Source organism: Phalangium opilio, unplaced genomic scaffold (assembly GCF_054372755.1).
Source record: "Phalangium opilio isolate 3A_F unplaced genomic scaffold, DU_Popi_V2 ptg000046l_1, whole genome shotgun sequence".
In the NCBI taxonomy this organism is placed as follows: domain Eukaryota; kingdom Metazoa; phylum Arthropoda; class Arachnida; order Opiliones; family Phalangiidae; genus Phalangium; species Phalangium opilio.
The window spans coordinates 5,213,206-5,285,294 of NW_028324169.1; the positions used below are offsets into that span (position 1 = coordinate 5,213,206).

The window sequence follows — 72,089 nt, forward strand, 5'->3', positions numbered from 1 at the left end:
CCATGAGCGCGGAGTTGAAAGGTGGGCCTTGGTCGGAGACCATCTCTTCAGGGATGCCATGACGCGCGAAGATGGTTTTCATGGCATTGATGACGGCTGGAGCGCCAGTGCCATGCATGTGCTGAATCTCAATATATTTGGAGAAATAATCCACTATCAATAGGTAATGTTGACCAAAGAGTTCGTAAAAATCACAAGCGACTTTTTCCCATGGTCGGGAGGGAAGTTCTCTATCGAGAAGCGGTTCACGTTGATTAGAACGTTGATGTTCTTGACAAATGGAACATTTAGCAACATCAGCTTCAATATCTTTGGTTAGATTCGGCCAGTAAAAGTATTCTCGCGCCTTAGCCTTACTGGCGACTATTCCACGGTGGGCTATGTGTAATGTTTCAAGAAATCTTGGTGGAGACTAGAGGGTACAACAAGACGTTGGCCTCTGCATAGAAGTCCTTCATCGGACTCGTGCAATTCTTCTCTACATTGCCAGTACGGACGAGCACGAGGGGTGGCGTTACTTTTGTGTGCCGGCCATCCGTGTCGCACGTAGGCAAGGACATCCTGTAGTGTGGGATCAGCTGTAGTAGCCACAAGGAGCTCTGACCATTTGGCTTGTGAAGCCCGTACTAAGAGGCAAAATTGCGCCGGTGCTGGGTTTTCAATAGGAATATCAAAAGTATTGTCTTTCAATTGAGCACGGGATAACGCATCAGCAATAACCAACTCTTTCCCAGGGACGAACGTAAGGGAAACGTTGTATCGGTTAAGTCGGAGTAACAGCCTCTGTAGTCGTGGAGTTATGGTATCATAGGGTTTCTTACTTAAACCGAGGAGTGGTTTATGGTCAGTTTGAACTTGAACAGGACGCGCATAAGTATAATAGTTAAAATGTTCCAGGCCAAAAATTACAGCGAGAAGTTCTTTTTCAATCTGTGCGTAATTTTGCTGAGCGGACGTTAGAGCAGCAGAACCATATGCTACTGGTCGCTCGTCTTGAAGCAGTACAGCTCCAAGTCCCGATTTACTAGCGTCAACTGAGATTGTAACAGGCTTCTTATCATCAAAGAGTTGTAGACAAGGCGACTCAGCGAGTGCGGTTTTCAAAGCCTGGAAGTCGCGATCCATATTCGCATCCCAAAGCCAGACATTATCTTTACGCAGTAATTGCCGGAGGTTGTGTGTGCGGCTGGAGAGATTGGAGGTGAACTTCGAATGGTAGGTAATCATTCCAAGAAAGCGTGTTAGATCGGCTTGGCACGTAGGCGTAGCGTATTCGAGGATGGCTTTGATCTTATCAGGATGAGGGGTTATTCCATTAGCGTCAATGTTTTGGCCAAGATACGTGATGGAAGACTTGGCCAAACGAAGTTTGTCAGGGTTGAATTTTAAATTCGCTTGTCGCGCGATCGTCAAAGTGCGTCGAAGAAGTTGGCAGTGTTCTTCAGTATTCACCGAGCCAAGTAGTATGTCATCGAAATAAGGTTCTACCTGAGGTTCCGATTCAAATGTTTCGTTCATCGCGCGTTGAAATTCTTCAGGAGCATTGATCAATCCAAATGGCAAAACCAAGTATCGGTAACGACCCCAGGGGGTTGCAAATGTTGTCAAATATGTTGACTCTTCCTCGAGTGGTAGATGCCAAAACCCATTCTTCGCATCCGGAAGGGTAAAGACTTTGCACCCTTGATAGTTAGCGAAGAGTTTATTAGGACTGGGTATAGGATAATGTGGACGCTTTATGGCACTGTTCAGTGGTCTCGGATCCAGGCAGATTCTGATTTTCGTCTTTTCTGAGTTACCGTTGTCGTGATTAAGATCCTTGACAGGTTTCTCGACAACTGTTATGGCACTAACCCATTCGGTGGGAGTGTCCACTTTGGCTATGATGCCTTCATCGAGCATGCGTTGGAGTTCCGTCTTGACAGTATCATGAAGCGCCAGCGGGATTTCTCTGGCCGCTGCAACGTGAGGAACGACGTTGTCTTCGAGATGAATTTTGACTTGTCTGGTGAAACGGCCAGTTCCAGTAAAGACATCTTGAAACTCTTTTATTATATCATCAGGAGTTTCTGGTGGTTGTGAGATCAAGGTAGAAATCTCCGTATCACTTGAGGTATCACTTGAGTTATAAAGTCGTTGTATGAGACCGAACTTGACGCAAGTTGGCAGACCAAGTATAGGAACTGAATTCAGAGGGGTGACTAGAAAGGATTCTAACATCTCGGGTGTTCCCTCTTCGTTTAGTTTAGTAGAGAACGTATAGGATATAGAAATTGGTACGCGTTTTCCGTTATAGGTTTGCACCATTTGTGTTGTCGGATTAATGGAAGGTTGAGTAGGCCAATTGGCAAATACTACTTCAGGAAGTACATTGATTTGCGCTCCAGTATCTAGCTTGAATGTGACCTTGTTGCCATTCAAGGATATGTCTTGAAACCATTCAGTTTCATCTGTGATAGTATTAAGTTCGTCAACTTGTTTTATTTCGCCGATAAAGTAGACATCTGAGGTATTTTGAGCGGCGTTGTTGTCAGTAGAAGTAAGAGTATGTAGCTTACGACCAGATTTAGTAGTCTGGGGTTTATTCTGTTGTCTATGAGTGCCTTTTGTTTCGCAGTAGTTAGCCCAATGATTTTTCCCTCCACATTTAGCGCAAGTTTGCCCAAAAGCAGGACAAGTGTTTTTTCCAAACACATGGGAGAGTCCACAAAATTTGCAGGAAGGTTGCGAGGGAGTTTTAACGTGCTGTATGGAATTTCCATGTGCCGATCGCACAGGAGGTTGAAACTTGGGCTTTGACATAGGCTTAGTATTATTTTGCCTCCAATTCATAGCATGCAGATGCATCTTAGACTCACTCATTGCATCAGCATGGGCACGAGAGTGCTCAGCAGCTTTACAAGAACTTATCAGGTCTTGTAAATTAGTAGCTTTCTTTCCATATTCACGTAACAGTCTTTCCCTTAAGGGTCCATCACGGAGGCCTTGGACTATTTTATCGCGTAGGAGTCGATCTTGTAAGGCACCATAATTGCAATCTTCGACAGAGCATCGCAAACGAGCATAGTAATCTTCAAACTTCTCACCTTCTTTTTGTTTTAGTTCGAGAAAAACAAACGCTGCGTAGATTTCATTTTGATAATCGCTGTAGTGCGTGTCAAAGGCAGTAAGAATTTGAGTCAGGGAAACTTCAGTTGCAGGAGCAACAGGGTTTAGAGTAAAGCCCCGATATTGCTGTTTCAGAGTGTCGCCACAGACGTGACGAAATAATGCTGTTTTAGTAGCTTCCGATTCTTGATCATACTTTAAGGCTTGGAGATAATCTTGAAAATCTTGCTTCCAAAATCTCCACGATTCGGACGGGTTAGGGCCCGCCAGAAAAGGTTTAGTGTTGGGAGATTCGCTGCCATGTGACGACGTAGGAGCCAAAGCGCGAGCAAGAGATAGCGCGCGGTGGAGTTAAGCCTAGGCCTGACAACGCCCGAAAACACAAAAAGGAAAGCCTAAATAAAACACCGAGAGAGACCCGAAACGACAAAAAGGAAGAACGGGAAGACGGGGGTTCGTTATAGCTAATCTGACACCATGTTATGTTTATTGAGGGTTAGCAATTAAGAGTTTAGATTCGATAACTTTATAGAGCTACGAAATAACGTGACACGTTTTATGCTAGGTCATGGTCTGTCTCTTATTTATCTTGTTATGGTATAGGTAATCTTTAACATAGTAGCGACATCTTTTAGACGCTTATACAACTATTTATAAAATACATAAAATACATAACAGATGTTACAACTAGGTGGAACTATATTCGACAAAGCGCTGAAAATCATGGCATTGAAATCGTTGGAGTATCTTCAGACGGTGACAGTTCTTTATTGAAGATTATGCGGATGGTTGCATCTATACCATTACATAACGATGAGCGAGAGTGGTTTCAGGCAGACACACATCCAGATATTATTAGTGTCCAGGATATTATGCACATTGGAACAAAATTTAGAAATCGAATTTTGAAAAAGTCAATCTTTTGCCGTGTGGTAAACACATTATTTCAATGACTCACCTGACCACACTTTTGGAAACCACTCCAAAAGATTTACACGCGCTTTCCTATAGTGACTTGGAGCCGAAGGATAGAATGAACTTCTTGGCTTTGGAGAAAATATCGGACCCTAAAGATTCAAATCTGTTGAAAGAAATTGTTCCAGGCAGCGAAGGCACAGTTCAATACCTTGCGTTGATAAAAAGATCCCTAAGAACGTTTCTAGATAAAGGATTGAGACCTTCTCAAAGAGTATTTGATATCTGGTACGTTGTTTTCTTTGTGCGAATTTGGAGATCGTGGATTTTAAATCATTCAGACTATAACGTAACTGATAACTTTATCACCTACAACACATACTCTTGTATAGAGATTTATGCCCATTCTTTGATTTTGGTAATGGAGAAGCTTCGTGACACTGGAAACGAGGAATTATTCTTGCCTTGGCTATTTTCAAGCCAAACTTGCGAAAGTTTCTTCAGAGCCGCCAGATCGTTAACCAGTACGTTTTCTACGGTAGTTAATTTCAGTTTGTTAGATACGATTCACAGGCTGAAACGAATCCAACTTCAAAGTGATATTATCACTAAATGCAACGCCACCGATTCAGACTTCGATATCACATTTCCGAGAAATAACAACGTAATTAGCGATTCTTTCTCTGGAAAGATACCTAGTAGTAGAGAAATCGATGCCTTAGTTCTTAAAGCTAAAGAAGAAGCAATTGAAGATGCTACTAAACTCGGTATGCCTTCAACACCTTCAGACTTAAACTGTCAACTTACACCTATAAAGAAAACTATAGAAATTGAACATAATCATCAAACGAACTTGCACTATAACTCGGATACCGATATTGAACGAGATGATTTGGAGCTAAGCACGGCTTCACAGTCAGAGCAACAAGCAAAACTGGACATATCTACAGTAGGCCTACATGAAGATATTAGAGAAGATCTTTGCGTGCTGTTATCGGGTGGAGGTGCTGATCTCAAAGATTACTCGCTAGAACTAAACTGTAAGGATGGCGCTCTTCCAATAACCAGTCCATTTGTTCCATTAATAACGAAAAATGGACGGAAAATTGTGGTTCGAAAATCATCTCTCTGCTGGCTCTTAAGCAATACAGAAAATAAATTAAGTAGCGATCGACTCCGTAGAGTAGCTGAAAAAATCAACACTTCTCGAACATCTCATTTGCATGATATATCAAAATGTACTGTCAAAAAACAAGATACAATTAAAATAGGTGAATGGACCGTATTTAAAAAAAGCGAAGATTCCCAATTATTTATAGGGTTAGTCCTTGGATTTTCATACTTGACTGGAACTTGGAAAAATAGGGAATATTCGCTACCAGAAGCTCCAGTAGCTCCGACGTACAACAAAACTGACTCAAAGAAAACCCATAACGGCTTAGGTGTCTTATGCAATTGGTATTCATTAACCTCGAACTTTGAATTGGAACGTACGGAAATGCAATCAAACGGGTTTTATGATATAAAATTCTTTAAGTACACTATCCCGCGACCCGAGTTTCAAGATAACCGTCTATTTCTTTCTCAAGATGTAGGAAATAAAATTTTTACATCAACGAAAAAGACGGGGCGTACTATTAGCGTCGAAAAGATTAGCATCGAATGAGAATAGAGTCGAAAATTTTATGTTGGAGCAATAGCACCGAATGGAAGTGAATCGAAAATCTTAGCATCGAATAGAATAGTGTCGAAAGGAAAAGCATCGAGGGCGTCAAGCCTGCCATTGGAATAGTGTCGAAAATATTTTATAAAATTAGGATTAATGGCGAAAGGAATATCGTCGAATTTATGTGATTGAGATTAGTATCGAAAAGATTTGTATTTAAGTAAGCCAATACTTGACATTTGCTCATGAATGAAAAATAAGCTTTTACGACCACTCTCCGATTCAATTTTCCAGCGTAAAAATCCCCTCTGTGCAGGGTTTTAGAATACCTTGGGCCAATGTGTACCTCTTTGGTAGGATTTTAACACAACCAACACTTGATTCTGATTAATTAGACCACGGGGAGTTCGACAAAAATTGTGAAAATATTCTAAACCCTACGCAAGTTGGTCAAAAATGTTTTGGAAAATTTGAAAATTGCATATTATTATTGAGACCGTTGACCGCCTAAACGCGTTCTGCACGCAATCTTGAAAAATTACTAGGGGAAAAACATAATAACAAGGGCTCGCGACGGAAATATAGCTATGAAATTTTAAACACCGCTGAAAAATTTACAATTCTTATATCAGGATAGAAAAATATTTTGAAGAAAACTCCACTTTGAAAAGTAAACAATATTTTGGAGAGAGGTAATATTATTTCGAAACGTAAATGAAGATAACAATATTTTGGAAAAGGCATAATATTATTCGGAAAACTAACTCAATGTAAACATCCATATTTAGGAAAAGGCATAATATTATTTGGGAAATAAATGAAGATAATCAAAAATATTTTGGAAAAGGCGTAATATTGTTTCGAAATAAATGAAGATAAACCACAATATTTTGGAAAAGGCGTAATATTATTTCGAAATAAATGAAGATAAACCACAATATTTTGGAAAAGGCGTAATATTATTTGGGAAATATATGAAGATAAACAACAGTATTTTGGAAAAGGTGTAATATTATTTTGGAAACTAAATAAATGAATATATCAAATTTTTGGAAAAGGTATAACAATATTTGGGAAGTAATTGAAGAGAAACAACATAAAATTTTGGAAAAGGCGTAATATTATTTCAAAACGTACATGAAGATAAACAACAATATTTTGGAAAAGGCGTAACATAATTTGGGAAGCAAATTAAAGTAACCAATATTTTGGAAAAGGCGTAATATTATTAGGGAAATATATGAAGATAAACAACAATATTTTGCAAAAGGCGTATTATTATTTGGGAAATATATGAAGATAAACAACAATATTTTGGAAAAGGCGTAATATTATTTAGGAAGCTAAATAAATGAAATTATCAAATTTTGGAAAAGGTATAATATTATTTGGGAAATATATGAAGATAAACCACAATATTTTGGAAAAGGCGCAATATTATTTAGGAAACTAAATAAATGAGTATATCAAATTTTTGGAAAAGGTATAACAATATTTGGGAAGTAATTGAAGAGAAACAACATAAAATTTTGGAAAAGGCGTAATATTATTTCAAAACGTACATGAAGATAAACAACCATATTTTGGAAAAGGCGTAACATAATTTGGGAAGTAAATTAAGGTAAACAATATTTTGGAAAAGGCGTAATATTATTGGGAAAATATATGAAGATAAACAACAATATTTTGGAAAAGGTGTAATATTATTTTGGAAACTAAATAAATGAAATTATCAAATTTTGGAAAAGGTATAATATTATTTGGGAAATATATGAAGACAAACAACAATATTTTGGAAAAGGCGTAATATTGTTTAGGAAACTAAATAAATGAAAATATCAAATTTTGGAAAAGGTATAATATTATTTAGGAAACTAAATAAATGATAATATCAAATTTTGGAAAAGGTATAATATTATTTTGGAAGTAAATGAAGATCAAAAAAAATTTTGGAAAAGGCGTGATATTATTGCGAAACGTACATGAAGATAAACAACAATATTTTGGAATAGGCGAAACATAATTTGGGAAATAAATTAAGATAAACATCAATATTTTACAAAAGGCATAATATTGTTTGGGAAGTAATTGAAACATTTTTCTGAAATATTTTTCCAAAATAAAATTACACCTTTTTCAAAATTTTCTTGTTTATCTTCATTTACTTTTCGAAATAATATTACACCTTTGCAAAATTTTGTTGTTTATTTTCATTACCTTTCAAAATATTTTACGCAGGTGTTTAAAATTTCATAGATTTATTTCCGTCGCGAGTCTGTTGTTATTATGTTTACCCCCTAGAATTTTTCAAGATTGAGAGCAGAACGCGTTTAGGCGCTCAGCGGTCTTAACATGCAATTTTGAAATTTCAAAACGATTTTGATCAACTTTCGGCCAGTTTAGAATTTGTTCTCTTCGTTTTTCGAACTCCTCGTGGTCTAATTAATCAGAATGGAGTAAAATCCTACCAATTCTTGGTCTAATTACGTCACTTTTTAAGGTAATTTAGTCAAGCTTTCATTTGTTTAATGAGGACTCAACGTCATTATTGAGAATAAATAACTTGAACCTAACCTCACCTCATCTGAAACTAACCGAACCAAGCCTAACCTCAACCTAACCAAACCTAATAAGCCACTTACCCATCACAAGCTACGTTTCGACTATAATGACGTTCGACATAGTTCCGTGTCGACCGTATTCCGATTTTGTTATTTTCATCCTCATTCCATTCGATACTAATCAAATTTGTCAAAATGTGGTTCGCTGCTAATCCTAAGAAAGCGAATTTTTTCGACTTTAAGGACGTTCGATACAATTCCTTTCGACTCTAGGTTAAATTAGTAAATTGAAGGAGCAACTCTCTATTCGACATTAATCAATTCGATACTATTATGCGACCCCCTTTCAACATACATATCCGTACAGGGGTGGAAACGGTCGCTTTTCTCATAACACGCTGTGTGACCAAGAAAGCAGTTTTAAAATTCTTTATAATTTCCAAAAAATTAAATGTTTCGCTTTAAAGTAATACCAAGGTGTTTTAACATTCTAATGGCAATTGTAACACCTTGGTTTTGAAAGAAATTTTGCGGTTTCTAAAAAAAGCCACAATGCGAAAGAAAAGCAAATAAATTTGCCTTTTTGGAGTTTACAGTATAATTGTAATAATAGTGCTCAAACACAGGATTTCTCAAATGCATCCAAAAAAACAGAGTTGCTGTGAGAGAATGGGTCAAAACTGCCCAACAGCGGGTGAGCCGCGCAAATGAGATTGGGTGATATGGGGGGACACCTATCCGGCTTTCCAATTTGTATTTGTTTTCATTTTAATTTTTAATTTTAAGAATTTAACCTTTTTTTCCTCTCCATGTGACGCTTGCATTGGACGTTTCTGTGTGTCTGTAAACTCAGTTTCACATTCGCAGCAAATGTGGTCGCAATTTCCGCACCGCGTTATCAATTAACCAAAATTCGGAAAGTTTCGATTTCATTATGTTATATATCACACATTAGCATTATGATTTCTTCGGCTCGTAACACGCCAAATTTTGTTATCGTCTATCCCACGTACACATTGACTTCTAGAAACGCCACCTCGTACAATGTTCATCCTTATATTCCATAAGAAACAAATTATGACGAAAATTATACTTATAACTTTCAATTAAATACTTCTGTTCACACTAAACTCTTGCTACCCACATTGTTACCAATTTATTTCAATTCAAAAAAACTTATTGTCCTTTGGCTGGTTATTTCCCTCTGGTTAACCCCACAGTTCACGAGCCCCCGTGGCTTTCTCGCTATTTCGCGTACGTAAAACTCACGCCTGCATGGTCATTGTTCGCGTACGAAAATAAACTTGCACATGCATGAAAGGTAGTTCACGGTCACGAGCCTCTCTACGTTACGAAGATACGAACCCTTAGAGAGAACCAATTATCAGTGAGCTTTTTCGCTAAGCCAATTATCAACGAGCTTTTTGTGATAAGCCAATGAGAAAGCTTTATGTGGTACAAGACCGAATTTCAAGTCGGTCTGAATCTATAAAAGGCCAGGACGAACAATAGACTTGAGTCTTCAGTATTCTATATTTCTGACTTAGTGGCTAGCCCAGTCCGATCGCAGCCCGCTAAAAAGGAAGCCCCAGAGAAGTTAACTCCTGGATGAACGACTAAGTTGCTAACTTATGCCCGGTTAAATTACCCGCGAAAAGTGAAAGTCTTAATTCGTGCCAAGTATCCAGCTGCCATGATATGCCGTAGAAGTCCTGGACCTTGATATCTATCCTGCCGCCAAACTATGCCGTAGAAGTTCGTCAGTTCTCCCGCCAAAAGCGTGTACCGCCCGATGTCTATCGAAACCTACCACGTTACCATGAAACGTGTTGCAGGACCATCACCGATTTATTGTGACATCGTAAAACAATAGAAGTTCATCAGTCCACGCAATTAACGGAACTCAAAATGAGCTACACGCGAACTTCAATATAAACCGTGAGCCACGAAACTTTGCAAGTATCAATAGGGGTTAACCAGCCTTAAGTTAAGTTTAGAATTAAGTAAACCAATTCTTGCCATTAATATTTGAAGTGTTATACCCTTATGAGGTCATGATTAATTAAGCATTGATTAATAAATATATTTCCAAGGTTTAATCATGTTCCTGTTTATTTCATTTACCAATGTTGACATACTTATTCAAAATACAATTCCCTAGACAACCGTACCAAATTTAATATGTTATATCATATAGCCCCTGATTATTAATTATCATTATATAAAAAGAAGTTAAAAGTTGTCGCAAAATCTGTTACATTATCTTCTACTCCATTACCATCGTTATAAAATTTTACTCGGTGTATATCTAGGATTTCGATAAACGTCCTGGCTTTCAATGGCTGCTGGCCCATTGGGCCGAGTTCCATTAGACCGAATTTCCCATTAGACCAAATACTGCCAAAATGAGACTATCCCGTTTATTTCAACATCGACCAGAAGTGGTAATTATTAAATTAAAAATACGGTAAAACAGTCTGTAATAACCAGACTAGCTTAGGATCTTGGTAGTCTGTCGTCTTTCCCCTGTGGATGGTACACGAAAAACAAGTGTTCGAAATGCATTAAGGCATTAGCTCTGTGATTGAAAATACACAGGCGAAGTCATGGGTTTGTAGTAGCTTTCGTGGCTTTGAATCGGCGAAAAACCACTAAGAAAAGATTCGCTTCCACACCTTGATAGTACTGGGAAAGAAACAATATATTGGTCAACAAAGAATTCACACACCCCCAATTTGTGTTTAAATTTGATGGACAGCTGTATCGAAGCAAGATTATTGGAACGTCTATATAGTTGAAAAGTTTTCGTTAAATTATTGTGTTTCTTGGGTTTTGCGTGGTGGGATTGGTATTACGAAAAGCGGATAAGGCTTCATTTGAACCTATATTATAAATTTTAGAAAATGTGATACTTGTTGATGAGAAGGAATAGAGGCAATTTAAAATCTAGTTTGGAAATATAATAGGTTTTTGAAACGGTCGTTAGCTAGAATAATTAAACTCAGAAATGAGTTCGGATACGAGTTGCTAGTTTAGTCATGAATAAAATAATTTTTCCCGTGAATAGTGATTTTAGAAGCTGGCTTCTGCGCAGACTTTTAGAGAAATAAGAAAACTAGACTTAATTGCACGAAACTAGAAAATATTCGTGAGATAAGAGTTCTCTGAAAATTTCATAATTTAAATAGCGTGATGTACGACATCATATATTCTGATTGCTGTTTCTTCCCCTCTTTACGTGTAATTAAACCTCAACAATTCGAGTTCCAGTTTGGTATTGGGATTTTAGACAGTTGATTATAACAGTATCTAGCACCGTGATTGCCAAAACTAGAAAATGATGACTCCATGTAGAACTGTTCTATAAAATCCTTTGTTCGATTTGTGTCTAGAGATGAATTACGCGTAAATAGGTCGAAGTTTGCACTTTATATTTAAAGATATTCTCACGCAGGCGTGGCTCGAGAGTGTAATGTTAACTAGCCCTCCGTGTTTTTCACGCGACCTCGTTTTTGATGTGGAAAAAAATTCAAAGTGATTAATCCAGCACTAATTAAAACAATTCACTTGGTGAAACATGAATGAAACCGTGTATAATATTACTGTATTATGGCCCAAAGAAAAGGTAAGTTATACTTATCCGAAATTGAAAATTGTAAACAGCCCAAAATGTTTCATTTAATCCGGTGTATCATTTCTAGTTTCCAAATTACTTAATAAAAACTTTTAAAAGAGCAGAAATGACGATTATTGCGTGTTTGGTTCGTTTACAAAAACCGCCTTAAAGTCTGACAATAAAAATTTATAAAGAATAATAGCTACGCATTTATGCATATATTTATTGTAAGATTCTCAGTAAGTGTTAGAAACGAGTACAGTTATTAAAGACAGTGTCTAAACCATTTACCTGATTCGAGGTAGGTTTCAAGTGCTTCGGATTATGTAATTTTCTTGTTTTTTAACTTGTTTATAAAATAAACTACCGGAAATTTTATCCACAAATTAAGGATCCAGATTTAATTCTGTTTTTCAAAGCATTTAACGAAAAACACAGAAAGATATATCTAATAAAAAAAAGCACCCAATAAATACTCCTAATGAAAGTCCAATAATCAGGCCGAAACTAGTCGAGCCATTTTGACCAAAAATATAAAAAACCTACTTGTGCACTTGAGAAAATGCTTTTTATTTTATATTCATTAAACCCTTATGAAATATATCTACTTATAATGAACCAAAATTGTATGGCTGTAATTCGAATTCGGTTCAGTTTCGCAATAAAATCACCGACATCAAAATTCAAAGCATTTTATACTAATGGAACCTGGTTTCTAAAGACTTAAGTTGTAGAGTTGATGCACTTTCGGTAGAAGTTTTATTTTAAGATTAAATGCTTTTTCTAGAAACCATGGGATTATCCTTACGATTCCGCAATTCTAGTTTGGACTTTCATTTTTGAACACACGAAACGTCTCAGGTAAAGCATAGGCCGTCAAAGCGAATGAAGGAGGAGTACGAGTCTTAGCTATGGACCCAACCGAAGCCGTAATCTTAACAGTTTTTCTTGAGTACCAGAGGAAAACGATTACTTTTTATTCATATTTTGATTTCATTGTTATTTTCCAAAAGTCAGTTAAATATTATTGCTTCAGCCTATTTTCACTGTAGTGGGGAAGGATTGTAGAGTTAACCCATGGAACCTTTTACTCAAAAGACCTTGAATAGTTCTTGTTGGAGGCTTTGTGGTGACACGAACCCTCAGGGTCTTTTACTAACCCCTTTTTGGCCAAATGAACCTGTCTTTCTTAACCTGGCAAAAGATGCACTGTCGTAACTTGTATTCTGTAAATACCGCTCTTACAAATGGTCTAGAATTATCTTAAGAACCTTCATATTTAAGAATTGTGTAAATAATTGCACTGTGCGTATTTGAGCCGCCACATAGTCGCCAGATTTTTGCATTGCTTTAAGTGTTTGCAACGCCATCTCGATGCGGTCAAAAGTACGTTTCCCGCGTTCGCGAGCATATGGCTCGGGGCTACTCCTTCATACTCTCAGGGTATCTCTAGGAAAGCGCATTCCTAATTGTGTTCAATATTAAAGGTTCACCCCTACTATGGACACGGATGAATGGCTTGGAAATGTAAGATATTCACAATGAGCGCAAAAATATAGAATAAAGTTTGTAATAAAAATATCTCCGTTTCGATGAGTTTGACCACGTTTTGTGCGAATTCTACAGTTTCACTCCCTAGAAGAGGGTTTTCAGAAGAAATCGTTTACTTTATTTTGTCCGCGTGCTTATTGACAATCTGGACTATTGGCGTCCTTATTACGCTTGAACAGATGTCTTTATTGAAAATGTGTTACTGAGTAGAAAAAGAAGTAGGCTTCAAGTTATATAGTAGCAACAAGAAGCCGTTTGGCTAGACTAATACCTATGGTATGCAACAAAACCTCTTTATAAAAGATTCTTAAACGAGTTACAGAATTGCTTGAGCATTAAAAGATTAGCTATAGTCAATTTTGCTGTATATACTTATTTTTCAGTCTTCTCTAACTGGAGAAGTATGCTTTTGAGAAATTTTGATTTCCGAAACTTGGAACCAAACATTTTACCTTGACGACCGTTTCTCGACTTTCTGTACCATGCCAACTCCTAAACGTCTCGTTTCTGTCCCCGAAGATCCGTCTTTTTTAAGCGGCCCGGTTATCAATTGTTACAAGGTTTTAATAAAGGATAACCCTTTAATAGCATATTTAAGGTTATAGACATCTCGAAAGACGACTACTTTTCACCATCCACCGAGACTGGGGAGATTTGAGTTGAGGCAAGCTACTTCTGGGAGAGTTTAACCGGGTAAAACTCGCATGAAATGTTTCCAGAAAAGCAGGTTCTAAAAAATAGCGGCATGGTTTAAAACTGTTTTTTTTTTAGAAATAGTCGACGCTGTTTTGGGAAATAGCTGTGTTAAGTTATAGGTTTGAACAATTATTAGCCCTATAGTTGGCTTACCTATTCAGCATGCCCTAACCTTGCCTCATCTCACCTAATTTTTTTCCATTCTAAAACTATTGAACGAAAAATAATCATACCTACCCTAACGTTACCTGGACTATTACTATTGGGGTTAAAATAACCAAACATTACCTGAACTTATACTGTTGAGGCTCAAATAACTGAGCCATAATATTATTGGAGTTCAAATAACGAAACTAAACCACAAATTCAAACCTACACCCTCATCAACCACATCCTGGTGGTTCAGTACTTAGTGTTCTGATGTGAGGGTACACCACGTTTGCGAGAATCGCCGTATAATGAACTGCTTTCTAATTCGGGGAAACTGCGTTTTCGGGAAATCGCTATTTAGGGAACCACAGTTATGAGAACGGCTTTTATGGGGTACGCTCAAACGAAGGCTTCCCAATTTACCTTGGCAGTCTGGGAATCTAAATTGTCGCCAATCTAAGTACTAACGCCATAAGACTGAACGTGTTAAAAAACGCTGCCCACCAAATGAACGGTTGTCACGTGGGAAAAGGAACTAGAGTTATCCGAGTATCCTGAGTTAATGAGTTTGAAATTTCGTCCATGCGCACCAAGGAAAACAAAGTTCCAATTTGAGCCTCACTCACATGGTTGTGAGAAGATTTCAAAGCATTTTTCTACTGAATTGCGGTTTAATAAAAATTCCCTGTGGAAGATAAGAGATGAGAACCATAATTATCATTTTTACTTCTTTTGTTCAATTGTTCAATTTCAGAATGATACCATGGATATGGGGCCACAAATTTGCTTGAGGGAAACAGATTATGGATATGCTCCGACGGTTGAGATGGGATTTACTCCAATCTGCACAGTTCCATTCATGTACACATATCGAATAATGCTATCAGCAAAAAATCTGACCTTCATCGCTGCTCCAATGGGAGCCTTCGACGATCTAAAATCTATTTCGAATGGAGTAAGGAAAAGTTCTTTCAATACTTTTAGTATAATTAAGGCAAATTAATTGGGTGTGCTTTATTCAAGCATAAGTCACAACATGTTCGATGCTCTAAAAAAATTAAAATTCGTAAAATTGAAAATGAAAAAAATATTACTAATGGTATTTGCCTCACCTGAGTCCCAGCGTTGAGCCCCGTGAAATCAGACTAGCTTACGAAAGATATATTTTTACATATAGAATACTATTTCTCAAACCTAATAATGAATGATGAGACATTTTTTCTACTTCTTTCTATTTCATTTAGTTAAGTTAAAGTTTAGTAATAAATAAATGTACTCATTAGTGCTTATAGCTAAAGTAAATTCTAAGGCAGGTTCGACTCTGGTAGAAATCAATCAATGTAAACAATTTATTCTCATAAAACATATTAATTACGGATAAGATTAAACATTAAGTTAAGTTTTGGGAGCCTGGCTGTTTACCCCTTAATATAAAGATCTTTGTCACTCACAGTTGTAGCCTTTTCGTGGCTTAGGACTCCGGTGGGTGTCTTCATTTTCAACGGCGCATCTCGCGTCTCTTCAGATTGTTTTAGAGTTCATTGTTAGATATCACACGGTCATATTACTTCCCGCGCTTTTAAGTTTTTCCAACCGAGGTTACCGTATTACCGAGGTAAGGTATATCGAACGCGTAAACGCGTTCCCGCAGCGGCTCTACTGTCTCGCTCGCCTTGTTCCTAGGTCGGACTCTAGATATCTTCTGCCTCTCTCGTCCCTCCTCTGTCCCCTCGTAAACTTTTTCGGGCTGGGGTCACGTGGGCCCCACGAAGATTTTTCCTCTCGCCTATGGCGCGTGGGGTAAACCAGCCAGGGTTAAACAGGGTAAATCACAGCCAGGCTGACTCAGATTGTTTTAGAGTTCATTGTTAGATATCACACGGTCATATTACTTCCCGCGCTTTTAAGTTTTTCCAACCGAGGTTACCGTATTACCGAGGTAAGGTATATCGAACGCGTAAACGCGTTCCCGCAGCGGCTCTACTGTCTCGCTCGCCTTGTTCCTAGGTCGGACTCTAGATATCTTCTGCCTCTCTCGTCCCTCCTCTGTCCCCTCGTAAACTTTTTCGGGCTGGGGTCACGTGGGCCCCACGAAGATTTTTCCTCTCGCCTATGGCGCGTGGGGTAAACCAGCCAGGGTTAAACAGGGTAAATCACAGCCAGGCTGACTCCGGTGGGTGTCTTCATTTTCAACGGCGCATCTCGCGTCTCTTCAGATTGTTTTAGAGTTCATTGTTAGATATCACACGGTCATATTACTTCCCGCGCTTTTAAGTTTTTCCAACCGAGGTTACCGTATTACCGAGGTAAGGTATATCGAACGCGTAAACGCGTTCCCGCAGCGGCTCTACTGTCTCGTTCGCCTTGTTCCTAGGTCGGACTCTAGATATCTTCTGCCTCTCTCGTCTCTCCTCTGTCCCCTCGTAAACTTTTTCGGGCTGGGGTCACGTGGGCCCCACGAAGATTTTTCCTCTCGCCTATGGCGCGTGGGGTAAACCAGCCAGGGTTAAACAGGGTAAATCACAGCCAGGCTTATTTTAGTGTTACAATGATCTCAAGTTTTTGAATTTTAAAACCAACTGATAATGCAAGTTTTATTCTGGGAAAATACCGACTACATAGCAGCAGCCTCTAAATTCTCTTTTAACTCTTCCCTTACAGTGTAGGCCTTGACATAGACAGGGGATCGCTGCGGCGCTGCCTTTCTTAAATTTTACCCCAAAAAATGTCTGCAAAAATTAAAACACACACAACTGATTAAGTTACCGCATACCGTTGACAAAAACAAGAATCACGTGATCCGTATTATAGGCGGTAGCGTTAGCAAAGCTAGACTTGCACTGGAATCGACCAAATATATTTGCATATAACCGTTATACTCTTATGTTTTTGCTCGTGTATTTTTACTCCATACCTTTTTCAGATATGGTTCGGGTTAGTTTGCGTCATTGGCGTACTGGTGGTGATTGACATACTGCACATGATGGTGATGGGAACTCGAAAATCAGTCATAGCCGTTGCTTCACAAAAATGCATACAATACTTTGGAGCCATTTCGGGAAATGGTAATGGACCAGCCACATTTATTAATCACTTAAACTTTCGAAAGCTCTTAAATAATCAGGATCGAGGTATAGAGCTTTTAAACTAAACACAGTCAAACGGCTTACAGCTAACCAATATTTTCAAATAGAAAAATTTCAATTTATTAAATTAAATTTTTCAGAGATAAGATTATTACTTTAAACAAACATTAGTCAAAATTAGACACTAGTATCAAGCAAGCATCAATTAAAATTGTTACAAAGAAACGATTCTTTTTTGAACCACAAAGCCAGTTTTCATTAAAGGGAATGACAAGCTTCGTTTGAAAAACCTTTGATTTATATAGCAAAAGATAGAAATAATTTCTGTGAATTCAAATATATCAAGCTTTTAATTCTCAGATTTCTGGTTATTTGGCAATAGGCATTTGAAAATGCTTCATATGAAATTATTTGAAATCCACTTTTTAAGGCGGTCCGACGTCACAGATATATTGTTCACGTGAGATGGTGCCACTTTCTGCTATCAGACCCAGAATTTAGACTGGCGATAAGCTCGAGACGCGTATACCTCGCGCGTATAGGATTCCCGCGCTTTTTCCCCCTGACGTCATAGTGATGTCATGAAACGGGCGAACAAGCTCGACAAGAAAAAATTGTTGGTATATTGAAACTGAGTTTTCGTGATTTTTCAATGGATTTTAAAAATAGAAACTTTGGTTCAAAAACATTAAAAACTTGATATTTTGAAAGTAGATACTTGAAAGTGTAACACAATACCACTTTCGTGGTAAAATATGATATGAAATTGAAAATTCGCATACCGTTCAATGTCTTTAACTTCAGTCTTAATATTAATGAATTTCCGGACTCTACCGCCAACCTTCATAACTTAAAACTATAAATCATATTCGTGTACATGATTGTGGCTTGACACCCGCTAGCGCCGAGGGGCCACTCACTCAGTGTAATCGGTGTGCACGGCTGAACATTAGACACTGAATATGCGTAATCTTTAAAGCCCTGCCCTTGACAGTGCTAAAATGATCAAACTTAGTTTTTTCTTAGCGTTTTCCGGGAGTAAAGGTCGTTCAGGGTTGGCGGTGGTTTAGGCGCTAAAATGATGTTATATTTAATTTAAAATATATGCTCAAAAACTACGAGGTTTAAAATTATTAGGTGGTATCATTTAAATCACTACTAAAACACGTTAATTTCGCAATTGTAATTTTTCTCGTTTTATGTAATAACGAAAACATACTGAGAGTAAGCTTAATTTTTGCTCTTATAGGGTTCGATATTTCTTCGTCACAAGCCATTCGCTTCAGCGTTGGACCTTTCATCTTGATAATTGTCATTATCGTCAATTTGTTCAACGGAGTCTTGAAAGCCAACTACTAATCTCAGAAAAGAGAAAATATCAACAGTGTAACCGATGCCTTGAGTTTATCTGAGGACATCCCGATTTATATAAATCCTGGACCTATAATTGATAATGAAGTTTGTCGAGGGGTTAGGATTTTATACTTTTTTTCGAAGAAGATTTTTAGAGTCATTCAAAGTAATATTCGAATCATTTCAGACTGTAACTGCAAAGAAAATGCTCTGCCGCAAACTGTGGCGGCAAGATAACACATCTCCTAATTTCGAAAAACTATCTAGAGGAAATGAAGTTTGGTTTGCGGATATATCTCTTTTTCAGATGGCGTCCGTTCACTTAGATAAAGAACACATTCTTCTGGATCTTTACATTGGTTATGATAAGTACTTCGAGGTACCGACGGATTTTTTGGCAAAAGAAAGTATGAATCCTGAAGCTCTGAAGTATATAAACCGAAGGTTGGTTTCCTTACTATCATAGTTCAGTAACACTCTGCGTGTTAATGTTTTTCATTATAACATTTAAAAATCGCAGAAACTGTTATCTGGACTAATTAAGGTCTCAATTAGTAGAACTTTATTAAAGACTAGCAACAAAGGCATCCGGCGTTGCCAGTTGGGACGTTTTTATTCTTTTCTGGTCGCTATTTTAAACGATGACGACAAATCGAACTTAGGCCCGTTGATAGGAAGGGTGTAACATGTAAAATCAGTACCCGAAATAGGAACCGCTGTTCTGAAAAACAGCGGTGTATTTCAAAAGTTCTCTTTTAGAAAGAGCGGTTGCGGTTTTAGCCAATAGCGGTTTTTAACTACAATTTTGAACCATTCTTAATCCTACCGTTTTCTTAAGTAAAAAATATCATAGCCTATCAAGTGCATCGAAACCTAAAATTACTTATAAAGTAGAAAGAAACCTAAAATTAGTTATCAAAAATGTAGCCTAACGTTACCTGTCAAGTAACTTAACATATTACTTATAAAGTATCCTAAACTTAACTGTCAAAAACAAGCAAATTTGACCTTACCAATCAAGATAAACCTGGTTCAACTTAATCTTATACTATTGGGGTTTAAAATAACCAAACTTAACCTGACCTAATGCTATTAGGGTTTCAAATAACAAAATTTAACCTGATCTAATTATTGTTACTGATCTCGTACTAATTAATTTCAAATACCACATCATAAACCATCCTAAATTACAATTTTTTTTCAAATCCTGGTTGTAGTGCTCTCTAGGAAATTGCTGCAACCCCCGAGGTTTACGAGAAGCGCTGTACAGGGACCTGTCATTATGGGTAAACGGAATTTTGAGGAAAGAGCTATTTTGGGAAGCGCGGTTATGAGAACCGCTATCATAGGATCCGCTCATACGAGAACCGCTTATATGAGGGTATCTTCACAGATTAAAGGGAGTGTCTGTACTAATTACTAGTAAAATCGGTTGAAATGAGCTTACGTTGTTCAATAACGAAAGGTGATGCCATCTGTGACCACCAAGATGGCGAAGGATTGGAATAATCATTGTTTATAAGAGTAACTTCCTTGCCTATTTCAGTCTCCTAAATCGGTTTTGGGCTCAGCGTTGATTATCAATTGTTCAGCCTAAATCTATATAAATAGATCTAAATAATTGGGAGAGGCTCCTCAAGACGACGTATTTAATTTACCAGCTGTTACCCTCGACTTTGTTCCCGTAAAATTAATAGAGTTTCAAACAACGAAACTAGAATCGTAAACGTAATGGAAAAGAAATTGAACGGCGCTCAAAGATCTGATTATTAGGCTCAATTATGACCCATTCAAGATTACAGATTGCGGGCGTTCTTCGAAACTGGCCAATTGACACCGTGGCTACGCTCCATTAAGAGAGACTACCACATCGTATTGGACCATTCGGAGAATGAGAATGAAGTACATGTACTAAGGTTCAAGGACATTGCAGCCAAGCTGGGAATGTGGGCGGCAATGCTTGGAGTCGCTTCTTTCGTCTTTACCATAGAGATACTGACAATGTTCATGTTTCATTAAACACGGATGGTGATGGGAACATTATAAGAATTAACCAGGTTATTAAGGGTTTTTAAGACAGCTGATCAAATCCAAAACGATTTCTAAACAGTTAGGTATTCGAAGTTTAGTCGTAAATATTTAGATATTGCTAGGTATTGAGGATAAAATCTAAAATAGAGTTAATCTGCATACGAGCGCCATGTTCCTTCTCTTTTTAGCTTATTAAAAACAACCAGTAACAAACAAGAAGTATCGATATCGTGCTTGCTAAAGCTGGGGTTTATGCTATTGGCTATTCTTCAGCGCCGCTAGGGCTTGAAGACATGACTTAACACCCGCCCTTAATTTTAAGTGAAACAAAATTCACGTCTTTTCGCACGTTAAAAGCTATTTGATGAAATTTTAAAGCTGTTTGAAAATCAAGGTGGAATAGTGTTTTCTGTACTAACAAGTTACGTTGGTGAGTGTTGTTTTTTAAGAGAAAAGACTTTCAAATTAAATCTGGTTTTCGTTGAGTGATTAAGTAATGAGCAACGTAAAAAATTTGGAATTTATAAAAGTCAAAAAGAATGTCACTCATGTGTTGCTAAAGACTGACGTTGTAAATATTTAAACTAATAATGGATAAGGTTTCCTAAGTTTTGTTAAAGTGTTAGTGACATAATTTTCGTCATCCACAAACTTAAAATGCGTAAAAAATGCTTGAAAAAACTAGTTTATTATGATATGTTTACTTTTTTATTTGGTTTCTTAGCAATTTTTAAAATTGCAATCAAAGTGTTGTGTTTGGAAAAAGCCTCGTTAAAATTTGGTTTCGTTTGATGACGTAGTAAGGAGAAATATTCTCTCTAGATGTCGCTCACGTGACGCATGTTAGTGTCACCGCGCCGCGTTAAGCCTATTTTATTCAGATACGCGCGGCATTAGTGGACTCGGGAGTCTCGGGCGCTCGCGCTTGGCTTTTCCACGAGATGCCGTGAGTGACGTATGTGAGTGACGTATCAAAGAGAAAAACCCACCAAAAATCTTCTCCGCAAATTTGCTTTTGACCCCCAATTTTCAAGTTTTCGAAGTTTTTTTTCCATTTTTTCCCGCATATTTAAATATTTATCAAGCATATTTTTGGAATCAGAAGAGTTTAAACTCTCAAAAAAGTAAGGTTTTCTTTAAATTTGATATAATTTTTAAACAACATTGCTATTCCTTTAATGATTTTGACATTATTTTAACAACTTAAATGATTAAAAAAATTGTTCGTGTAGTCTTTACATTATCCCATTGAGGAGTCACATTAGCACGCGCCAAGCTCGTTTTCATGTTGAGGTTTGTGAACTACAACGATAGGCATATTTTTGTGTTATGTATTGGCGAATATTTATACCTTACTGATCGAATGCAATCTCAGATTTTCGTGGTCTCCAAAATTCAAGTTCAACTTTATACCAAAACTGTAATTAATACCTAAAAATATATAGACACGAAGCTGACCCCATCGAATTTTTGGCGCGATATTTTGGTTCGCAAGTCAAAAAATTAGAATTAATAGCGCAGATATAAGGAAAATAATCACTTTATTTTAAAATCTGATTACTTAAAGCGCGGAAAAATAGCGTCCCTATTATTGAGACTTAAAGAGGGAAAATCAAAGATATGTAAAGACGAAAAAGCAAGGGGGCCGTTGCTGTCTTACCTTGCTTAAAGCTTTTATATTGTAACAATTTTCATAGTATTAATTTTCTTGTCTAAATTTGCATGTGAATCTAAAATTCTCTGCTCTAACGTGCAATGTCGAAAAAATTTTAAAGCTCATGTTATAATATTTTGGGCAAATGGAATCATGGTGAAAAAACGAAAAAAAAAACAATTTTTTTCCATTATTTCGTTTTTCATAATCATGTCTCTAAACTAAAAATTTTCAATATCTGGTACTTCAGGCATTCCATTTGGTTCTATTATCTTATACTTTTTCTATCTTTATCAACTAAGATATTTTTTTACTATACTACGATAAGCATTTTTTAAATAATTTTTTTTTATAATTATTACTATAAAACTGAAAATTTAAAAATCTGGTCCTTCAGCAAATTGATTTTGAATACTTATCTTTTGCTTTATGTAAGCTTTTTGAACAATTTTTATGTTTGACCAAAATGTTCAAAGATTGGCCAAAATGTTTTATGAAAGAAATAAATCGTTTAATCGCCTGTGTTAAACGTTGAAACTAGATTAGACTCAGAGAGATCGTGTTATTATTTGCGGTCACTGATGACATAAAACTTCGTCGTGACTTATAACTTAAAACACCAGTTTATTGTTTGCTTAAACGTTTAATAAAAGTTCTTTGTTATCCAACTCTGAGTCTATCCTTCCTCGTCATGGATCATTTGGTAAATATAAGTTAGTCATGGACAATAAGTCCTTTAAACGGGAAACCTGGGAACTTCTGAGTGTTCTTTTAATTTGAATATCTTTGTGAGCCGTGAAATTAGGCCCCCTTTCCTATGTTTAAATTTTACGGTTACATTAAGTGGCGAGCTTGCCAGGATCCGTTGAGACTAACATTACCAATTGTGCTTAAACGCGTACTTGTGCGAATTACTTGTGCCTTTGCTTGAACTAACTGTCGCGTCATGAATCCCGACGACCCACATGCTTTGTTCGCGGCGCTCAACGCGCAGTTACCGGGATCTTACACTCCCCCGAGGAGGAACACCCCTCCTCCAAGCCTTGGTACTAGTTACACCTATCTTCCTTTTGCCTGCTTCTTGATTTTCCATCTTGCACGTTTAAGGTCATCTCGAATAATGATACTCCCCTCTATTGAGTCAGGGGTTTTTTATACTAAATTTCTTACGTAGCTATTGCGAAATATCTATTGTCCTTGGCTGTCCCATTGTTAGACTGTAAGCGTATTTTTATGTCAAAGTTCTGAAACCAGAGATTAAGGAATTCCAGCACCCCCAAAATCAACAAAATAAATAATACAATAAGTAGTTTTTGGGGATTAATCTCCAAGATCTGACGAATTCTCGACAACCTTTGTGTACTTGACTCCATAGCAGCTTACGAGTAAATAAATTATACAATAGTAAACTTGACCTATTTATCTATTACTCTTCCTTACCAATAATACATACCCCTTACCAATAATAGCATTCTGAGTGGAGAATGGGTCGAATACAGTCCCATCTCTAACATTAACGAAAATTCGACAATCACGTTTACCGTGGCTGGTAGTTCCGACGCGTATTTGGACTTGTCCAAGACTTTACTACATATTCAAGTTAGGATTGTCGACCCGTCAGATGGAAAAACAATCCCAGCAGCTGCGGACAAAGTTGGACCGGTAAATAACTTCCTGCATAGTCTTTTCAGTGAAGTACATCTTTCGGCTCAAGAGAGATCCGTTACACCATCACCATAAAACTACCCTTACAAGGCCATGTTTCAAACGGTGGTGACGTTCGGAGGACCTGCCAAAACCAGTTTTCTTACCAGTTCCATGTTTTACAAAGACACGGCTGGGAAATTTGACGTGTTGGACGATAACGAAGGGTTTAAAACAAGAGCGGCCTTCGCTAGAAAAGAGACAATAGATATGGTAGGAACTGTACACTTGGATCTTTGTCAACAACCCTGATACTTCCCAAATTTAACGGATCTCTAATTTAGGTTTGTTAAAAGTCCAAACGAATTTTGCGTGCAAGCAGCCGTGCAGTTAAATGGAAAGTGGTTTACGAGGTAGCATCCTTGTATGTCCGTGAAGTAAAATTACTATCGGAAGTGTTAATCGCCCACGCTAAATGTCTGGAACTGGCAACTATGAAATACCCGATTATTCGTACGGAATGTAACTCTTTTTCAATTAACAGCGGTACAAAAATATGCGTTAGAGATAATTTATTCATGGGTCAACTACCCAAAAGAGTTCTTTTCGCTCTTGTAGATCAAAATGCGTATTTGGGTGATTACGAAAAGTCTCCTTTCAATTTTCAACCTTTTGATTTAAATCATATTGCGCTGTACCTCGACGAAGCGAGTGTTTCGCATAAACCCCTTACCCCAAACTTTTCAGGTGGTCAGTATATGAGATCTTATACCAATCTCTTTACCTAAACCTCTCAATGGTTATTGGACGAGGGGAACTTTATTTCACGAGAGGAATTCCCCAATGGGAATTGCATATTCGCTTTTGATTTAAGCCCCAACCTTAATAGTTTGACCTCTCAATTTCCGTTGGTAAGGAATGGTAATCTACGTTTGGAATTAAAATTCGCCAAAGACTTGCCCCAGACTATCACAGTTTTATATTACTCTGAGTTTCAGAATTTGGTTGAGATTGATAAGAATAGAACTGTCATATACGATTACAAGTAGAAGATTATGGACACTATACAAATAACTAGAATTATGGAAAGGGATCAATTCGCCAAGGATCTCTTTCGCGGTGTTTTCGCCGCTGATATGTTACCTAAAACTGTGAAATCTTTCCCTTCCCTATATATCGTGAATATGGGAATGTTGGATACCAGCGGAGAACATTGGACTGTTATCTACTTTTCTAGTAACAAAAATATAGAGTTCTTTGATAGTTTTTGGAACCCACCGGACATGTTTCAATTCAACGATTTCGTAGAAAGAAATAGTGTTACCGTAACTTTTATTTCAAAACAATTTCAAGGGAATACCAGTCGGACATGTGGCGGGTACTGTATTTATTTTTCACTGTATAGATGTAGAGGTGTTAAAATGTATGATATTTGCTTAAAATTTGTAAAAGATAAGAATTTCAACGATAAAATTATATCGGAATTTATGTACAAGAGATTTTCAATAAAGTTTTTTTAAATTTAAATGTGTGTATTTTTCTTGTTCAAATTGCGCGCGAATTTATTCCTACACACGCGCATGCGCGGCCGGTCCTCGCGCTGGGGGTCTGCCCTCCCTCATAGAATGAATTAATGTTACCTAATTTGTATGAAGTAAGTGAAAGAGAGAGAATTGGTATTTTAAAAAACTTTATTGAGAATGAGAAACCTTAAACTTGAGGCTTAAAACTCATTTGCGGGAGAGAGTAAAAACAAAACTTAAAACTATACATTCTACTTGAACATTAAATTATTTAAACTTAAAAACTATACATTATTGAAACTAAAAAAACTATACATTATTGAAACTAAAAAAAACTATACATTATTAAAACTAAAAAAACTATACATTAAATTATTTAAACTAAAAAGAAATTAACATTAAATTATATAAACCTAAAAACTACACATTATTTAAACCTAAAACTATACATTAACTAACAATTATTAAACATCCTTAATTTTAAAATGACCGTGTGCGTACGTCGACATTCCATCGATGATGAACCTCTTATCGTCGCAAGGGTTCAGCGCCAATTTCCTCTGTGTAACGGAATAGAGTTGATGTTTTACGCTTACGATCCGCTTCATCTCCTCGCTGGTAAGCTCCCGCTCTAGGAGACATTCCTTGTACTGGGCATGCCGGATCTTCTTTTGGACAACGCGACGACAGACACCCTTCTCCGTCTTCTTTTCACCCTTAGCCGACAGGATACTGTACATTTTCGGCCGCAAGCCGCAGAATTCCAGGATTGGAATGCCATCTTTGAACTTCCCAAGCACCTTCTTGTTTTCATCACTGAAGAGTGGATGATCCTAGGGGTACCTGTATCCGTAAAAAGAAGTTTGACACCGTCGCCATATCTAGCCTGCATCGTGTTGTAATGAAAGTCATACATGACTAATTTTGACAAGTCCAAGATTGCGAAGTCGGTATAGATGGGACGGTCCAACTTGAGGGATTTCTTCACCCGATGGATTCCAACCAGCTCGTTCCTGAAGATAATGAATCTCTGGAATGTAGGAGAACTGGACTTCTTGATGGCCTGCTCCCGGGTCTGTACAAGATCAAAGTTGATTCGGTTGCGAAGGTTCTCCATCGTCTTACCGAAAACGCTGTTAATAGATAATAATTAATTTACGTGTAAAATAATAACTTGAGGGTTGGGCGGGATCATACCTGTTATTGGCCAGCTTGAAGAAATCCTTTTCAAAGTCGTTGGTCGCCTGCTTCCTCTTTTCTGTATGTCTAATTCATCGCTGTACTCTAGATATTTGTTACGCGACGGGGGTTTTCATTTTTAGGGTGTAATTGAGCCAAAATTGACCATAGGAAACACTTATTATCTGTGTTTTGCACATTGATAAGAGCTTTTTTTAAAGCAAGTTTCTTAGGGGTTGCAAAGTACGTACCTCCGTGAAGCGGAATTTACGTTATAATAATAATCTGAAAAAATTGGATTCTATCTAATACCCACCCACTACCAGCCCCCTCATACTCTTCCATTAATCGTTTCAGGGTCAAAATTCCTAAGTCCATCTGTTCAGGGATAACGTCAGGCGTTAAAACTGATAAGTTTCGGGTCCTGTGATAGATCAAACATTCCACCTCCTCGTCAGTATTAGCTAACTCACGGGTGTAGCGAGCTCTGACAGTTAAATACCACTTAATACCCCGATCCCTCGACAATTTATCACGTAAATAATTTTCTATCGCTAGCCTATGCCTTCCTATGTACTGATCTACATCAGTCTCGACCGCTAAAGGTGTGAAACGTGCACAAAAAATAGCGTTACCTAGAACCTCTAACTCCTCTAGCTGATCGTGAAGGGGATCTTCTGGCGTGGCGACAATAGGTTCAGGCTCCTCCGGTGGTTGCCCTCCACCCTCCTGTTGATCCATGAAGTCATGGATGTCACGCGCCTCTTGACTCGAAAGTTCCGGAAAGTTCTCCTCCTCCTCCCCGTCCATGAAAAGGTTAAGGTCACGGGCCTCCTGGCTCGAAAGCTCCGGAAAGTCTCCCTCCTGACTGGTCCCATCTGCTGCGCACTCTTCAACACCTAGGACGTGCTCGCGCATGTGCATATCGGTCTCGTTTTGTCTGTTAAACCACTTGTCGCAATTATAACATGCGATCCTAGGTGGTGGGGGAGTGACGACTTCGATGTAATCCTCTTCCCGCTCCATAAACTCATGCAGTGCACGATTCAAATCGTCAGGTAGTTCATCTAGATTTTGGGACGCAAGGTCCGACGACAGTGTGTCGCCAAAAGGAGAACCAAAAACGTGGGGAGAGGTGGGGGGAACTGAATCAGGAGAGGAGTGGGTGGCGACTTTCGAACGAGAGCCAAAAACAGAGGGAGGAGTTGGGAGAATAGGATTTGGAGTGGAATGGGTTAGTTTTGACCGCTTGACCTCGGGAGGGGTTAAACGATTCCCCCTACTCATGATAAGCTCGCGCCTAGCTCGGGCTTCCTGGGCATTTAACTCTTCCATGCTTAAATCCTTAAGGGTAGGAGAATCGGGGCTAGGGGATGAATAAGAGTCCGAACTAGAGCTAGATAGGTTGAAGACAGCACGCTTTCTACCTTTTAAGTGGTTGCCGGCCACGTGGGAAGTTAAAGTGGTGCGTCTCGTGGAACTCTTTGGGCAATGCGTGCACTTAAACACAACACCCTCATGCTTTTCCCTTCTAAGCCTCGTAAGGTCCCGTGATCTAACATACTCGCGCTCGCAAACATCGCACTTAAACATTCTAAAAATTAACTCTCTCTTAAAGACAGTAAAAAAATCAATCTTGATCTCGGGACAGAATTAACTATGTCTTAAAGACAGTAAAAATAAAAATCTATCTTAATCTGGGGTCGGAAATAACTATGTCTTAAAGACAGTAAAAAATCTATCTTAATCTCAAAGATAATTACAAGTATTTTCGGTGTTAAACCGTAAAAGTTTCACTTACCTTCTGCAAAGAATGGCTAATAGAAACTAAGGAACAGTCAGGAAGTTGACCAGAACATAAAATGAATAGCTGATGTAAACGCTGGAGCTTTTATACTCTTGGCATGATAAGATGTTAAACTCTCGCAGATCAGGGGATTTCACACTTGTATCACGTGACAATTAGCGCCATGCTTCGAGACGGGATTTTAAACTTCAATCTAGTTGATTTTTCGCAAGTCTCCTATCGTGAACATAGATTATTGTCCCAAATATTGCCGACTGTAACTGTTTACTTGGCTTACCATGAAAGACTTCTATCAGGGTTTATATTTCAAATTATTGATGGTATTGACCTTCTATTTACTCGTAGTTGGAGGTTTTCATGTATTCACACGCGCCTATTATGTTTTCGAAAACATATCTAGTTGTTTCCGCTTCATCAATAAGCGTTTCCTAACCAAAAAACATTTCCTACACCCGTTGCAGTTATTTACATTTCAGTTTCCTATCTCTGCAATGATTGTTCTAAAATATATATATATATGCCTATATCCCAAATAAAGATAAACCATTAAATTTGAATATTAATTTTAATTAACAATTGGAAATATGCTTATACTTAGAATAATGAGAATATGTTAAATTTCAATATTTATTATTTAAATTAGCGTCAATACAATATTTTACAAGAATTTTTTGGAGTTGCATTCGCTTTTAGAAACCATTTGCTTACAGAATTGAAAACTTAAGAAAGAGGAATTATTAAAAATGCTAACTATCCTAACTATATTTAAATTTGACACGGCATTAGAATAATGATTATCCACACGTTCACTCCATTCCATCATTATGCAATCATGTTGCATCTGCGATGGATGTTCTATAAAACATCCATTGCAGGTATTCTTGATTAGCTCCGTCAGTTGCTGTATAACCATCTCCTTGATCGCGCTCTCTACACGTTTTGATTCGCTAAGGAATGTAACCACCTGAATGTGTTTTTCCAGTAAGTTCTCCCATAGGTATGATCCTATAGCGAATCCATTCTTAGTCGGGTAGTGAATTCCATAGTTGGCTCCTTTACCCGGGATTACTTGACGAATATTTAACGTTTTCCTATCCTGGTAAGTTACAAGTTGAATTCGCTTGTCCACCGACCCTTCGAAAAAGCTCGTGGTAGGTTGAGCGTCATCCTTCTCAAAAAATTCATTTACGGTATCCCTCATCCCATAAAGTTGCATGTACTCGTCCTCACTTAATATAATCCCCGTAGAACCATCCGTCATTTCCCAGTCTAGTATTGCAGTCCGCTGTTACGCTGACCGATTTAGTTGAGGAAATCTCGAAAACGTTGGAATTATCCCTAAATAATCACACAGAATTAAGACGCGAACTTAAATTTAACCATAACACTAAAGGAGAGAGTATACTTACATTTCGATGAGTGCTTGAAGACTCGTAAAATGCCATATCCTCAAACCTACCACGTCTTTTATACGTTCGAGGCATATCGTCAAAAGTCAATATGGCACATGATCTTGAACCTAACACTTGGCGGGGGTTTACCATGACGTTGACGGTCATGTTGTCGAAAGACAATGTGACATCGTCTTAAGCCTAACACTTGGCGGGGTTTTACCATGACGATGACAGCCACGTTGTCGAAAGTCAATATGACATCGACTTAGGCCTAACACTTGGCATGGGTTTACATCCACGTTGTTGAAAGTCGACACCTAACTTAAGCCTAATTTCCTGAACACGTGACATGGGTTTCAAACGTCATAATTCAATCCCTATCAGTGAGACCATGCATTTATTATTTCCTTCAAAAAATAAGATAAGCCAACGGGAATAGATAACCCTATCTCGAGTGTTCGACATGAGATTAAACGCCATCATGAGATTACATGCCAATTTTCCCCTATCAGTTCACGCCAAGTCCACCATCATGAGGTTTCACGCCATTTTCCCCCACCAGCCCGCACCAAGTCTGACATCATGAGATTTCACGCCAATTCCCCGCGCCAAGTCCGACGTCACGCCAATTTCCCGCGCCACTGTTTGGGGAGTGACACTTGCCTACTACTCAGCTTTGGTGTTATTTAACCTTAACACGCATGATGGCAAACTAAGAACATTGTTGAGGTGAGACAAGACGATAGTGTTTACACTGCAAACCAGTTGTGAATGTAGCTATGAGTATATCGGGTAAACAGCTGAAGCGTAGACAATTGGGCCTTTACAACCACTTAAAGGTAATATCTCTCCAAAATTTATACACTTCATTTCCTGTTCTTTTCCCCATTGACTGATTTCCATGTGTCTAAGATTTATCCTTATTTGATGTAAAATGTCGTCTGCTTTACTGTATATTCGCAATTCTTGGAATACTGCTTCAATAGTTCGTAAATTTTTACTTCAAAAAAGAGAAATAATTCCATATCTAGGTCAATAAGTTTGTAAAAGTAGACCTCTTGACTCGGAAAGGTAATATTTTGGTTTTTCCAACTTGTTAGAAAGTTAACTTGACAACACAAACGCCTTCAACCTAAAATATATGGCGTCGGAAAAAACCTGACCAGAACTATGCCTATGACGTCACGCATTCATCGCTTCCTATTGGCCACCGCTTTCCTCTCCATAAAAATTTGTGGAAAAGTCGAAAACTATTCCGTGCTATAGCCACCAAAAAAGCGCGAAAGTTTTCGGCAAGTTACCGACAAAAAACGGCGAATTTTGCCGCGTTTTGGGTCAGTGCATCTTTAAGGAAACCAGACTAACCCCCTATAATGTGCACCTACCCCTATCGTCGGTGGAATGATGCGTGGAAGGAAATTTAAACGGGTAAACAAGATAGGTCGATTTGAAGCTAATAATCTATAGCAGGGTTTTGGGTGCTTATAGTTACTGGTTTTGAAAATGGGTGTTGGGTTAGCACGGTAGTGCCGAAGGTCAATGCCTACTTCTTGGTGCTTCCGAAGATATAGAAGCGAGTGTAACGCTGCAGGCGGACAGTTCTCATCAGGGGCGGACTGATGTTGTTTTCTTTCTGTGGGCATTGTAGGCTCGCGGCCCCCAAAAAGGCTCATGCAGCCCTAATATTGGCGCTGTAGCCAAGGATGTTTGGCTGATCGTTTGTCAACACCTTTCAATTCCCGGTACCCCGAATTGACAAACCAAATTGAAATACCAATTTCTTACGTATTTTAATTCTGAGTTTATATATTAGGGCAAAGGAAACAACCGAGCCTTGTTTAGATAAATTGAGATGAATTTACCACATACTCGATGAAATTTCTCTTTCTACAGTCATAATCATTAAAGCTTCCAGATAATATTTTCATAGTGATGATTTTGGTCTGTTATTAACAATTTTTACTTTTTTAGTTTGGAAAAGGTTCTTTCGCAGCTAACTTGACACAAGGACAACGCTAAAAATATTCGTATACCATAAATACGGTACGCGACAATTTGGTCTCACCGATTTGGTCTTGCTGTTTGGGTCTCGCCGATTTGGCCTCGCCGATTTGGTTTTAGGACAAATGGGTCCCGTCACAAATTGGTATCAGGACAATTGGGTCTTGGGGCAAATGGGTCTCGGGACACTTTGGTCTCGAGACAAATTGGTCCCGGTACAATTGGGTCTTGGGACAAATTGGTCTCTGGACACGAAAGTCTCGTTTTAAAAAAATTATCACCCCTTCATCATATTTAAGCCAGTCAATTTTAACCGAAAAAACCAAACCAAACCTTACCTAACCAAACCAAGACTAACCCAACCTAACCTAACCTAACCTAACCTTACCAACCCAACCCAACCTATCCTAACCAAACATTACCTAACCAAACCTAACCAAACCTAACCTAACCTAACTTACCCTTACCAAACCAAACATAACTTAACCCAACCCAGCCCAATCCAACCTATCCTAACCTATCCTAACCTAACCCAACCCATTCAAACCAAACCTAAACTAACCAAACCTATCCCAAACTAACCAAACCTAACCTAAACTAACCAAACCTAACCTATCTAAACCCAACCTTGTTTGGATGTAAGAATTTATTTATATAATGAGTATGAAAAGCCCGCCTCTTAGCACGAACAATTTATTAGCAATAATAGAAATATTTTGGAAAAGGTGGCTGCTAATTAATAGGAGAATAACCTGGAAAAGGTGGCAACTAATTAATAGGAGAATAACCTGGAAAAGGTATCAGCTAATTATTAGGAGAATATTTTGGAAAAGGTGGCAGCTAATTAATAGGAGAATATTTTGGAATAAGGTGGAAGCTAATTAATATAAGAATATTTTGGAAATTGTGGCAACGAATTATTGGGATCATTGTTTTGAAAAAGGTGGCAACAAATTATTGGGACCATTGTTTTGGAAAAGGTGGCAACGAATTGGACCTTTGTTTTGGAAAAGGTGACAACGAATTGGACCTTTGTTTTGGAAAAGGTGGCAACGAATTATTGGGACCTTTGTTTTGGAAAAGGTGGCCACTAATTAGGTAACGAAATAATCACGAGACCAAATAATCACGATACCAAATAGTCCCGAGACCAAAATATCGCAGTATTTTTCATAGCACCCCTCCATTTTGGGGCTGAAAAGGTGAAGTAAGCTTATTATTGGTTGTTTAGTCGCTTAGTATGGGGCTCTATGGGCTGCCATCGGTCCTTCAGTATTGCTTTGTCCATGAGATAACCCTCCATATTTAAAAATAGACGCGTTTTTCAATAATATTGTTTTTTAGCCTCACTCGACCTGTTACCGAAATGACGCGCTTCCGCTTTTAAAAATATCCGCTAGAGGCGACACTATTAAAAACTGTTTGCCTCTGCCTAGAGAGACGCCCGATAACAGAGCTGGAATTTTCTCTTAGTTTAGTGGCCCGTGGGGTACAGCGGCATAACGTAACAAAATTCTCACTGGTTACGACCGTTGTCTCTCAGAGCCTTAGAGGTGAGAGCTATGGTTTTTAAGATAATATTCAACAGGATGACCCTTGAAACATGTTGTTATTGCTCGGAAATACCAATCGATGGTTGTTTTCAGATATCCATACAGTCGCCAGACTCAAATGTTTTTGTTTGGAATAAAATAAAGTTACTGTATATCCGAAGCTTTTGAAATGTCTTATCTTAATTTTAACTATACAATTGAAAGAATATTTTTGAAAAGGATATCTCATCTTTACGATTAAATGTGCAAACGGTAGATGCGTGACTAAAACAAGTTAAGAAATCAAAATAATCCTCTCCGCGGGCTATCTACCCAAATAAGATGTTTTTCTTAAATAATTAAATAAATTATTTAATCGCTAGTAATTACCTTAATTCAAAATAAGTCGTTTTAAGAAACGTTAGTCCTAAAATCATTTTAGACATAGTTATTCTAACGTTTGACTTCTAGTGAACATCTTTTTCACAATTCAGGAAATTTAGGGTATATGCAAGAAGATTGATTCACAGTGATTAGTAAGAAAATGCGCGATTGTTTGAACCTTTGGTGGAAGCCCTGCCATTGGGAGGCTAGACGCTTCTCGTAACCATAGCCAATCGCCACGTACTTCTTAACCATAACGATGGTAATGGTATAGAAACCAATATTGCTTTCTGTGAACTGCGAACACGGTTCGGATATTGCAAATACGTTTGCTCTTATATGCGAACTGTGAACGGACAAACAAACAAACAAACAAACAGACCTCTCTGTGAAAGTCGTCGTCACTCACAGAAGTAGTATGAAAACTTGTCCGTTTAAGCAAGCGCGTAAAACCATTTGATTGGACGCAATAGGGAAATATATTCATTTGTTCGCAAGCATAGTGTAGACAATAGCGTGAACAAAAGGTAAAAAACACTTAATTAATAAGTCAGAGGAGAAAGGCCGATAATGTCACAAATAAACGGCTCTACTATACCCTTTAGTCGATATTGGTAAAGAAAGAGAGCAGTACGCAATTGAAGTTTAACAACACTTTTGCGCCTTAAATTTCATGTAATATATATTAAAATAATATTATTGGAATAGAGATTAAAAAAAATCGTAAAGAAAAAATATTATCAAAGGAGTAGCCATAATTTTCATAGCGTAATTCAATGAAGAAAGATGAATTTCTTCATGATTGCTCTAACTATTTGTGCTGCAGCCGTACCACTTCAGGAGACCACGGCCGAGAGTCATGAAAAGTTAGTGCTTCAGCTTCAAATGCTTTATTTTTATTGATAACTACACGTCATTATTGCGTCACAACTGCATTAATTTTAAGATATTGCATGAAAGGTAACTCATTAAAATCATTCCATCGTAAAAGTTAACTAAGCAATCGATTCTTCAATCAATGCTTGATTCTCAGCACAATCTTTATGCAAATAATTCTGTTGAGTAATAGATGTTCCAGATTACATTACATTTTGACCATTCACTCATTCAGTACAGTAATCATACTTTTATAGATGAATAGTACGCCTAAAATTTGAACTTCTATACCCATAAGTCCTTTTCGGCGTTTTAAAATTATTCGCTAGTTTACTTATTCCTATTTTCACGTTTTGATTTGGGACATTTAAGGATGGCAGTTATTTATTGGTCGGTCGGCTACTTGAATGTGGCTGTAAGGATTTACCAACTTATTTATTTAATTAATACAGTTAAATACTATAGATGAAAGCTAAAAATTGTGGCTTATTCCAATTTCGGTGAACTTTTTTATTTTATTTTTTTTGCTCTCCTAAATTTCCATCCAAAAATATAGGGAGAAAAAATGTGCTCCCGCCCAGGCTTTAAAACTTACAGTTAGTTTGTTTTACTTATTTTTACTCCCCCTTTTCTACTTGCTTCAATCCGTTGTCATAGCAAATCTGTTGCCATGGCAACGTAAACAAAATCTTCCCCCGGTTTCGTTTCTCTTGGGTGGATTTAGAGAAAGGAGAGTAAAGGCTGGTTTTCACCAACCAAAGTTTCAAAAAACCGTAAATAAAATTTCGCATAATTGTGCGGAAAATTCTTCAAAAAAGGCAAACCGGATTCATTGAAACTTGTAATATGAAAGAGCGCAAGCTCCTTAGTTTCGGTTCACATTGAAAATGTATCACATTCATTGGGAGTAAAGCGAAATATTATCATTGAACACCGGGGGTTTTTGGTACTCCTAAGAGCCCCTTGTAGCGCTGTTTCCAACGTTACAGCCCCACTTTTAGTGGAGCACCCCACCAGGCGTTGTTTTCTGTAATTAGTCTATTCATTCCAGGAAACGTGACATTATTTATCCATCTGTTACATCAACACTACTAGTTCCTGCAAAACCAAACAGGATATCATAAGCATGTACTGAGATAGCTTTGCCAGTGGCGGCTCAAGTCAAGTGGAGGCCCCAAGCGGTAACCATTTTGGGGCCCCCAAACTCAAGATATTAAAATTAAATAGTAGTTCTAAGATGGAATTTTTATAAGAAGGCGTAAAATAGCGTCCGGTGCGCGCGTGATAGTCGACAATCACCCTTTAATGGGTGGAGGGGGGTGGAAAAGGAGCCGAGACTTAATATTTTATCTTATACCGTCTTTTTTGGGTCACCTGAGAGCGCTCCGAGAGCGCTCCAAATTTACGTGTAACGTCATCGCTCTAGCTCGGAGGACCGAATGTAGTTGCTCCGAATGAAAGACAAAAGTTTTTTCAGAGCGTTTTTTGCGACGTCTTCAGGCGCTCCGTCTCTAGACTCGGCGCGGTTGGGATAAATTCGGGAGGAAACCGGGAGTGAGCGACTTGGTCATTGTAAGACGCACCGCCGTCTCGGATCACCTCGTTTTACAGCAAAGAAAAACGCTATTTGTTTTTCACCATATATTTCTTTTACCTTTTCGTTAAGCCTTGGTTTGGTTTTTGGAACTCGCGAAATCATAGGTACACTTGATTCGATATAGAAACAATTACAGAACGAACGATTTTGACGTTGAGACACATTCAAAATCCATCAAGTTATGTATGTTCAAAAGCTAACTTATTCATTGCAATTAAAAGCAACCGTCGTAAAGTTTCAGCACCGCAGGTAGCCTCCATTTTCTGTTTTCTTTGCTCGAGGTTTGCTTTTTCTCCAGTCGGAATCATTCGCGTCCGTATGACCTATCCCCATGGGATCCAATGGGAAAGCGCAGAGCAATGACGGACATGAAAGGGGTGGGACTTAATTGTCCACTGACACCGGCGTAAGAGTAGAAGCGTAAAATCTCGCGACTTAGGTCTTCTTATATAAATCCCTTCTTGGTATAATACTGAAAGGGAAAATATTCGTCATTTTTTTCCTTTTAAAACTATTAAGGTCCGTCCACACCATGGCTTTTTTTTCGCGTCGCAAGCTACGTAACGCTGGCACGCGCGGTACGTCGCTTCGCTCGGATCGTTTACACTACAGAAATTTGCGCCAAAGCTTTGCTCGCAAGGCCTTGCAAACCTCGCGAAAATCTTTGGCGTGTCAAAGATTTTCGCAGTCTCGCAGTCTCGCAGCCAATCAGAGGTCTCCTGGTTGGCGCAGGCGTAGTGTATTCGAGTTATTTTCAAGAAAACAAGTATGTCTCCGGTTAATAGGCCTAGTGTTTCTCGTGAATGAGTGGAAATCAACAGCTATTTTCGTTTTTATTACATAGTCTCTTCCATTTTTTATTTGGAAAAAGGAATTTTTAATGGAAGAAAATTAATTCTGCTCAATTCGGGGCCCCATGGCATCACGGGGCCCCAAGCGGCCGCTTAGTCCGCTTACCGTTAAACCCGCCACTGAGCTTTGCGCCGAGATTTTTACAAATCTGTGGGGGGTAAGGCTTTCATAAGCACCACTAAACTACGGAATCGTCCCTATCTTTTAACATTGAACGCGCATCTTCCAAGGCGAATATTACCGATTACGCTCATACGCTGAACGCTTTGATGTGAAAATTCGCATCGGGAACCGCTGAAGCCTTTAGAAATTCCAACGCTCCATGGCAAATGGTTGCGCAAGACACGCAGTGTGATCGAGAAAACACCAACACCTTCCTTTATGGACAACACCCAATACTGCCAACGAATTACGTCACTACACTAAATTATAGACCTCTTATACAGGGTGTAAATAAATGTTTGGAATTCAGGTTTTATTGCATTCAAATGAAAAGGTACGAAAGATATATTGGGGAAGATGCTGAATGCAACAAAATGTTTTTAAGCATAGTCCTATTAGTCTTAGAGCTAAGGCCTCAAATTACCTCTAATCTGTTTGGTAAACATCTCAACGTAAATGTTTGATGTGTCTATCATCGTGGTGGAAGCACTCTTCAAAACTACTGCCCATTTCTTGCAATAGATTTGCAAGCACTAAACCCATGAGGCATGAAGTCCATGTAAATATCTCCAGTGATGTTCTCGTCGAAGGAGAATGGTCCGATAATTTGGTTTCCCAGAATGCCTACCCAAACATTTACCTTTCATCGCATTTGATGGTAATGAGGTCGTAACCAGTGAGAATTTTGTTACGTTATGCCGCTGTACCTCACGGGCCCATAAACTAAGAGGAAATTCCAGCTCTGTTATCGGGCGTCTCACTAGAAAAACGGTTTTTACTGGTGTTGCCTATAGCGGATATTTTTAAAAAGCGGAAGCACGTCATTTCGGTAACAAGTCGAGTGAGGCTGGAAAACAATATTATTGAAAAACGCATCTATTTTTAAATATCCCGTAGCTCGAGAAAGGAGGGTTATCTCATGGACAAAGCAAAATTCACCTTTTCAGCCCTAAAATGGAGGGGGGGGGGGGTTATGAAAATACCGAGTCAAATCCCGGAAAAGCTAGCGCCATCTAGAAAAAATATGGCGTTAACTGTTTCCCTCTATATAACGTTGATTCCCCTCCCGTATGCCCCCCCCCACTTTCCGGCTTGCTACTATATGCCGCTAGAAGGCCAATTAACAACTGTTTTTTAACTTTCTCTCTCTGCCATCGGTCCTTCATAGGGTTGTAAGTCGGAAAATTTTCCGGAAAAGTACCAAGCTATATTTTTCCGCTACCGGTTTCTCATTTAGAATGTTAATACTTTAAAATTTTTCAATTGCCTTTATTTTCAAAACATTCATTATTTTGTTTTCGGTGAATTCGGAGGGGAAAAAATTGTCCAAGGGCACAGAGTCTAGTGACCCTATTCTCTATAGGAAAAGCTCACTCAATGGCTATCGCTTGCATGCATAGGGTTACTGTTTGCTCTTATGACGGTATAAGGCGTTAGAGAGTCGAGACCTAAGTGAAACTAAAGAATAGTGATCGTCTGCGTCATTGTAAGGGAAACGAGGTGTTATGTTGTTAATGTTATTAAGTTTGTTAACCCTGTTTAAAGTCACAAATTATGGGAAAATCAACCACTAATATTTGGCTATCTACTAAAGATGGCAAAATAACTGGAGAATGTTTTAAATCTTTAAAAGTTTGATAAATTGACTCAAAGCTCACTTAATTGATAGTTTTATATTTTTCCGATTAGCGGAAAATTTTCCACTTCGCGGAAAGGTTTCCGGAAAATTTTCCGCGTTTTATTTTTCCGGAAAATTTACAACCCTACTCCTTCAGTATTGCTATGTCCATGGCTATCTGGTATAGCTGTGCGTTGCTCTTAAGGGTTTTAGATGGTTAGTTTACTTTTTAAATGTAAAAGTTTATAATTGTTATTGATATTGAAAATATATATACACCCATTTTAGTTATAAAGTTAAACTAAAAAATTGAATCCCAACACTAGTTAACTGTTGGGTAAAAATGTAAACATCTGAGCACGCGAGCCCTCGCTATAAACAGTAGCAGAAGACAGAGTCAAAGTTCCCGGAATTAATCTATTTCAGGGTAGATGGCGCTGCGGTACGTGTAATGAGTTCCGGTTCAACCCCCTTTTCCCTTACTAACTCACATAGGAGCCCGTTTTTTTGAAGAGACGAGCCGATTGTATTGAGGTGAAATGTCCTCTTAGTTTAGTGGCCCTTGGCTGTACCGTACCATACCTGTGAAATGTAGCCTCGTCAGAAAACAGTACCATTCTCAAAAATAGTGGATAGGTTTCAATTAGTTCACGCATGGTAAGACAAATTTCTTGCTATCTTAGTTAATCCTCGTCCATTAAGGCATGTAAACGAACATTGCGGACAACCTTAACGTAGAAATTACATTGGTTGCTCTGGTTTTCGGCTTCTGTACTGAAAGCGCTGACTTTTTAACATTTCAATAATAATAAAAAAAAATAATGTCGCAAACAATATAAAAATTCAACTTAATTAAAGAAACTGGAATATCCCACTAAAATTTAACCGAAAAGTGCCCAAAAGAAAAATAACCGTTAAGCCTACAGTTGAGTTTAGTACTCCTCATTATCTCCAGGAGCCGCTACTATCGTGAACTACTTTGCGCTTGTCACTTGACATAAATAATAAGCTAATTTAGCTCAGATTTCATTGATAGTTGAAAACGAGGCTCCACCCTGCTTCTAATTTTACACGACTATATATACCGATGGAAAAGGTAGGAATGGGTTAATGTTCTTCACTTTCTGGCTGTCTATGCGCTTTATCTTTAACTTTTGACACGTGACACCGCTGGATGTTTGGACCTCTAATGTTTTGACACGACAGTTCCAAACATTTACCATCCTGATTTTCAGGCTGAACGTTGCGGTATTGCCGATCCCATTATACAAGTGATACAATTGTAACAATAGGTTTGTTAAAAAGACACAAATACTGAAAAAAAGATAGCAATAATGGTGGGCCGATATTAAAAAACCCCTAACCTTATATTTTCGAATAAATTTGAAATGCAAAAATGTTCCTTTAGGAAGAACTTTTAAAGAGAAGATCCGAGTTGTCTATGGCACCGAGAAGAAAGGCCGTTTTTCGTTTTGCCGCTATTTAGAGCTGGAAAGCGATTGTTCCAAACCCATTAGGAAGGCTGGCTGGATTTGGTGTGACCTGATGAGTTTCGACATAAATAAACCTTTTGAATTTTCCCGCGAATTTTCAATTCCAAATTCACCCATAGTTCACATTAAACCTCCAATAGTCTGTCAAACGAAAAAAGAGCCCTGAGAAATTTGTCCAAATTGGTGTCGCCACCATCGACCCCATAGTACTTTATCAACTTGTTTTGTTTTGTCAATAGTCGTCTGTAATATAGTCTGCTATAAACCGATAGGCTCAATCGCAATAGATCTAATACATTTTGCAATTTATGACAAGTACTTTAACTTATGTCATTGAAATATATTGCAAAGCTAGTTCAACAAAGATAAAACTGGTGTCTTGTCGTTAATTTTGGTTTATATTCTTTAATACTCGATGATCGTAAAAAACCATGAAACATAAACATATTAAATATATATTGCAAAATGAATTGGTTCTATTGCGATTAAGCCAATCTGTTTATAGCAGACCATATTACAGACGACTATTGACAATACAAAACAAGTTGATAAATTACTATGGGGTCGATGGTGGCGACACCAATTTGGACAAATTTCTCAGGGCTCTTCTTTCGTTTGACAGACTATAGGTGGTTTAATGTATATTATTTCAATCGAAATTATTTTTCTGCCACACCGGGAACCGATCCCGCGACCTCCTGCTCCATACTAGACGCCAGTGAAGGCGCCTGCCCCAGCCATCTGTGCCACGCTCGGTTAGTATAATACCAGAGTTAAGTTAGAGTAAAGAGAAGAGAGAGAGGAAGAAGGATCTGGACCCCCCTCCCCGACGCCCGCAACTAGCTGCAGCTATATATTGTAAGCCTGACTGCCGGAGACGAGAGAGAGAGAGAGAGAGAGAGAGGGTAGAGAGCATTTTCCCTGGGGGAGGGTGGCGCGCGCTTAATTATTTTTAGCAATGTAAATGAAATCATTGAAACATACTCATTTAAAGTTAAATAATTATAATTAGCTAATATGATTATTATATTTAAGTAATAAATTTAACGATAGTGTTGAGAGATCCAATAGAGGGCAAAATGAGATATCATAAATAGACTGCAAACTCCGTCTAGATTGTCGCCTGCTTATGGCAAAGTCTAAGGCTTAACGGATGATCGATGATTAGGTAGTTTAATCAGGTGTTTAAATATAACTTAATTCCGGCGATACCATTAATGACAAACGCAATCAACATACTCATGGTTTAATTAATGTTAATATGAAAAATTTAAGGCTCCATTTGAATTGCTCAAAGATAATTATAAAATATAATCAACAACTCAACGACAACAGGTGTAAGAAATGCGAAACTCTTGACGTAAAACGAAATTAACGTATTCAAGGATTGATTACGATAATATCGAGGTATCAAACAAAAAGTATTTAATTATAATTTAGAATTTCAATTTAAATGTATCCCAGTTTCTTAAATACCCATTGAGAGTCTGTCAGTCAATGTTGCCACCTCCAGTCTCTGACAAGTGATTTAAATTTCAGACCTTCTCTAATGAGGAACTCAACTAACGAGATTTACAAACTGACAACATCCTTAAATTAAGTTATCATTCTAAAAACTGTGCTACTCAAGTATGAATGTAAAGGTATTGAGGGTTAAAATAACGTTATTATGAATGTATCAAATAAAAATCTAGAACTTAATCCTCTCCATAAATTGAACATTAAGATAATTAGGGATAATACATAGTTTACAGACTAAGAGGATTCATTGCATTTGCACATGGAGGCCTGGGCTTCAAGTGTAACACAAGGAGGCCTGACTCACTGGGTGAGTCTAAAGCTGGGTCTCCTTGCGTAAAGTTAATATGAAAAATTTAAGGCTCCAAGAAGGGGTTAATTAGTCCGAATTTTATTTTATTCTCGTAAGTTCAACTTTATTATAATTTAATACAAAAGAATTTTACCCGATAATTTTTAAAAACGCGGATTTCACTAAGCCTCTGTCAAAAGTTCAAAACAGCTGATTGTAGACTAGAGACCAATTGGCCGTGTTGCGTTCGTTTTAAGGTGTTTCACCTGGTTCCATCGGCCAACGATAACCGCTAATTTGAACTAATTAGGTAATTTAAATTAAATAATATTTTGTTGTTTAAAGTAGATTAATGCAAACTACGCACAAGGGTTCGTTCCCTGGTTTCTCGACTGGTGTCACCAGCCAACGATAACCGCTATGAAGATCAGTTTTTTATTTAAATTTCTTGTATAATAAATGATAGATTCAATCACACTTATCACTAAATCCTGTCACCAAATCAACCAATATTTTTAATTCAGGCTCTTCCAATCATTTTTTCTGGGCAATAATTGAATTATTAATTATTTTGCGCCCACTCTAACGTTACCTAAGAGAACAATAAACAATGGGCAATTTGCCAACGGTAAACGCTACAGAGATTATATCAGGTGTAACCGACCAACGAAAACCACTACGTAGATCATTTTGTTTGTTTAAATTAGTGGTAAAATAATTGATAGATTAAATCACATGATCACTAAACCCTGTCAACAAACCAACCATTATTTTTTATTCCTGCTCTTGCAATCATTTTTATTAGGTAACAGTTACATTTTTAATTACTATTTATTAGTGCCACCAGCCAACAGTAACCGCTATAAAGACAAGTTTTTTGTTTAAATTGCTGGTAAAGTTAATGATAGATTGTGGTTCTTCCAATCATTTTTATTAGGTAACAATTAAAGTTTTAATTATTTATATAATGCTCATTTTAGTGCATATTCTAAAGTTACTTGAGAAAACATTTTACAGTGTGTTAATTAATATAAATTTTTGGATAAATTTGTAACACACTATCGTTACTAAATTTCTGAAGATATGAAAAAATGGGTGAAATTATTTTTTTTAATTAAAAGAACAAATTTGGAAAAGAAAAAAACCCAGCGCCAGAAGCCTGTCTTATAAAATGTTCACAAGATGATTCGTTCAAGAATATCTAGAATTAAGTCGCATAGAAATGATAAATATTTCACCTAAGTCAGCTGACTTGGCCAGGCATTGCACAGCCCACTCGATCCATGCTTACGGACGCTGCTCTGCATCTTGCGTAGTGTTACGCGTGATCGAGTGGGCTATGGGCAGGGAGCACAAATTATATTTGTGCACTGCCTTCTCTAATACTAGGTCTTGCAATACGAATAAAAGAGGAATGGCAGTTAGGATTTCACAAATGGCGCTAGATGTCGCTTTTCTAAGGTTTTAAATTGGCGGCAAATTCAAAACTTGTTGAAAGCTTGCAAGACAACGGTTAAAGTAAAAATATAGCAGCTGACTTAAATAAAAAGATCCATTAAAATGCAAACGACAAAAAGCTTGTTAAAACATAAAAAGGCATTTATCACAGTGTGGGTAAAATGTATTTACATTTTAAAGCCTTCGCAAAATATGGTAGAATGAAATGTACAAGTATCATCAATGAACAACGTTTCGCAATGGTGTGTACTGTTTCCCTAACAAAATCTGCAATATCAATTAAAATGTTCGTGAAATAATTTCTGGGATTCCTATATCCCGACGATCTAGCAAATGTATTAAACTCAAAGCTTTTGCGTTGGATCTAGGTTGAGAGACGATCCAAGCATATTGATCTATCCATTGTAGTTGGGCTTCAGATTTAACTGAATTTGATGAAAAATACAATCATACATACCCGAGGATCATTTTAGCGACGAATTGCACCCATAGTCTGCCAGAGCGTGGGAAATAAGGCTGTGGCGCACGGCAAATGACCAGTTTAAAAAATAAATCGGAGCGGGTCAGTGGTCCTTTGGACCACTAAGATAATTCAAGGATAACTAGAGTCCATACATTAACTCCAATATTTTAACGATATACTTCTCTAGTTTAGTTTAGTTTCCCACTCTGGTCCGATATAAGCGAAAGACGTCATGCGAGACTGCGCAGTACGAATTTACTTTCGTCATCGCAAAAATTTGCTCCAGAACGGTTACTAAGCGCAAATTCAAAATGTCACATAAAAATGCTTCTGTTGTACATTTCAAGGCCTAGTATTAGAGAAGGCAGTGATGTGCGTGAGGATATTTGTTTTCACGCTTAGAGGATAGGCAACTCCCTATCTCCGATGGCAGCTTATTCGATATATAATTTTTTCCAGCGTTGGTTGTCAGCACACGCAAACCCAGATTTCTATTTATTTTAGATTTTTGTAGAACTAAGTTTCAGTACACACACGAACACACACTATATCAGGCCAGGAATACATAGAGTAGATAGACGAAATACATGTATTCCTGACAATCGTGGTTGTCTGATTTTAATGAAATTACTAAATTACTTACAGGAACATGACGTTGAGGTTTTTAATGGAACCGGTACGTAAAATCCAGATCATAAGTAATAATAATTGGGCAGTGAAGCCCCAGAACAAGATCAGTTTTATTTCGAAGTATTATCACTAATATCATCAAAAGAGAACTGGAAATGCTAAACAGTGTGCAAGGGTCTGCTCATTTTGAGCAACTTCCTTAATATGACGTTGAAGACCTTTATCAATTTAGATCTTTTGTTACATCGAAATAAAGAAATTTCCAAAATTATCGTTATTGAAAGTAAAGCTTATACATTCGACCTCACTAATAGCATCTCGACTTAAACTCTGACGTATTGTAGTACTTTTTATGCTTCGCCTGAAGTGGGTGGAAAGCCCTTGCTTGGAGGCAAAATGTGAATTTGTAAGAACTTCTTAATTTGGCAATCACCAATGATATCTCATTTTAAACTTTTCTTTAGTTATCTTTACCTCTTGTTTAATACCCTCTTCAGACGACACGTTAAAACCAAAGCTTGTTTGAGAAAGGTAGTGAGAGGCATTGTTAGATATCGTGAGTTTCTTCAGAAAACCTAAATTTCGTTATACTAAAATCGCATTACAATCTTTTTTTCGAAAGTAACAAGAGTATTAGACAAACTATGTCTTACTAGACCAAGATTTTACACACCGACGGAAGATGGTATTAGGGCCCAAATGGGCCCGGAGTTTAAGACCTTGTAACTCTGTAACGGTAGGTTTAGACCAAAACCGATGAGGAAATTTCGACTCCAAGTTTAGCAAGGAATCTACTTTTACAAGGAACGCAAACATCTCTGAATCACCCTGTATATTAGAATATATATTTCCTTGGTATAATTTTCCCTATCAAGTACCGAATTGAATAGATTATTCCAAATCGAATACCGAATAGTTAGGCCTTGGTAATTTTTTTACTAACCGATTAATCGCAAATAGTTAAGCCTGGTATTCGAGAATAATTAACCGTAATACTCGCGAATACTAGGCTTAAATATCATTGTTCTTGTTCTGTGTTTGACGGCTTCAGGGCTAAATTTTTAATAAAATTATTACAATGACTTGACAATTGTTTAAAAATAATTTGATTCGTTTTTTAAATAGGAAGATGAAAATCTTTTTGAATATATTTCGAGCAACAAAGTTTCAATTCATGATCTAAGTTGGAAAACGCAATTTTCGTACATTTTATCAAATATTCCAAACGTGACGTGAGTTGAACTTTTAAGCGTTAGTTTATAGTGCGAGATCAGATTCTTGAAATATATATGTTTAAATGTATCGTCATCTCTTTAATGCACTTGGAAAAACAAGCTACATTTCATAAAAAAAAACATTCAAATTTAACAAGTAAAAATTGTGATTACGTAATATAAAAAAACACGTAAAAACTGGTTCTAATGGATTTAAAACACTTTCGAAATTAAGCGTAAAAACTTTTCCCCCACATTTAGCCCAATATTTGCCATTCAATTCTATTCAAAGTTCCACCTAAGAGTCAAATAATTAAAATAATTTTTGACTGACTGAAACTTTAAAAGTGGTTAATGTATGATACAAACGCGTTTCATCAATGGAAGAAATCAGACTTCTGAACATATTTCAATTAACAACATACAATAGCTTGGTTTTAAACACAAAAATATTGACGGAGCGCATGACTTAGTCCAAACACAAAATCTAATATCAAGCACAAGAAGTAATAAGTTATTAAAAATAACAGGGTGTAAAACATAGGAAAAAAACACAGCTAAATTCAGTATACCATGCTAGAATTAAGCATTATAACATCATATATCCCCAACTCAATAAAAAAATTCCTTATCTGAGATGAAGGTCACCGTAAAAAAAATTATACTTCCCAATAAAAAATAAAATCTTATTTCCGAACCATTGTTATAATTTTAATTTTAATTTATTTCTGTTATAGTGATGTAGATATTTTAGTAACTTAAACTTAAAATTTTAACTATTTTCTATTCATGTTAAAGTTTTCAAATTTAAGGAGGGCCATAAGTCGCCCTCAATAGAAATTGTAAACAAAACTATGAAAAATAAAATCGTTTTTACTTATTTGATATGCGAAATGCGAAGAATTTTTGATACTAAGTTGGGATCGTTCACTAATTGGTGAAATCTCGAATTTCCCATGGTGCAGATCATGTAAGTGTGGACAAACGTTAATCGTGGAAGTGTGAACAAACATAGATTGTTAAAAGTGTGGGCAAACGTGGATCGTGGAAGTGTGGACAAACGTAGATCGTGGAAGTGTGGGCAAACGTGGATCGTGGAAGTGTGGACAAACGTAGATCGTGGAAATGTGGACAAACGTTTCTCGTGGAAGTTTGGACATACGTTGATCGTGGAAGTTTGGACAAACGTGGATCGCGGAATTGTGGACAAACGTAGATCGTGAAAGTGTGGACATACGTAGATCGTGGGAGTGTGGACAAACGTAGATCGTGGAAGTGTGGACAAACTTGCATCCTAGAAGTGTGGACAAACTTGTAACGTAGAGGTGTTTATAAACTTATGTCAGAGACGTGTGCGCATACGTCTATAACACGAGTTTGTGCTCACTAGTGTCACAAACGTCTGCTAAAATTAGTGTCGTATGAGTGCCGAAAACTAGTGTCGTAGATGTGTGCGCAAAGTCGTGTCGTAGATGTGTGCGCAAAGTCGTGTCATAAACGTGATCGCAAAACTCTGTTCGTAGAAGTGTGGAAAACCTCGTGTCATAGACGTATGGACAAACTCATGTCACAGACGTGTACGTTAACAAGTGTTACAGACATGCGCGCACATGTCTATAACACAAGTTTGTGCAAACTTTGTGTATCGTACGTCTGCGCAAAGTCGTGTCATAACAGTAACCCACAAGGCCCTCCCCCTAACATCTAATTGCGCGCGTCTGGAGGAGAAATATCGCGAAATATCTAAGGTTTTACTGTCGAGTTTTAAGCATAGAGAAGGATTTTCGATTTTGTTTTTCGTAAAATTACCTGAATTAAGGTATTTAATTGAGTGTCACACTTACTTTTGTTATGTTACTTATACTAATAGATCATTTCCTGTTAATTATGTTTTCAGCCTAGAACTGTTAAAGTTTAGCGAGGTGAAATCGATTGTCTGTGAAGACCATGAAGTACGAAAAGATGAATTTGACATCATGATTATAAGATTCGCCATAGAATTCGGGGTAATATTTTTCTATTCCAATATTGCTGTAGCAAGTACAAATAGTGTAAAATGTCAAATTTTGATGGTACATGAGAACAAGGATTATTTAAATAATCCTTGATGAGAAGGTGGCATGGAAATCGGCTACCATAACTCGGATATTGAATTATACAAAAATGCCACTTTCATGTACATCAATGTGACAAACATTGCCATTCAATATAAATAAATTCGTAAGGTTTTAAAAATAATATTTCTTTTAAATATAAAAATTTGGAATATCCCAGTATTTTTCGCTCGGCCGATCTCGAAGAACTCTTTCGAAGGTTTCACTTCGATATCAAAACATATATATTGTCAGATTGTAGTATCAACTGGCTAAGGTCCGTGCACACCAAGCCATTCTCCTAGATAATTTGGTCGCCATGCCGTACGTATAGTGTTTGACGGAATCACTTCCGCAACAGTAGTGGGATGTTTTCCGTTTGCGGAAATTGGGATAAGATCATTGTTGTCTACCTCCTATCTTGAGTAATCTCTTTACCGAGATAGATGCCCTGAAAGGAAGGGTATCTTCTTATTGCGCAGAATACCATTAGACCGAATCCCGCCAATGTTTTCAATGAATTTAGCCCAACGGCGGGTTTGGAATTTACAATTCAAACGACTCTATTTTTCGCAAACAGCGACCCCAAAATGCTATGTAGTTTAATTTCTATTAATGTCGTTTTTTTAATGAAAGCGTTTTAAATATATTTTTACTGACTTGGAAACGCCACCATTTGGTTAAGCTAGGTTAGTAATATTTTATAAATCAATAACAATGTTACGGCTTTTCCAAAATATTGATATTAGATTAGGTTTGGTTAGGAGGACGTCGCTTCCTCTTTGGAGCTGTTGTGCACTTCAATTATATTAAAACGGCTTAAAGTATTTTCATGAAGAAGATAACATAAAACGCTACTATTTGGTTAAGCTAGGCTAGTAATATTTTATAAATCACTTAACAATGTTACGCCTTTTCCAAAATAATGATGTTTATCTTCATTGACTTCTCAAATAATATGCCTTTTCCAAAAAATTACTGTTAAATTAGGTGTGGTTAGTAGGACGTCTCTTCCTCTTTTTTAGAGGTTATACACTTCAAGTATATTAAAACGGCTGGCTTAAAGTATTTTCATGATGAATATAACATAAAAAAAATAAATAAATATTAGCAATTGGTTTTATTATGTCATATTTTGCTGATTTATTACTATTTGGTTCTTACAATCCTTAGTTTTAAAATAATTATTGAGAAAATGTTTGGATCTAGTGTTTATTTTACGTAGAACTTAAATTGTTTAAAGTTAATTTAATTTTTGCCAGCAAAGATAAAATCTTTGCGTTCCCGGGATTTTATTTATTTAAATTTTATCGGGAAAAACTCGAAGCGCGGGTTTTTCGGTGCAATGGGGTTGTCCCATTGGACCGAATCATAAATCCGCCAAAGTGCGGGTTTTTCGGTCGAATGGGATTGGGTTTGGTTGATTTGGATTCCGCGCAATGGAACTGAAGCGAAAGGAAGTCTCGGCAACCTCAAATGAATTTTTCCGCTACGTAAAGATTATTTTTCGTACTTAAATTATAACCGTCATGTTCTTTAGGGATAAGCCAATTAATCTGGGGGGATTTACCGTAAATATAAGGGAGACCTTAATTTGCACTGTAAATGTTCCCGATTGAAAAACCACATAGTTAAGAAATTCGGATAAGTTTAAAACTGCACCCATTAGTAACAAAAAACAATACTTTAATGACAATCGTTAAGTCCAGTAGACCACCATACCCGCATTACTAGTTTTTTTTCGTTCCTTTCAAGTGACGCGCTAGGGCTGGGATAGCCTTACAGCTCCAAAAATATATATAAAATATTATTATTATTTTTTACCTCTCCGAGTGACGTATGTCACGGAGAGGTTCTAATTTCGACGTGTCTGTCTGTCTGTCTGTCTGTCTGTCTGTTGTTACACCCATTTAACCACGTTCGCAGTTTTCAAATCGGAGCAAAGGTGTTTTCAATTTCCGGACCGCATTTACAGTTCCCGGAAATTATATTCCACTTCATTGCCTGTCTAACACCTCAAGCCTCTGGTCTTTGTCCATCCCACATGGACACCAGTCTGTACGCACTGGCTTCTAAACACCATCATCTTCTGGTCTTTTGTCCATCCCACATGGACACCAGTCTGTACATACTGGCTTCTAATCACCACCATCTTCTGGTCTTAGTTTTTGTCCATCCCACATGGACACCAGTCTGTACACCTGGCCATCTGCTCTTTTTTCATCCCACATGGACACCATTCTGTACACACTGGCTTCTAACACCACCATCTTCTGGTCTTAGTTTTTGTCCATCCCACATGGACACCAGTCTGTACACCTGGCTTCTACTCCATCTTCATTAAGGTTAAGACGTACGCGGCGATCGGATAGGGTTACGAGAATCGTATAGCCTTCCAATGGCGGGGTCTTCCTCCAAAGGTTCACGCAATTGCGATGTTCTTATCCACAGTTGCGATTCGAATCCTTTATATACTACCTATTTGAGTAAGACGAAGCAACAGGCGGATGCTTCATTTCAAACGTCAATATTAGTCAAGTCTCTTAAGAATGTTTAATTGCTCTTTTTTAAACGATGTAACGCTCAATAAGGCGAACAAATAACGAAGAAAATATTAAATATAAATTATATTTATTTTAATATTTAAGATAATCTTGTTTCTCAATTCAAAATTAATACGGAAAGAGTTAAAAAGCTGTCTATGTTTTTGTCTAAAGTGTCCGTCCGTTGTTACTCTAGTGCGCTGCGTTAGCAGTTCTCTTTGTTTTGATGTGTAAACAAATCCTACAGAACCTTAATATTCACTTTTTTCATAATATAAGATGAATATGTTGAAATATTTTTCGTAGTTACGATGCATTTAGTACTTTTGCAGTTTTAAAGCTTTGTTTCATTTTGATAATCCAAGGACATTTTTTAATATTGTTATTTGAAATGGCTGTTTATATATTACTTAAGCAATACTACATCTGTATATAGAATAATCCTTGCATTAATGATTTCGGCAAGAAAGCTAAGGCCTGGACCCTGTTGGGTGAATCAATTGTTATTCGCAATAGTCTTAGTTAACAAAACGTAAATAATTGAGACCTGAGGTGAAGTGAACTTTGGGTTTCAATGTTCGTGTCTGTAATGAAGGGACATTAACGGTTCAGAGTGAGCCGAAAGTTAATTTACACGTTTAAATAATCAGGTTTAGATTTTATAATAGATAAAAGCATCATGGTGGCAATTAGATCAGTGAAAGGGCTAATCGTTATCGGGTTATAGCTTCGAAGTTTTCATTCTTATTATGGTGCGCATGGACTTTCAGTGCGTTTAACCACAAGTCAGCTTTGGTGATATTTAGCGTTTACACTCATGTTGGCACACTAAGAATATCATTGAGGTGAAACAAGACAGTAGTGTTTATACTGCTAACTAGTTATAAGAAACTAGTTAAGAAACTTTTTAGTAAAATAAAACAATTATAAATTTTACCTAAATAAAAATAATACTTACTAAAACACATAAAATTTCTTACCTCAAAAATAATCTTATTTTACACCTCTCGTCTAACCGCGGCGGCTGGCACGTTTTTCGCCGGTATTTAATTATTTAATCTACATATAATTCATTTAATATATAAAACCAAGGCGTAACAGTTGAGGCGTAGACAATTGGGCCTTTTCAAACACATAAAGGTTATATCTCTGCAAAATTTATACACTTCATTTCCTGTTTTTCCCCATTTACTGATTTAAATGTGTCCAAGACATATTTTTTTTGGATGTAAATGTCGTCTGCTTAACTGTATATTCAGTATACTTGGAATACTGCTTTAATAATTCGTAAATGTTTACTTCAAAAAAGAGAAATAATTCTAAATCTAGGTTAATAAGTTTCTAGTTGCAGTCCTCTTGACTCGGAGAGGTAATATTTTGGTTTTTCCAACTTGTTTTAACAGTTGGTAACGGTAGCCAAATTCAAAAGGCCGATAAAAGGTTAGTTTCTATAGATCAATTGTGGAGTAAACCATGCTGGAAGGCGTTAAGAAGGGGTAGGACAAAATTAAGCAATGGAATGCGAAGACACTTTTCCATTACTTTGCTAATGGGACCGTAGTTACCGGCATCACCCCTACTACCCTTACCCTTTATATATCGGTGTTACATGTGCCACACACCAGTCCGATGGAAGGGCACCCTCTGAAAGAGAAGTAGTGAAAAGTGTAAGAAGGGGCTTTGCTAAGGAAAGAGCACAATTCTTCAAAAGTCTTTACCAGTAAAATTCTCTCGTGGTCACGCGTACGAGTTCTTAGTGAAAATTGAGGTAAAAATTGTCCCTGTTGTTCTCTCTTATATTTCTTAAGGCCTTCTACCTTTAGTTGTAAAAACCCTATGTCAGAAGCGGATAACATAGGAAGTGATTTACTTCACCTTACAGCTAGCGTGTCTGAAATGTAAAAGACTATAAGCATATAGGAATCGCTAGCCGTCTATAGAGATAATTTCTCTACGGTTTTAGGGTTGCCACCGTATGGGCAAAATAAAATAGAAAATAACACTAAGTATCTATCAGGAAGCCCTACCAGCGACGTCCGTTTTGAAGGGGGTCAAACATTATCAAAAACACTTCCGACCCCCTTGCCTATTCACTCACAACGAATTATTGTGCTAATACGCTCGAGAAAAATAGTCCCGCGTCGTTTTTATCGGGTCGTAACGTCACCCAAAGCGTGTTAGTTAGCTGGCTTGGTTGCGTCTGCTTTCTTTCAAGCAATTTGGTTAAGGCTTTGCAGACTTATTGAAATACTGTGACAAATAATGGTAAGTAATAAATTTTTTTTGAAATTTGACCAAATATAAATTTCATTTCTTACTAATTAAAATTAATTTACTTATTATGGCAACTCAAGGCATAAGTTCAAAAACCTTATTAAACGAATAGGAGGACGATTTCTTTAAAATAAATGATGATCACAAGAACATTACATCATTGAACAAATTAAGAACACTGGGAAATTGGAAACATTAGTGCATAATTTGTTCAAGAATTACTCTCTTCTAAAGAACAAGTATGAAAACGAAAAAAGCGGAACATCTCAATTCCTTTCGGCTAACAGCTGCCACGTTGGAGAACTTGCGACAAATCCACTATCTTTGAGTAATTTTAATCAAGAATCGCTAAGCTCAGTTGTTCATTGGCTCAATTTCCGAATCATCGATGAATTGGCAATAGTTAGGAGGCAAAAAGAAGGGCTCAAATTTAATCCTCATATTTCCCAAACTTGGGTGGATGGTGGAAAAATGGATCCTAAAAAGTCTTCTTTGAGACATATTAAGACTGATCGTCTCTACAAATTTGGTGGTGGTCAGTTAGGAGAAATTTGGAAACTAAACAAAAACAATATGCAAATTCACGCCAAATAAAAACGAGGAAAAAGCCAGTAACTCAAAAACAGAGAGACGAACCTCATTTGTTATACAAAATGAGTTTGAGTGTCAGAAACACCGAGCTCCTACCAAAAGATATGACACTTGCGTTAGTTATGCTGAACAGCGGGAGTATGTGTTTACCAGCTACAGTTTTAATTCCATATGTAACTGAAATTAGCAGAATTGTCGTAGCAGAATACAAAAAGTGGATGCTCAGCAATAGTCCCTCAAAAAGCATTTGTAAGTAATTTATTGAGAATTAATGCTAGGATATTGACCTATTATATTAATATCTGCCCTAATTAATTGAACAATGGCCCGTGTCACTAGTGACGCGAGATTAAAACAAATGTTCTTTGAAGTGGTATTAACTATCCCGGCTGTTATACAACAAGGTTTTAAATGCGAAGTCTTAGAAAAGTTGAGAGTCATTTGGCCACGAACAATTGGCCATGATAAAATTGTAGATATGGTGAGGGGACAAATCAGTGGACGAAATGAAATAAGAGGCAAGAGAAGTAAAGGTGGCCACACGTTACCCTGCAAGCTGTATAACATCACGAAAAATGTAACCACAGTAGCTAAAAAAACCAAAAGTGTTTAAAAATAGAGGGAAAACAGTTATCCAGAAAAACAGCAAAGAAAACTCTTCCAAAATCTTGCCCAAAATAAGTGATAAAAAGGTTAGAGTAATAGGCAATACTAAAACACAAAAACAATGTAATAAAAAAGTGAATATAGCAAGCAAGAATTATCCTAAAAAAACAAAAATGTGATGAAAAAGTGATTGTAGCAAGGAAGAGTTATCCTACAAAACAAAACTGTGAATAAAACGTGATAGTAGCAAGAAGTAATAATCATAAAAACTAAACTGTGGCGAGAAAGTAATAGTGGCAAGCAATAACAATCCTAAAAAAACAAAAAACCTGTGATAATAAAGTAATAGATGAATCCGTTCAAAAACACACTGCCACCTCTACGCTTTCCAAAGTTACAGATGAAACTCTTCCAACTTCTAAACCAAAACCTTGCGTCTCCCCCATCATAAGTGCTGTAAACACCAAAATTTTAACTTTGGTTTAAGTAAACCTTTTTTTTAACGTTTGCAATTAGCATATTATTACTATCAAAAGAATAGAACATATTTATTGTTTTTTGCATTTGTTACTATTTATTTTCAGTTTTTTTAACTATTTATTACCAATAATTTAGAATTTGTTTTGTTTTTCACTATATATTACTAAGATTAATTCTCGCGAACCGCGCGCGAATACATTAACTTTAATTTCCGCGAGCCACGAAGCGCGCCTTTGGGGCCCCGCGCCTATATGTATATTCATAAAATATAATTTTCAATAATGCTATAAATAAATAAATAACCCACACACAACTTATTATGAAAACTGTATTGAAAATTTCTTTCGCATAAACTCAACAATCATTTAAATTCTTATCTTTAGAAAATTTACAAATAATATCATATATTTAAAGCAAAATATACACAAAATTCTCCACAGGTTTTACTGTTATTACTCTGCAATTTTATAGAATTAAATGTTACAGTCACACTATTTCTATCGACAAAATTGTTGAATGCAAAATAATCTGGGTGTTTCCAAAACTATCCTAAAATTCACAGTTTTTCTTTCTTGAAAAATACATTACAGTCCAGTGTTCACCTTTGTTGTTAGACATGGCGGTATTGACTATATAGAGGGATGGTAATAATTTTACGTATTGAGGTAACTTGCCAGCCGCTAAGACCCCGAAATAAATTCCTGCTGGTATTGGTGTCATTTTCCATTAACAGGGCTAACTGCGATGTATCCATTACCTCGAATAGTCAAAGATGACGCATCGGTTTTTATCAATTTTGATTAAGTTCTGAAATTCCGAGTAGTACAAAACATTGAGAGTTGTGGTCAAAGAGTTTTCAAACATTAATTCCAATCGCGCACTACAGTTCCTTATCAAGTGAAAATGTTCGGCTGAAATGAACAGGTCAGCGGTTAGGTCAAATGCAAACAAAAAATTTCCGGCGGCGTATTCTTCTCTTTTTATCGAGTTTCCTTCGTCGATATTCCATTGACCAGTTTGAAAAAATAAATTCTATGAGAGCAGTTGCTCTCTTAGATAAGACTTCATATAAGGAGGGTTTTTTGTTTGGATGTAACTTTTTTCGTATTATGTTTACTGTTTTGAAAATATTCCACGGATCTACAATCCAGGACCTAAATATGTCGTGAAAATTTCAAATAGATCCATTAATTAGTTTACTTTATAAAACATAAAGTTGCTAGGGGTGGTTTTCATTTCCATAAAATGATTCAGTCATTTTGGCAAAAAAAGGGAAAGTATCCCATAGGAATAACATGAGAAATGGTTGCTGTGTAATAGCCAAAGTTTCTCGACCATTTTTTGAAGGCTATTTGTTCGTTAGGTCTGAAAACGGTTTTAAATGAAAGGCCGAACATTAAACTGCCTTTTGAAGTTTCATTAAAAACAATTAAGTTGAAGTTTTGTTTTTCTTAATTTTAATTACATACTCTAAATTGCGTTGTTTACCCTGAAACTGTGGAACACACGTCTTTTTAGTGGTATGGGTTAGGTAGTCGTTTCACCCCAATTATAGCGCCTTTATAGACGATTATACTAGGTTAGCGATCGAGGGTGATTGAACTAGATTAGCGATCAAGGGTAATTGAGTTAGGTTAGCGATCAAGGGTGATTGAACTAAGTTAGCGATCAAGGGTAATTGAACTGGGTTAGCGATCAAAGGTGATTGAACTGGGTTAGCGATGAAGGTTAATTGAATTAGGTTAGCGATCAAGGTTATTTGAATTAGGTTAGCGATCAAGGTTGATTGAACTAGGTTAGCGATCAAGGGCGATTGAACTAGGTTAGCGATCAAGGGTGATTGAACTGGGTTAGCGATCAAGGGTGATTGAACTAGGTTAGCGATCAAAGGTAATTGAACTAGGTTAGCGATCCAGGGTAATTGAACTAGGTTAGCGATCAAGGGTGATTGAACTAGGTTAGCGATCAAGGGTAATTGAACTAGGTTAGCGATCAAGGGTAATTGAACTAGGTTACGATGAAGGGCAGTTGAACTAGGTTAACGATGAAGGGCAGTTGAACTAGGTTAGCGATCAAGGGTAACTTTCCACTGTGGTACGAAGGGAAAGCTATTTTAGATGTACGCGACGAGCGGCTAGGGTTACGAGAAACGTCTAGCCTCCCAATGGCAGGGCTTCCACCAAAGATTCACGCAATTGCGCATTTTCTTATCCCTTATTGGGAATCAATCGCCTTATATACCCTAAATTTACAAAAGTTCTGATATAGGTGTACTCTAAATTGCGTTGTTTACCCTGAAACTGTGGAACATACGTCTTTTTAGTGGTATGGGTTAGGTAGTCGTTTCACCCCAATTATAGCGCTTTTATAGACGATTATACTAGGTTAGCGATCGAGGGTGATTGAACTAGTTTAGCGATCAAGGGTAATTGAGTTAGGTTAGCGATCAAGGGTGATTGAACTAAGTTAGCGATCAAGGGTGATTGAACTAGGTTAGCGATCAAAGGTGATTGAACTGGGTTAGCGATGAAGGTTAATTGAATTAGGTGAGCGATCAAGGTTATTTGAATTAGGTTAGCGATCAAGGTTGATTGAACTAGGTTAGCGATCAAGGGCGATTGAACTAGGTTAGCGATCAAGGGCCATTGAACTAGGTTAGCGATCAAGGGCGATTGAACTAGGTTAGCGATCAAGGGCGATTGAACTAGGTTAGCGATCAAGGGCGATTGAACTAGGTTAGCGATCAAGGGCGATTGAACTAGGTTAGCGATCAAGGGCGATTGAACTAGGTTAGCGATCAAGGGCGATTGAACTAGGTTAGCGATCAAGGGTAATTGAACTGGGTTAGCGATCAAGGGTGATTGAACTGGGTTAGCTATCAAGGGTGATTGAACTAGGTTAGCGATCAAAGGAAATTGAACTAGGTTAGCGATCCAGGGTAATTGAACTAGGTTAGCGATCCAGGGTAATTGAACTAGGTTAGCGATCAAGGGTGATTGAACTAGGTTAGCGATCAAGGGTGATTGAACTAGGTTAGCGATCAAGGGTGATTGAACTAGGTTAGCGATCAAGGGTAATTGAACTAGGTTAGCGATCAATGGTAATTGAACTAGGTTAACGATGAAGGGCAGTTGAACTAGGTTAACGATGAAGGGCAGTTGAACTAGGTTAACGATGAAGGGCAGTTGAACTAGGTTAACGATGAAGGGCAGTTGAACTAGGTTAGCGATCAAGGGTAACTTTCCACTGTGGAACGAAGGGAAAGCTATTTTAGATGTACGCGACGAGCGGCTAGGGTTACGAGAAACGTCTAGCCTCCCAATGGCAGGGCTTCCACCAAAGATTCACGCAATTGCGCATTTTCTTATCCCTTATTGGGAATCAATCGCCTTATATACCCTAAATTTACAAAAGTTCTGATATAGGTGTTCTCTAGAGGTGTTAACGATAGCTATGTTTAAAATTATTTTAGGAATTAGAATTCTTAAACCGACTTAACTATAATTAACGTAAAATACTGACGATTAAAATAATTAATATCAGTTATATTTATATAATTATTTAAGATAAACTTCTTTCTTTAATTACTTAAGATAAACTTCTTTCTTTAATTATTTAAGATAAACTTCTTTCTTTAATTATTTATTGATTGAAATGAGTTACTGGCGACTGGAATGTAATGCGGTTGAATAAAATCTTTTTCCACTGTTTCACCATCTTTCCACTGAACACTCACAATTCGGAAGAGTGGGGCGTCAACATCGGTTTTCAGCTACGTCCGAGTATATGAATAAAGAATGTAATCCTATATCCAAATCAACTATATATACACTTTACTCAGTTAGTGTAATGTCTTTACTAATATCTCTGGTAAAACCGAGAATAACGGCTAAGATCCCTGGAATCGTAACAGAATAATTACTTGTTACAGTTACTGCCACCTTACGTCTAGGTTTAATATTTGAAACTCTACAGGTATATCCATCGCACTCGAATAGTTCGATATACCCTTACTCATCGATTCCATTTCAGAACTAATCACATCTAGAAGATCAGGTACAGAGTCGTAATATCCTTTCGGTAACAAAATGTGTGATGAAAGATTACGTTCCGATTGAATCTCGGCATTACCACTCAATGATATGAAACAGTCTTCCCTACCACTCAATGATATGAAACAGTCTTCCCTAATGTTATTCCAGGGTCTAGGATAATTTATCTCCGCCAACCCAACTTCGTATGGTCCACTTAATTTAAAAATTTCGGGTAAATATGTTCGGAACCGGCTAACACTGTTGTTAGGTAAATATACCATCGAAGAGTCTTACGGTAATGTAATGTAGAAACTCATATTAGGACTATTTCTTGAACCCATCTTTCAAACGATGATGGGTAACCTTTCCAGCGAACTAGTTTTTCAATAGTGCCGTCTGACTTACGTCTTTTCCTTAGTACCTTTTATATTTTGAAATGACAATTGTTAATGTCTTTACCAATTCCCTGTATTTCCTCACCATAGAAAATTCCTGTAATGGGCTCTGAATTTAAGTCATTGAGTTTATATACCGGGGGAGACCGTAGTAGCCTAGCCACAACCCGAAATAATTCTGTCCAATTGCGTAGGTAACCCTTTTCGAAAGTCTTCTTGGTTTTACTAATTCGAACAGTATCTCCAATTTCAAATGGATACGAAGAAGGTGGAGAAAATTCAATATCCCCGTATAGATTTTTCCAAACTTGTTTCGAATTACCAAACCTAACCTCTACTGGTTTACACTTTATTGATCTATGGTAACTGTTATTATAAGCGTGAATAATTTTCTTTTGAATGTCATTATATTTTAGGGTATTTTTCGGTGAAATAGCGGTGCATGCGTTCTTTCAAAGTACGATTAAATCGTTCGACTACTGCAGCCTTAGTTTCCGAATGGGTGGCGAAGAAGTCTATACCCAGACGTTTAAGATATCATTTTGTATCACTGTATCACAGAGCATACGAATTCATTCCCATGATCACTTTGCACCCTTTTTGGTTTCCGTCCGGATTCCAGAATAATATCAAAGGCTCTAACCATTGTTTTACACTTCTTGTCTTTAACCGCAACAGCGAATGCATATCTACTAAATACATCGATGCAACACAAGATGTATCGATATCCTCGATTGAAACTACATATGTTTTGCACGTCCACCAGGTCTACTTGCCATTGTTCGTCTATTCCATAGACTATAGTGCAATTTCTCTTGAAACGTCGTCTAACATTCTTGTGTAGGGTATATGTATCTTGATTTTTGAGGAAATCCAAAACATTTTTAAAATTCACTTTAAGACCTTTCGCCCGTGCCGCTCTATAAAGGTTACGGGGTCCCCGTTATGATCCTGACTCGCTTATAATGAAGTAGAGGTTTTTAAACTCATCCATAGTGTATACAGTTGGTTAGCATATATAAATTCTCCGACAGAAATATCGAAACTTCAAATATAAGTATTAAGATAATGATCAGAACGGCTGTTAGTAATTTAGGAGATTTAAAAACGATTGTGTTACACCAGCTATAGCTAACAACTCAATAGAACCTTCTTCCATGGTGAAGTTAGGTGAAATAATGATTAAAACCAGTTACACCAATCTTTATTGATTTCAAAATTTAAAGTAAAATCCAGTTTTTAAAACCCTCACCAGTCATAATTTCATTTACAGTTTCATATCCGGTAACATTCTTATAATCATCGGTTTCAACTCCACTGTTGTATGTGTTATCATTTCTTTTACGACCCTCGGATTTTATCCTATGACGTTCACTTTTACGTTTAACAGGGACAGTTTCGGAAATATTTTTCTTTTTAGAAATCACACGCTGTCTGTCTTTCTATAGCGAATGCGGAACATTTTCGTTATGTGAATATTCATAAAACTGAACCGAACCTATCACCGGTTTTAACTTCCTGGAACCCTGCGTGGAATATGTTAGGAGATCTATAATATGAGATCCAGCTTTGATAGATAAGCTCGCCTTGATCAGTAAACCTTATAACAGGTGATTGTTCGATCCACTTATAAAACTTCCTTTAAAATATATGAGGGGACACTTGTTGTAAACTCATTATACGATGTTTTACTTTGCAACTTTACACTATTTCTTTTCTCCCCTTGATTAATATGTTGTTGGAGTTTATGATTGTAAATCTTTATTTTTTCCGAATCACTTAAATTTTGCTTCGTTATCACATCTATTGGATCACTTTGAAGTTCGAACGTAGTATCCACATTGATTGGTGACTCCATTGACTTGTTTTGGTTTGATTGCAACCTATTTAGAACCTCTTCGGGAACTAGAATCATCTTCCTGGCCATCACTTAATAGCTTTACTAATAGCAGCACCCGCCACTGAACTTAATATTGACAGAATCGGTGCAAGCAAAATTGGTAAACAGCCTCCTTTTTCGTTAAGAATTTTTCTTCGTTTTGAGGTTGGTAGTTTACATGAAACTTTTCGTAAAGCTGAACTATGTTTCCTCAGTCGTGTCTTCTCCTCCTCTGATACTTTAACATTACCACGCAATACATTTATACAACATTCCACTAAAGCTTTTATTTCGTCTTTACTGGTGTATTTAATGTCGGCTTTTCTCTGACTTGGGTTACACGTGGACAGAATCTTTAAGAAATTTACATATTCACACAATCTAGATGGAGGAACCATACTGAAGATTTATAGGCTTTTACAGATGCACATCGACTTGGATACAAGTGAAACGAGCAAGTCTTTATGTTTTTGCAGACTATTGATGATAATTTTGGACAACCAAGATCTTCGATATTGATAGCCTGAACGCGTCTGTGACGTACTTACTATTTCGCTGTGATAATTGTTTTGCAAGTTGCTAAATTGCTGATTGATCACGAGTTGATTTGAATATAACGAGGTAATGTGCATTTAAATTCATGGTTCTAATTTCTTTTCCGGTGTAATAGAGGTTTGCATTAAAATTATGACCAAAGTATTTCTGTGGTGAGAACCTCTAATTAAGAGGTTAGTAACATCTTTATTATTCGCTATCTCGCATAATAAATCGTCCAATATGAAAAAGTTTTTTAGATTGGGATGAAGGGTTGTAACATCTAAAAGGCCTTTATGAAACTCTACGAATGATGTGTGTTGTAGTACACGGTTAAATAAATCTGGTTGATATTCGGAATAACACCAATTAATTCTTTCGGGTGGTGGGAACAAACAGATATTATGCTTAATTAAATTAGATGTAAATACTGACTTCCCCGATTGAGTCGCCCCTGCGATAATTCCATTGAATGGGTGATGTAGGCGTAAATATACGGACATGATTAAATAATTAACTGCTATGTTCAGATCTAAATTGACGAATGATGTTACTCGTCTTTTGCTTTTTATTTATAATAATTGTTTCGAGGTACAAATAATAATTGTTAACAGTTGCTTGCAAAATTCAGAACTAAGAAAAGTACTATTAAAAATACACTATGAATATTTATGGTTTTCACTGCGTCTGTGTAATTGTCCTCGACACGTGATGACAAATCATGGAATAGACACTCGTGTTGGAGTTGAGATGGATGATCAATCATACATCCCTTGCAAGATTTTCTAATTATTTCCTGCAGTTGGGTTACGAACTTAACGATGTTTTATTTTATAACATCATAAACACGTTTAGCTTCATTCAGGTATACGATAAAATGATCGTACTGTTCCACCAGGGCTTTCCAAATATAACCTCAGATTAATAACCCCTGGATATGAAAGGCAAGAAAAACCGTGCGTTTTCAAATAGTATCGCCATGTGGCGCCATCAGACGGAAAAACGTAGAACTTTGTCACCCCATGCAGACGACGCAGTTTGAATTGTACTGTTGTACCGGCAAGGCCTAGTAAAAGTAAACGGTTTTTTTTGTGTCTTCGAAGACCCTCATTGCTTTTTTGTCATTTGATTTAGCAAATTTATAGTTTAATCTAACTTTGACATAAATAAAAAACCAAAAACCAACCTAATTTAGTGACCAAAACCTCTGGACCAGGTTATGGGATGAGAAGAGAAAAAGAAACGGGAACCGCGGATAAAAAGTAGCCGAGGCTTAAAAAATCATGAAGTAGCAAACGCGGTCACACGCTTACTGAGTCTGTTTGGGGTAACATTTTTCCAAGTTTTCACTATAGGGGCGCTAGAGATGCCGATGCCCTATTCAAGTATGCCTCCCTATTTCCTTTCATATCCAGGGGGATATTAATATGAGACATAACCGTTCGCGTTAAATCCTTTATTAGTGGGGATGTATGTTCCGAAGCTTTTTCCAGATCCTTGGGTAATTTCCCTGATGTCTAACACACCTTGTTCTTGGTATACTGTCATATCAACACGAATATTTGTTGAATCTTCTATGAACCACGGCTGGGCTGGGATAGTTCCACTTTCCATGAAAATTGTAATTTCTTCTCGTCTATCCCATATTTTTTTAAATCCTGACTCCGTCAGGATAATACTTGATGTACCATCAGAAAACCCAAGTCTAATTTTACAGTCCGGGGTAACAGTAATTGATTTTCGTTGTGAGAGATAGAATACATTGGATCCCATCCTACAATAGAACAATAACCAAAATATACATTATTTTAAAGATTTCCCACAAAACATTTAGACTATTCTGAAAGAACAAAAAGATATTGGTACTTACATTTTGCTTCTCTTGATGATAATCTTCGATGTCTTTTCTGTTAAAATGTAGGAGCAGAATGATCTTTCTGTTTCTTGAAGAGGCTATTAGTTCAATTTTATCAGTAGAAATGATAATATACACAGAGCACACTAAACTAGAATTTCGCAATTTTTCTTGGGAAAGACAATGTTTACAAATGACTGGACTGATATAAAGCGATAGTTTACCCTATCTTCATATGGTATCGTGTTTATGATAGAGCTACCATATCTCACATTAACATCTTTCATATTTCCAGTCGTTAAGACGAAAGATGAGAAAATAATTCATTCCATCAAAACTGAAAGAGAATTGAGGGGGCGAGCTCGTTATTAACGACCGAGAAATGGCTTCATTTTAGAATACGAGGAAAAAATAGTTCAACTTTAATAAAAATGTGCTGTTATAAAAATATTTTAAACTGAACCACGTGGTCATCTTTAACTCTGAACAAACATGGATGCAGAATTTTATATTTTACTATGAACAAATATAAACAAAAAATCGGGGTTGGACCCTTGCCAGAAATTAAATCATCAGGGTCGATCCAAGATGGAGTCAGGGTGGATCGAAGATGGATCCAGGGTGGATCGGGGGTGGATCCAGGGGGCATCTACTTGTGCCAAGTATGGCCAAATGCCACTAATAACACAGTTTCTATCGCAGATCCATTTATTCTGACAGGGAAGATAAATACAGTTCTGTGTCTACTGCAAAAGTCAGTAATCCGACAAACCCATTAACGGAGATACGGAAAAGTTCCCGCGTCTGCCAGGCTAAAAAACTTTTATTCTTGCCAGTATTGTCATCGCAACTGATAACTTCACTAGCCCAATCTTCAAAATATCTGAGGCCCTTAAACATAGACTGAATTGGGGCAGAATCAATTGAATCGGCTCGCTTGTGGCATAATAATCCCTCTTCAAAAATTTCGTTGCAAGATTTTAGATAGAAAAAACATTCCATTACAGCATCTCCGTCTTCAGGCTTATCTTCAAACTTCGGATTGGCATAATTCTACAATTCTCCAAGAACTGGACGCTGCTGCATTATATAAGCAGGTGTCACATTTAACTTCGTCCACGAATCTCTATCTATATGGGACTGTAGTAAACCTTTAACTACGAGCATCTTCGCGTTTCTTCAAATCAACAATATGATCCCAGTCTAATGAGTTCCGTTTCTAACAAAGTACCTGGTTCCTTTGGCTGTTGAATGCGCTAGCGCATTAATGAGATTCTTCATTTCATGACTTGGACAAACTGTCCAATAAACCCATAATGCCGGATTAAAGGGATTTCTAAATTTAACCTCGATGGAGAAATCTGTTTTCAACTCGTGTGTTTGGAACTATTGCACACCCAGACTTTGCCCTAATGCAGCTATGTTGTTGCTTCCGCCATCACATACAAGTCCAATTCAGTGGTGTAGCTACAGGGGAGCAGAGCCCGCTACTGCAGGCAGGCCCGTGGCTTTTGGGGCCCTTTCGACATTTTCTTTATACATTATGGTTCGAATTTTTTACCTGACACTACTGTCAGAGCTAGAAGGCCCACAACGAGCTTCATAAACTAAAAAGTCAAAAATTGGGCCAAAATGCGTAAAAGCCGTACAGAAAAACGACACGTTGAAGCGTGGGAATAAAGTAAATAAACGAAATTCCAATCAGTAGATTGCAGATATCTTGTTCCTGCCACGTGACCTGTGAGTTGAGACGTAGACTAATACTTACAGCCTAGTCAGCTACGATGGGTGAAAACTGTCTGCTTAATGCTTATGATGCCCAAAATTCACCATTAAGCTGGCAAAACTACCACTCTAGTGATGTCAATGGTTAGTGGAAGAATACATTGCTAGGGCCCCAGAGGTCCTAATATTCCTATAATTTCCCAAATCGTCTTATATTTTTGGGATTTCGAAGAAATATTTTATATTTCCAGTTGTATTATATTTTAAACGCAGAATTAGTGAGATTGCATTTTGTCAGAGCAAAATATCTCGGAGCTCCCTTCGCTCGCTCAGGAATTTTTTATATACAATTATCACTTAATTGAATTTATACGATTTGTTTTATGGTTTTTATATGAAACGATAACAATTACTTTGCATACTGAGCTCCGCTCCAAAATAACACAATTGAATTTCACCTTAGACCTTTCATTTAAATATCTAAGCTCACAGATTGAGGTCGACAGACCATTAAAATATATTTGATTATAAAAAGATGAGGAAAATCTGTCACCTCTGAAAAGCATCTCTTCCTAACTGACCCTCTCAAATAACTTGATTTGGTCATTTTCATTAACTTTTAGGTCCCTTTTGCTTACAATTTTTAATTATTAGTCTTTTTTCAAAGTAAATCTAAATGTGAGTTTGTGTGAGCCCTTCAGTATTTCATTAGATCAAGGTGCGATGTAACACAATTTAAAGAATCTGACGTTTTCAAAAAAATATTATTATCCACACTCTAAATCTAATCATTTATGAGTACTATATAATCCTGTAATTGATGAATCTGGTCCTATATAATGGTATAATTTTGCGAAGGGTATTCTATTTTTCGTATTAACAAACCTCGGAATGAGTATTCGCCCTGCATTGCTGTTAAGGGGAGTGAGCCATGTATGTGCGAGAAATCTTAGTAGAGAGCAGCGATAAGGCTCATTTACTATGAAATGTGAAAGGGAAAAGTACTACTAATATTAAACGTTCGTGATGCTCCCATACTTTTTGAACGCTCAACACTCGAGAAGGAGCCCTAACTGTCGGGCTGCGGGCGGGCCCAACAAAGGTCGTTACGCCACTGGTCCAATTGTGGTAAAAACAACAGTGTGAAATGCCCACATCACTCACTGAAGGGTAGACGTTATCGAGGCGTTGGAAACTGGTTTGGATGAAGGACCAATTATGTCAAAGTTCGTGCAAACACATCTCCACAAATATTGAAGGACGTATTCCCCTTCTAAAAAGTGAAGAAATCGTTATAGGCTCACGGTTAGAGGCGAGAGAAAGCAAATATTCCTACACTTTATTTCATGTAAAGCCCACATCACTCTCTGAAGGGTAGACGTTATCGAGGCGTTCGAAGCTGGTTTGGATGTCACAAAGTAAGTAAGTCACCTCATCGCTTATGACTGATCCGGATACCGAAATCTACAAACTACCGCCCTTAATTGTTATCTTCGTCCTTTCAAATACAACCCCGCTGTTTAATCTGTTGAGTCAGCTAGTATATCAGAAAATAGAAGATTATACAGTCGGCACCAAAATCTTTAGCCCTAATTTTCGAGCCCATGTGTTGTTGCACGGAGAACTATTTCCGCTCATAGATAATTTTTAAGAAGCCGGTGGACGCAATTGCTGGCATTTCTGGCAGCAACTTTCCAAGATGGTGGCGAAAGCTGACGCTCTAGAGCAGGATATTTTTTATTAAATTTTTCGGATTGTAAACATTGTCTGCAAATCCAAATAAATTTGGAAATGGCTCGTGCCAACATCAGTAATTACCCCACTCCCTGAATTATCCAAACAGGTTTAATAATTTGTTTTCTTAATTTTTTTCTATTGTTATCTGATTATCCAAACGTCTGCAGCACAAATCCTTCTTGAACGTCGTTTAAGTTTTTGGTCTCGGGAATGGAAAATACTCTAAATTACTTCTATTAAGCCTGAGTTTCATATAATTTTCCCTATTCTAACACAAAACCACTCCCATTGTTTTTAAACCATCATGACACGAGTAGAATAGGTTAATTGAATGTATAGTTATAAATAGAAATTTAAAAGTAAATCAAAGAAAAACATTTACTTAGTTCTTTGATATATAACCGAGATTTTAAGACTCGATTTTAGGCGCCATTTCTACCGGAAATAGGATCATACTGATGGGACTATGAATCAAAATTACTATTCGGCATATCGAAAATTCAAGGACTATTGTGGTAACAATATTAGCAACATAAATCATCAACTGCATTTTCGTCTGCTACCACCCATCTGTACCAACCAAACTATTGGCTTCCTACCTTACGATTTGCGATTTATTTTATAGATTGCGGATGCCTCTTCGACATATTACCTGCCATATCCAGAAGCTCCTCAGCTAGTTCACCTACCAACTCCCGCTCAGTATGGAGATCATTATATAATTACGACCTTCAACGCTATCAACAACCACGATGATGAACGTTTATTGATACAAGGCTTCGATTCAACTACTTGGCTAATTACGATCCTGTTAATCGTGGCAGTGGCTTTCGTATCACATCTTGAAGAAAACCTCAAAACAATGGTCTGTTCTCAGTTGACAGCCTTTTATGAAAATCTGTGGGAACTCACCTGTTGTTTCTTCGAAAACTGTTAAGTACTGCATTGAACATTCCACCCTCTAATTGCCGGTTGGCACAGCTCCTCGAGTTAAGTCAGAATGTTGAATTTTAACCAAGTTCAAATCTTTACAGTTCCAACGAACTTCGACAAGCGGTCAGTCGTTTTAAGATGTTCCTGGTTATTCTTCTCTTTTGCTTTCTTAAAATTGTATTCCTCCGCACTCAAGAGCGAAATGACAATTGACAAATCGGTATTCGTGGATAATATCGACGACCTTCTACAGAATCCTCGACTAAGACCCATAGTACAAGATCACTATGCGGTTGGCGTGGCAATTAGAGTAATAAATATTTATTTTAGCTATTTAAATTCTTTTTGTTATGGGCATGGCTATGGGCATGGTTACGGTATCGCTAACACAATAACCGTGACGTCACGCTTTACACCGGACGTATATGTCCGTGTCTGTCTGGCGGGAACCGTGTTCGCACTTAGCGAATCAGAGCAAAGGTGTTCCCAAGATCAAATATATATCGCACTAAATCATGTCATATCCACTGACAGCTTAGTTAGTCGTCCATTTCACAGAGACACCACCATCTATCCTTATTGGCACCAATCTGTACTTAGCGGCTTCATACAACAGCATCTTCTGGTCTTTGACTATACCACATATAGTATCGTTGGGGATAAGATATACGCGGCGATCAGTAGCCTCGCATGGCGAGGCTTCCTCCAAAGGTTACACAGAATGTGCTTTTTACTATCAGGTTTTTGGAATAAGCCGCTTTATATACACCAATTTTCAAACAATCGCAAATAAAGCACACGCTAGATGTCGATCATCCAAAATAGCAAAGTTTCAATTGATGTTAGGACTAAAGTTTCTTAAAAAGATTTAACTACAAATAATTTAAAAAAAGGATGAAAATAATATTTATTATATTTATTATACAAAAACGAGTTTTGCTTCGCAGTCCTTAAAAAACTGCATTTATACACAATCCGCGGCACTTTTTCAAACCCACAAAGGGCCAGAAATTAGAAATTATTTTATGTATTGCAATTTGAAATTAAGTTTAATCGATATGAGAAATTTGGTTTTAATTGCGTAGTTCAAACATTTGTTATGATTAGAAATTTTACAACAAAAACGGGTATAAATGCGGCGTTTCGAGATAAAGGGAGCTTAGATTTTCACGTATGAAATTATATAGAATCTGTCCCCCTAAAAACTTATCCCTCTCAAATAATTAAAGCGAAAAAATAGAAAATGAGCTTTTAACATTTTAGTTTTTCAGGGTGGAAGAGATAAGAACACTTATTTCGAGTAAAATGTCGCTTTACTACTCCTAAAATGAGGTCCCTCATTCTGATTTGTGGTTTTAAAAGCAGTGTCGTATTTCAGACATTTATCATACATTCAGAAAAGGTGTTCATATGTGTGTTGTTACATCTTGTATAAGTTTTAAACTTCAATTCGAACTCGAGTCATAATAGTCCTTGATTTAGCTCTTTGTTCCGAAACGCCGCATTTATACCCGTTTTTGTTGTAAAATTTCTAATCATAACAAATGTTTGAACTACGCAATTAAAACCAAATTTCTCATATCGATTAAACTTAATTTCAAATTGCAATACATAAAATAATTTCTAATTTCTGGCCCTTTGTGGGTTTGAAAAAGTGCCGCGGATTGTGTATAAATGCAGTTTTTTAAGGACTGCGAAGCAAAACTCGTTTTTGTATAATATCTGTCCCTTTTTGGGGAGAAACGTTATTTGGGAATAAATTAGTTCTGGAATAGTGAAACTCATTCGTCCAATTTTTAAAGACTAATTATGTAGTATTTCACTAAATCGTAACTAGCATTCGGAAATTGGAATGGTCGGATAATACAATGCACTGTATAAAAACACACTATGCTAAATATTCGTTGAAACCATGTGAAAATTATAAAAATTCTCCAACTATTTCTTTGTGATCATTTAACCTTAGGCTTAGAAAGACAAAAATTAGGCCCAAAGAGTTTTAAAAAAATCACGTGAACTTAATTAGAGAATCAAAATGGTGAAATTAAGCGCGAGATTTGAATTGAAACTTTAATTGAAATGCAGCGCGTGCTGGCGCGTGAGCTAGCGCGTGGTTTAAAATATTTATTTTTAAAACCTATACAAAAAGGCCAAGTTAACCTTACACTACGAGAAATGAGATACTATACCTTTTCAGCCTTTGCTAGTGCTGTAAAGTTAGGCTGTGAAAAAAAGTGTACCCCCTTGGTCGCGAAAATGTTTCCACCTCATAATGTTAAGCTCCATAGAGTTTAACATTACGATTTCGGATTGAGTATAAATAGAAAATCCCTGACGTGATTTTCTTAATTAAGTTGTTGAAGAAAAACCTCTTTTAACTGAAAGTTCCCTAATCGGACGAGTAATGAAGATTTTAAGTAGTGATAAAATGTTCATTTTAGCACTTCAACGGGTGCAACGGCTAATATGTGAAACCTTTATAACCTTTTCTATAACATTAGAATATTTCATTATTTCACTTTTAACATCAATGCAGAACCACTTAACGTCGATAAATAGCAAAAATCACACACTTAACACCTTAAATAGGAAGTCTTAAAAGCCTATTTGTTTCTCATTGATGTTGTCAAGAATAAAACAAATGCGAAGATTTCTCGCCTTGCAAAAATAATGGAGAAAAACGGAATTTTCCTAAAAGATTTTAAAGAGCAAACAAGACTTTTCGCCAGTGGAGTTGGAGCATTGATCATAGGCGACTACATTATGTTTGATTTTCTCTTGGACCAAATAGATGAAATAGAAAAATTTAACAGGAAAGTTTACATTGGGAAAGAGAATGTTTTACCAACAATCGGTTATGCCCTATTCAACAAAGGACTTCCTTTGATTGTTCGTGAACGAATGAATTACTTGTGAGTTAAAAATAAACTTGCATACTAGAGCCAATAGGATACAATTAAATTTACTCGAAAAATTCCTCAAAGGAGGTGTTGCATACTTTTTTAAAGATAATGGTTGCGGTGTAGTCCTGGATTAGCTTAACAATTTCCTGCTTAAAATAACGAGCGGAACATATATATGTACGCGATCGTTTGAAATTTTAATCAAAATCAACCTTTTTAATCGATTCTTATTTCAAGTCTAAAAAGAGTTTACAAATGCGACAGATTCTAATATCATTTTATAATAACAGAATTATTCTCTATTTCAAATATCAAACGTTTCCATCATATTATGCGAAATAAGGGCTTAAATATCCAGAAAAGTCAATTCCTATTTTGCGGTGACCTCGTTCCTATTGTTCCGTTATATTGTTAATTTTTACCTCTCCGAGTGACGTATGTCACGGAGAGGTTCTGTAACGATCGTGTGTGTCTGTTTGTTTGTTTCTTTGTTTGTTTGTTTGTGTGTGTGTTTGTGTGTCTGTTGTTACACCCACGTGACCGCGTTCGCAATTTCCAAATCGGAGCAAACGTGTTCGCCATTTCCGAACTGCATTCACAGTCACGGAAATAGCTCCTCTACTTGAGTTCTCACACCACCATCTTCTGGTGTTTGTCCATTCCACACGGACACCAAACTGTACATACGGGCTTCTAATCACCATTATCTTCTGGTCCTCGTCCATTCCACTTGGACACCAGTCTGTACATACTAGCTTCTAATCACCACCATCTTCTGGTCTTCGTCCATTCCACTTGGACACCAGTCTGTACATACTGGCTTCTAATCACCACCATCTTCTGGTCTTCGTCCATCCCACTTGGACACCAGTCTGTACACCTGGCTTCTACACCACCATCTTCTGGTCTTGGTTTTTGTCCATCCCACATGGACACCAGTCTGCACACCTGGCTTCTACTCCATCGTCCTCGTTGAGTTTAAGACATTCGCGGCGATCAGCTAGGGTTACGAGAAACGTCTCGCCTCCCTAGGGTGGGTTGTCCACGATAGGTTTTCGCAATTGCGGTTGTTCTTGCTTTTAGCTGTAGTTCGACACCCTTATATACTACCTATTTGATTAAGGCGAAGCAACCGGCGTATGCTTCATTTCAAACGCCAATATTAGTCAAGTCTCTCAAGAATGTTTAATTGTTCTTTTTTAAAACGATGTAAGGTTCAATAAGGCGAATAATTAACGAAGAAAATATTAAATATTAATTATATTTATTTTAATATTTAAGATAATCTTGTTTCTCAATTCAAAATTAATACGGAAAGAGTTAAAAAGCAGTCTATGTTTTTGTCTGTGTGTGTCCGTCCGTTGTTACAGTAGTGCGCTGCGTTAGAAGTTCGTTTTGTTTTGATGTGTATAGAAATCCTACTGAACCATAATATTCCCTTTATCCTTAATATAAAGTGAAAATGTGGAAATATTTTTCGTAA

The 72,089-nt window shown here is 37.2% G+C and overlaps 2 protein-coding genes and 1 long non-coding RNA gene across 3 annotated transcripts; 2 read left to right on the top strand and 1 right to left on the bottom strand.

Annotated features, from left to right (window-relative positions):
• The first annotated feature begins 5,712 nt into the window (after nucleotides 1-5,712).
• On the top strand, nucleotides 5,713-7,094 carry LOC149676422 (uncharacterized). The gene is made up of 3 exons (XR_016366755.1): nucleotides 5,713-5,909; nucleotides 5,984-6,381; nucleotides 6,478-7,094. It is a non-coding gene; the product is annotated as an uncharacterized LOC149676422 (long non-coding RNA).
• A 16,239-nt stretch (nucleotides 7,095-23,333) lies between these two features.
• Nucleotides 23,334-24,819, top strand: LOC149676423 (uncharacterized). The gene is made up of 4 exons (XM_089838729.1): nucleotides 23,334-23,494; nucleotides 23,857-24,049; nucleotides 24,143-24,304; nucleotides 24,388-24,819. Exons 1-4 carry the CDS (start codon nucleotides 23,334-23,336, stop codon nucleotides 24,817-24,819), a joined length of 948 nt encoding a protein of 315 aa, XP_089694855.1.
• Nucleotides 24,820-62,049: 37,230 nt separating this feature from the next.
• On the bottom strand, nucleotides 62,050-63,595 carry LOC149676424 (uncharacterized). Its single transcript, XM_089838730.1, has 3 exons — nucleotides 63,533-63,595; nucleotides 63,324-63,406; nucleotides 62,050-63,227 (listed from the first exon to the last, which is right to left on the bottom strand). The coding sequence occupies exons 1-3, from the start codon at nucleotides 63,593-63,595 to the stop codon at nucleotides 62,876-62,878; spliced, it is 498 nt and encodes a 165-aa protein (XP_089694856.1). The 3' UTR covers nucleotides 62,050-62,875.
• Between the last annotated feature and the right edge of the window lie 8,494 nt (nucleotides 63,596-72,089).

Excerpts from the sequence above, each read along its gene's own strand:
- LOC149676424 (XM_089838730.1), bottom strand. The coding sequence starts at position 63,595 with ATGAAAGATGTTAATGTGAGATATGGTAGCTCTATCATAAACACGATA. Across the intron at positions 63,407-63,532 it reads CGATACCATATGAAGATAGG|CCTCTTCAAGAAACAGAAAG; the intron begins GTAAACTATCGC and ends TTGAACTAATAG. Across the intron at positions 63,228-63,323 it reads ATCATCAAGAGAAGCAAAAT|GATGGGATCCAATGTATTCT; the intron begins GTAAGTACCAAT and ends GTTCTATTGTAG.
- LOC149676423 (XM_089838729.1), top strand. The coding sequence starts at position 23,334 with ATGAATCCCGACGACCCACATGCTTTGTTCGCGGCGCTCAACGCGCAG. Across the intron at positions 24,050-24,142 it reads CTGCGGACAAAGTTGGACCG|GCCATGTTTCAAACGGTGGT; the intron begins GTAAATAACTTC and ends TACCCTTACAAG. Across the intron at positions 24,305-24,387 it reads GAAAAGAGACAATAGATATG|TCCAAACGAATTTTGCGTGC; the intron begins GTAGGAACTGTA and ends GTTTGTTAAAAG.